This window comes from Gymnogyps californianus, chromosome 7 (assembly GCF_018139145.2).
Source record: "Gymnogyps californianus isolate 813 chromosome 7, ASM1813914v2, whole genome shotgun sequence".
Classification (NCBI taxonomy): domain Eukaryota; kingdom Metazoa; phylum Chordata; class Aves; order Accipitriformes; family Cathartidae; genus Gymnogyps; species Gymnogyps californianus.
This window is the reverse complement of record NC_059477.1, coordinates 23732984-23805072: the sequence shown is the minus strand read 5'-3', so window position 1 is coordinate 23805072 and position 72089 is coordinate 23732984. Positions and strand designations below refer to the sequence as shown.

The window sequence follows — 72089 nt, the reverse complement described above, 5'->3', positions numbered from 1 at the left end:
TAAAATACAGCCAAGAAAGTACAGCTTGGAAGCTATTTCTTCAATGAAAACCTCTGTAGAAGTAAAGCTTCCAACAAAACCAATGCTTTCTCACAGAAGAAAGCTTATGCCTAGCTAAAAATATTCATGTTCTCTATTTTCTTTAACTGAAAATAGCAATCCTGACAACCCTAGTCTTGCAGCACAGTCAACACATATGCAAGGTCCCCAGGGAGACATTTCATAGACAGATTAGGGATCCATCCTTTAACCACCTACAGCACTTTGATCATTTACAACCACCAAAAGATACACATAAATGCACACGCCCCTTCTGAACTGGATAACCTCCAAGCAAATAAAAAACAAATCCAGGAACTCTCATTTCTGTAAAGATTCCCATCGTATTCCACTTCTGATGCATAAAAAAAAATGTTTCTTAAACTATGAAAAAAATGTACTTTTATCCTCTAGTCCATCACCATGAAGATTTTAAGTCAGAATGCATCTGCTGGAACTCCAGTTAGCAGAAGTTTAAGTTTACTTTCATACAAAGAGTTGCATTTTTAATTGTGGGACCTTACCTTAGGAGAGAATTCAGGTAAAACCTCAAGTTTTCAATTGCTTGTTACAGCTCAAAACAGCAGGGGCGGTTTCCCCCCTTGAACTCTCCATTGTTGCATGCTGCACAGTTTCCTCTTCATTGTGCTAATGCTGGGCATGGCCACAGAACTCTACAGGAGTCTAGGAGCCAACAGCTCGGCTTCTTGTCATCCTCTAATGCCCTGACGTCAACTTTCTTAGAGCAGTACTGTCTCTTAGAGCAGTACATAGTGACAGCAAACACTCACAGTAAAGAGCAACTCTTTCTCAAACAGCAGGCAGCTACATGAACTTAAGTCAGAGTAGCAGGTCAGCTGTTGGGGAAGCAAGTGAGAGCCAGGTGAAAAGAAAAGAAAGCGTGCAATCAGATCTGTTTTAACTTGCAAGCAGCCATAAAAGAGAACACCCGGCATTCCTTGTATCCACTACATTAACAGAGCTACTCATCATATTGACTTGTTAATTTCTAGGAAAAAAAATATTTAGTTGAGCAGGCTAACATTGTTACAACTCCAATGGCTGGCTGGATAATTTGGCATCTGCTGCTCCCCAGCACACATAAAACTACAACAGTGGCAGCTAGAAACAACAGCAGTCAAGCTAGAAAAACTTGCATGCTTAGAAACTTTCTTCCAAGCTACAGTCAAGAAAGTCAGAAGCGGTAGTGGACTTCGTGAAGGGAGACCTATTTAGATGTTGCCAGATTACAGGACAAACCATTTATTTGTGACTTTAAAATATTCCTAGTGAGTTCATTTATCTGTCACATGACAGGAATCCTGTAAAGATCTTCAGTTTCCTCTCGAATCTAAGCTTTTGGTCCCCTATAATGGGCTCTTTTCTTCTTCCATCCAACACAGATGCACCTACTCAACATAAACAGTGGTCTTCAGGTTTACATAAACACTGTAATCTCCTTTAAAGGTCATAAAAAAAAAATCCAGTAACAATAGAAAGAAAAGAACCTATCCTAAGATAACACTGAAACCCACCTTCCAGTCTCAAATATTTTCCCTTCATATGCTTTTGATACCTGACTAATTCTCACTTTTCCTTTTCACAGGATACCATCACACTTGGACAAAGCTTTGAAATAACTCTGCTGATTTCTCTATTTGTGTATTACCCTCCCACACATTTTTTTCACCCTAGTATCCACACTCCTCAACCCCCTAATGTTTCCTTGATCTCATTCCCACAGCAACACACTCCAACAGTGAACATTACCACTGACTACTCCATAGGCACCCAGCTATGACTTCAGACTTGACAAAGCTTGAGTAATCAAACCAGCTTTTAAATACAACGTTCAGTTCATGGCACCACTGTGTCATGCAACTACATGACGTTGCCTTGGTAAAGGCAGATACATTAAAAAGAACAACATAATCACCCCAAGAAGTATTACGTGTATGTTCAGAACTCAGTTGGCAAATTATCCCCTGGAACGATCAGCATTCAAGTGGCTCCTGACGGGCATCCACTCACAAAGTAGCTAACTCCCTGTTACAAACATCCAGCAAACTCTATGGTCACAAATTCTCAAAGTTCTTTCCATTTTGTTATTGCTCAATTAGTTGATCTTCATCAGGGTCATGGGGGTGAGAAAAAATGAGCTAACTATTTATCTTGAAGTCCTCAGTCTAAGAGATAAAGCACATCTAAGATTGGACTACTTGTTAGACCCATGCCAGCCTAACTTCTGATCCTAGATCGTGCTACCATTTAGTAGCACAAGCACAAAAGGTCTTGCATTTATTCAAAAATATGTGTATACAATAATGTAGTATACAGAGCAATAGCAACAGCTAATTCATTGCAAGATAAAAATGTAGTTTTGGCCCTGACCTAAATTTCACCAAACTGAGCACATTCAGACACTCCCCCCGCCCCTAGTATGCTGCTGTGGCTTGGCAACAGAATGCTTGGTTTGAAGCTATTGCTACTCTTTCTGTCCCATCCCACACGCCACAACAGGGAAAACTTTCATTTATACTTTAACAAACCTGTGGCTATGTTGTGAACTGACTCAACCGACAACATGAAAGAGAGGAAGAGAGCTCAAATCAGTATTCTAAGCTTGATGCCAGACACTTCTCAACACTGAGCCACAGCTGATGTCTCCAGAGATCCGTAATCTGATTGAAATGATTTGATAAAAACTCAACGGTTACACACACAAGAGAAAAGATAAATTTCTTGTTCTTTCTGAAAACATCTCTCACTTCCTGAGACAGCCCTAACCATGGGAAAAAGACTTCTCTCCTGTTCTTCTTATCAAATTTTTCAAATACATTCACTAGGCCAAGCAACCAGGGAATGGGACCATGAAGACACACGTGAGGAGTGTTTCTGGCAATAAGCTAACCAAAGCTCAGTTTGGCTCTGCCCCCCACCCCTGGGTACAACCATCTCTATCTTCAGCCCCTGGAGAGCAGCTGTATCTCCTAAGCATGTTTTCATTAGACACACAAAAAGAAAATGACAAAACAAAGGGGTTTTGCTTAGCTAAAGCAGGTCAGAAGCTGTTACTCTGAAAGTAAGCATATAGCTTTAAATATGATTTAAGGGAGCAAATGAAATAATTTAAAATTATCAGAAAATGATTAGAATTGAATTAAAGGTGGACCTCAATGTGCATTCTAATATTTCAAAGGAAATTAATCTTCCGTTTACTGAAATCCACGTTTGCTCCAATATTTTAACAGCATATTAACTTACAATACAGTTCTTCATGGTAAAAGCCTGTGTTAACTAGTGAAATCTACTTGGTAATGTAAAAATTTATTTACTCCAGGGTACAGGATTGCTATCTAGCAACAGCAGGAAAACTGTGTTCAAGAGGTGGGATACCAACCACAGCCACACTTTTTTTTTTTTTTTTTACTTTTTTTCTTTTTTTTTTTAAGCATTAAAACACACATTTTCCTATCATCCCATAATGCAGCCAATACATAAAGCCAATTCAGCTGTGTGATGAACAGGAGCAGACTGTGTCAACTGGCCTGGCAGTAGCACACTGTCATGAGTGCTGCTCAGACTCAGGGCAAGACAGATGAGCTATAAAATGCCTTAAAAGTAGGTCCAGCCAAGTTTCTTCTGCTACCAGAAGAAACTATGTGTCATGTCCAGCCAGTTACTGGGCACACCTCCTATTCACCATATTCCAAAAAATTCCAGCCAGTTACTGGGCACACCTTCTATTCACCATATTAAAAAAAAATTCCAGCAGAGGCTGTTTTTTAAAAATCTTTACTGATTTACCTTGATTGTATAGTAAGAATAACACTGGCATATTTTTCCCCAAATTCAAGCAAACATTTTTATCCACAACCGGTTTTAATAAACAATTTTTCAATAGGAAAGCATAATCCTGCATGCAAAAAAATTGTCTTCCAGGATATAATTACAGGATCCTTTCCCAAAGCTTGTTCCTATAGAGCTGATAACAAAATTCTATATTGAAGAGCCACCGATGATTAAGTTATATAGAAGTTTCAAGGCTAAATAAACATCAATGCTTGAAAACTCACGAAACGCCTTTAACACCACTAGCCTTCTTGGCAGTTAGCATAACAGACTTTCTAAGCTGTGAAGAGTTATCAGTAATTACACCACATAACTTTAAACAGTGATTTAAGAACACATTTACTGGTAAACAGTTTTCAGCTGCAGATTAACAACATTCTCCACCTGGCTAGACAAGTCAAGAAGAGATATAATGCAGTATCGCATCATTTGGTAATACATTTAAAGAAAATTGCTATTTCAACCGAAATTCTTCCCAGATTGCACAATTTTTCCTATCGTCTCAGAGAGAGAACCACAGTACTGCTTACTATTCAAAAATGTATCTGTGGATCATTTTCAGTAAACTGGGAGTTGCTGCTTTTGCTGGTATATCCAGACTTTTTTCCCCAAATCCAGAATTTGGACGAGCAAATGAGACCATCTTCAGGAAATAATTAAGACTGCCAATAAAGAACTCTTGTTGTAACAAGAAAAGAATGGTAAATTGATTTCCTAAGTACCAAATTATATGGGAACAGCTGATAAAAGGCCTGAAAATATATCTGCAGGGCTAACACAAATGAGCGCTGCTGTTAGCTACATGTTTTTCAAAACTGAGATGTGAATGCTGACAGATGCTTGAAGTCACATTAAGGGAATAGACTACTTTTCCTGACTTAGGTAAGTCAAGCAGCAGCCAAAATTCAGTATAACCAACAGCTTTATGGCAAGCGAGAGGCCTAGAGAAACTGTCAGAACAACCAAAATTTTAATTGTGCCATTTTGCTTGTTTTCATGTTCCTGCCCACAAGCAAAACTGAGGACCTTCAAGACATACTGTTTCAGTCTCTTCCTAACCTGTATCATGCTCTATTATCCTACGCTCAGTCCTTTCAACTGTGCTTACATACCCAAAGTCTTAAAAATGCAGTAATTATCTATACTGTAATTATACCTTCTACATTGATTAACAATATAAACTTTGTTCCACAACGGTCATATATAAACGCGGAATTGCCACAAGGCCCTAAGTTAATAAACATCCCTCCTCTATGAGTCTTCCATATTCACTGCAGCCATGACTCCAAACTGATCTGATTGCTACTGCAAATACTACAGTAAATTACCATCAACTCCACCTGTTTATCCTGTATTCACTTGGTCAGAAATCCAATTAATCCATTTTTGCATATAATACGGAAGCTTCAAGAAAGACCTGGTGTTAAAAAAATACACTCACCATGTATTTTGTCCCTTCTATTTACAGATAACTCCAGCAGTCTTGTCAGGACTCTGAACCCCTCAAGTTCCTCCTGAAGTTATTGAGTGAATTAATTTTCTTCAAACATACCTGACTACTTAACTCAATGGGAAGTCCTCCTCCTCCTGATCTATAACTGGGGTAGTTTTACTTAGATTTAAAGATACATTCTTTAAAGTTACATTTTATACGCAATTCGTCAGAGGAGCCTAACATTTAAAAAAAAAACCAAACCAACCCTTTGACTTCTCCCAACAGATGCTGCTTGGGTTTTTTTTTTTTCCTCCTCCAAAGTAGGCAGTTACCAAAGCACTGAGAAGCACCCAGCTCTCCCTCACCGCTACCACCACTTTCACACAGACAACTGAAAGTTGACATACGCACACCTTGCAGATGGTCAGACTGGTAAATTTTGCGTTACAGACATTTCCTAGAGGAGCCGATCCCGACAACGAAGTGCTCCCCGACAGGTATTGCACTAGCGGTCTCTGGCAATACTGCAGCCCGGCACAGGCACCCGGACGACGACGCCGTCAGGCAGGTCACGGCTCGTCCCCGCGGAAATGCCCCCGGCGAGGGGCGAGGGCTGGCGCTGCAGCCCGCACACGCACGCCGCTGCTCAGCCAGGCACCGCCGAGGAGGGCGCCGGTGACCCGAGCCTGTCCTGCAGCCCCGTTCCCGCCGGAGAGCCCGTCTTCGGCCAGGGGAACCAGCCGAGATGCCGTCGAGGCGCGGGAGACGGCGCTCTGCCCGCCTGTTCCCGCCGCGCCGCCAGCCGTTTAACGGTCGCGCTGCTCCATCTGCCTCCGCCTCCCGCTCCCGGCTCGGCTCGGCCGAGGCGCGGCGGTCCCGCGCGCGCAGCTTCCGCCTCGCTCCCGCCGCCGCCGAAGCCAGGGGAAGGGGCGCACACGCTCGTCCCCCGGCGCTGGGCAGCCGCCTCTCGCCCCGGTTGCCTCCCAAACGCCGCTCCTCACAGCCAGACGCGCGCAGCCACCCGCCTGCCCGCCCCGAGCTACCCCCTCGCACCTCACCTCACACGGCCCGGCACGACCGCGGCTCCCCGCCGGCTGCCCCTCTGGAGCCGGGGGGGTTGCCCGGGCCTCCCACCCGTGCGGTCAGCTGTGCTTACCCTGAGGGCGGTGGGGCGGCCGCCTGCTGAGCGCGGCCGTCCATGCCGGCGGCGGAGGGAGCGCAGGTCGGCTCTCGGGCGCAGCCGCTGGGATCCGCCCGCACAGCGCCTCGGCTCCCCGCCTCACCTGCTCGGGGCGGGCTGAGGAAAACGGCCCCGCTCTGCCGCCCCCAGCGCCGCCTTGCCCCCGAGCCCAGGCATTCCCCGCTGTTTACAGCGCGGCCATCGGGCGCCTTCCCGAGGCGGCGGCCGCGGCCACGCACGCGGCTCCGCGGGGCTGCCTGCGCCGGGGCGGCCGCTCACTGAACCACACCTTGGGTGGAGGGGAAAAAAAAAAAACACAAAAGCAAAAAAAAACTTCGCGGCGAGAAACTTGAAACGAGGAACCTTCCCCGCTCCGGCACCCGCGGAGAAACAGAGACTCCCTGTTCCCGTCCCAGCTCCTCCCTCCCTCGCTCGCTGCCTGCCCGCCTCCACACACCCGGCTCTCCCTCCAGTGGCGGCCCAACGCCCGGCCGGTGCGGGGACTCCGCCCGGCCCCGGCCGCGGGCTGTCAGCGGCCAGCGGGGGCAGGGCCGCTCCTCTCGGCTGGAATTTTCCTCTCCCCGAGCAAAGCGTCCTGGCGGCCGCCTCGGCTCAGCCCTTCCCCATTCCAGCCACCAGGGCGCGGGGCGAAACCCCTACAGGTGGGGAGAGCCAGGCGAGGAGCCCGGGGCCGGGCCGGGCCGCCCGGGGGCAGGGGCGGCGGTCAGCCCCCGCGGTGGGATCCGGCGCCCTCAGGCAAACTGTTCTGCCCAGCGATCACAGCTAGGTCGCCCTGGGCCCGTTGTCGAGCGCGCCGGGGACTTGTCCCGGGTGTGTGCGTTGGCGTTTCCTTGCAGTTGTCCCCCGCGCCCCGAGGCTCGCCCCCCCCCGCCTCATCCCCGGCCGCCGGCGGGCAGCCTCGGCCCCGGGGGAGCAGAGGCGCGCCCGGCGGGTGCCTGGGGCCGCCCAGCTGGCTGCAGCGGCTGAAGCACAGCGTGACTTATCCGTGTCACGGGTAACTAACTACCGGTGTTAAGAGCGGCTTCAGCTAGATCTTCAGTTTGCTCTTTGAGCATGACGGCACTTCAGTCCTTTTTGTGTGACAAGCTGCTCCTTTGCAATATCTAGTGAGCAGATCTGGCAGTACGTGCTACTTACCCGTGTCAGCACAGAGCACCTTTCCAGCTGTGCTGTGGGATCAGGAGATGATATTGCACGGCAAAATACAACTCTTTATGCAGGTAATATTTTGGCCATTGCTTAACAGAAGTTGAGAAATAGCCAACGACAAAGCATTTATACCTTTTTTCTTTTCCATCGGGAAAAAGTAGAACATTGCATTCTAGTATAAATGTCTTTTTTCTGACTAGTTCTAAGATTACATAGCTGGAAAAAAATATTATAATTGACCATTCTATTTTAATATTATTCATAATACGGACATTGTCTAGTATAATACTGTAGATAGTATAATGTAGATATTGTACTTTAATAACATTTTGCTTCTCCCTGTATGCCCTTCTCATTTGCACTGTGCTTCTTCAGTGAAGATTTTCTTCTGCTTTCATTTTCTGCTTCTTCAATAGAGATTAAATAACCCTGAAGCTGCCTGTTTTGACAGACCCTAGAGGCTGTTCACACCCTGAATAACCACATGCCGTTATCAGGCACGCCCCATTAATCTGTGTACATTTCTTAAACCAAAAAAAATCAATCACTGCTGAGTCAGATGGATTTTCCATGGTCCAGTTTTCAATAAGAAGAATCTCAAGAACAATCCCACTGAAGACCTTATGTAAGTCTCAAACCCTTTTTCTCTTTTGACAGTCCACTTTCTTTTCTCACGCTCCTCAAATTGTTTGGCTACTTCCTAGGTTACGATGAAGGTTGACAAATAACTCCTTTGTATGTTGAGTGTTCCTGTAGTCAGGGCAGGGTGACTTTCTGCATTCAGTGTGTAGCCTCAGTTTAAGTACAAAAGAACTCCATGTTTCCAACCAGCTACTTCTTGGGCAAAACCATTAAGTGACTGCATCTTCTAAACGGTAATGAAACTCCCACGTTGCAAAGGTGTGAGATGATTCAACACTACAGTGCCATTTCAAAACTGAACTGAAGACCATTGTAGCCAATTGTGTATTAGTTAGAATAATTATGTAAGTTGGTGTGATGTTGTCATCCCTTCTAATAAACTTTGCTGGGCCACCAACAGATAAGGTACTGTTGTACCATTCTCTTTAAAATCTCATTTGAAAATCACTATATGCTATAGTCTAATTCTTTTGGCAAGCACTAATGCCATGAAGATTGCAATCTACTGAATAGCTCACATGGGCTAATAATAGAAACTCAGCAATGCCAGGGAGAAAAGTGACATCACTTAATAACCTAAAAATATTTGTTAGTGGTGGCAATTTCCAGTAGAGACTGGGGAATTATCTAAAAAGGCAGTTCACTGAATAATGCCAATCTCACTTAAGAGGGGAGAGGTTATGCTTATCTTCTTACACTACCACTTCTCTTATTCAAATCTCAGTTGTTAACTAAACACGTCTGAAATGCTGATCACTAGAAACACTGTAGGCTCTAAACTTGAGTGCCTACAGGCCATGTTCTGCAGTGACAGTTTTATGATGACTGGACTTAAAATAGTGGGTTTTATGAGATACTGGAGATATCATTTCTCCTAGGAATCTCAGTTTTTAAAAACAAATTCTAGACTCCTATGGCACTTTGTTTTTAACAATAGAAAATCAGTTCTGTGTTTGAGTTTCATAAGATGTTGACAGTCAAACTCTCTTCTTTTATTTTTCTCTTTTGAAAAAGTTCACAACTTTGTCCTGAACTCAAAATGTTGCTCATATAAAGCAAATGTAACTCTCATACATAATGAACAGAAGGCTGCAAGAGGGAGTACCAAGTAAATGGGCTATTATTACACTATTCATGTCTCTCTTATTGAATAGTCCAAAGAAAGAACATTTAAAGAAAAGTACCCTAGCTTTTTCAAGCTGATCTGTGAAGATATCATTGTAGCAGTTAACAAAGTGGCAGGTTATTAATTGCACAGTTGCAATAATGTCATCCTTTGTCTATGGTTTGAGGTAAAACAATCATTTAGCTGGAGGCTTTAATCTGTGTGACAAGCCGCCACCCGCTGCACTCAGTGAATGTACTTGGTGCCATTGTACATTCAGTATAAATGTTTGCAGATTAATACCCAGTTCTGATTACTGTTAGCATAACCTTCAAGTTATGCTTCTAGTGAGAACTGTTAATTCCAATTGCTATTTGAAGGAGAACCTCCATCTTAGGTAGAGACGTGGAGTTCCAGGCAGCTTACTAAGTATGGGGTTTTCATGCAAGTTAAATTACTAAAAACAAAGTCCTGCCTGTTCTGAAAAAGCAGTAATAGGCCATGGCATTTTTCATAACAGTCAGGAGTTGTCCCAGATGGCTTTGGGAAAATCTCCATGCTTCCACCCACATGGTAGGACACTGCTGGTGGTTGCTCTCCTCTGTTCAAGAGGTTGCCAGAAATGTGGAATACAGATATTTTGGGATGAAAGGTGCTGTAGAAATGTAATAGACCGTATGATTTTCAAACAGGTATGCCCATTATTGCCTGTGGTGAAAGCTATTAGAAGTGTTAAACAGACCACAGGAGTCTTACGATATTTTTCACTGTTGTAAAGGTCTGTTTACAAGGTCTTTCTTTTTAAATTTATTCACATATAACAGCATATTAGTGGCATTTTGTGATTTAAGGATGTAACCGGAATGCTCTCTTAATGTAGTTTTGTACATAGAAAATCATACTGTATCACACCGTAGTTGTTTTGAATAATATTGTGCAAAGTAGGTGTGAAATAGAATATGGAATTGAAGGGTGTTTTCCTTGTTAAATTAATTTTATGATGCGTAATTAAAATATATTAGAAAGCTGAGCTGTTTTATTCTGCCAGTATAGCAGACATGATAAAAATCACGTTTTTACCCTTATAGTATAACAATAAAACAAGGAATTATTATATGACTCTTGCTTTTGTTTAAATGAAAACTAAACCTAAAACTAAACTATTTTTTCTACAGAGTGGGCAATCAGCTTACTTTGCATCCTGTTGAACAGTTGCCTTTTCTGTGTTTGCATTCCAGCATGCGGGTGAGGTTTTGGGAAGCATGCACACACATGCATATAGCCACTGAAAGTATTGCTGTAGGCACAGGGACAGGTCTTTGTGCCCATCTAAGCTGTGCACTTAATTGAAGAACACTATACACATCTCACCTATAAATACCCAAGAGGAATAGTAAGCATTTTGTTAACACCTCTTTTCTAAGGAGCTCGGGGAGCATTTCTAAACAGTAAAATGTTACAACCATAAAGAAGTTAAAATTATTATTTCTATTTCTCCTGTTAAATAGCATCAGTGCCTGGAGATTACACAATTTGCTAAAATCACAGCTAGTTAACAGCACAACTGGGATAGCACTACTTTATATCACAACTAGTTGTGTTCTCTACTCTCATCAGCAGATGATCTTAAAGAAAATTGGATGACAATAATAAAAGGCATCTGCCTGGGTGGATGCTATATTTTTAAGTACATGGAAAATTATAAAACTGGTTTTAAAATGAGTAGGCTCAAAATTTGCATCAGAGATTTACCAAGAAGGGCACTGATACATGTATTTGATAAATACCTGAGCATAAAGACATCCTATGCAATATGTTGATGGATTTATATTCAGTTTATGGTAGGGCTACTGATTTGTTAAAATTAGAATAGAATAGAATAGCTCAGTTGGGAGGGACCTACAATGATCATCTAGTCCAACTGCCTGGCCACTTGGCTAGTTGATTGTTGAAGTGCAATGGAATATATAAAAGAATTATTTATTTCCTCTTATGCAAGGAAAAAGTAGAAAATAGTTCAAGTTAGGACTGTCCTATCTATGTGACCCAAAGTAAAATCAAAATTACTCTACAGCTGGGTTTGTACTGGTGTACTGCTTTGCAATGGAGTCCAATTACAGTAACTAAAGCGTCAGAGAATCCGCTAACCTAAACAGGATTACACAGATAGTCTTTGTGTTTATTGTTGTATCTTAATAATTTATATGTAGGTCATATCTATGCTGTCTATCTACACACAGACAGGTTTCACCCTGAGAACGAGACGGATCACGTTATTCTAGATTGTAAGCAATGCAGGTGTCTGTTTAATGCTTTGGCCTGATAGATTAACTACAAATAAGACTACAAAAAGGTACCCCATATACTGTCAGATATAGGACTAAGTAATTTTTGCCTTTTATAAAGGGTTTTCCCAATAGTTGCTACTACATATAATAGTAAACGCAGGGTCAGATCAAAAAATATTGTCTTCTTTCATTAATACTGTCCCAAATATATTTTGCTCCTAATGTGTACATTACAGGCATTTACTTTCTTAGACATACATTGTCCTTTTGGGTCATATTTAAGATTAGCGTGATACTATGATGGATTCGTATTGCTACCATTATGTTTTTACTCTGCTAGTGTTTTATTTTTGCCTTTGGATCATGAAGGTGAATGTTTTACCACATTACATGTCATGATTTGTAAGTTATTTTGTTTGTTGAACAGTATTTTGGGGAATGCATTAAATAACAATTAGTGAGGTATTCATGTGGAATAACTTTGCACTTGAGTAATATTAGAAACCTTCAGATAATGCAGAGTAGTGAGTGATTTAAGATATAGAATCACATATGCCCTGAAGTATCCTGTTGCAACGTTAATTATTTTTTAAAACAGCTTTGTCTAATGCTTTCAAATCATGTTAACCACAGCAGTTGCAATGAAGGATAGTGTGGTGGGTTGACCCTGGCTGGATGCCAGGTGCCCACCAAAGCCGCTCTATCACTCCCCTCCTCAACTGGACGGGGAAGAGAAAATATGACAAAAGGCTCGTGGGTCGAGATAAGGACAGGGAGATCACTCAGCAATTACCGTCACGGGCAAACCAGACTCAACTTGGGGGAAAAAAATTAATTTAATTTATTACCAGTCAAAACAGAGTAGGGTAATGAGAAATAAAACCAAATCTTAAAACACCTTCCCCCACCCCTCCCTTCTTCCCGGGCTTAACTTTACTCCCCATTTTCTCTACCTCCTCCCCGCCAGCAGCACAGGGGGATGGGGAATGGGGGTTGCGGTCAGTTCATCACACGTCGTTTCTGCAGCTCCTTCTTCCTCAGGGGGAGGACTCCTCACACTCTTCCCCTGCTCCAGCGTGGGATCCCTCCCACAGGAGACAGTCCTCCACGAACTTCTCCAATGTGAGTCCTTCCCATGGGCTGCAGTTCTTCGCAAACTGCTCCAGCGTGGGATCCCTCCCACGGGAGACAGTCCTCCACGAACTTCTCCAACGTGAGTCCTTCCCATGGGCTGCAGTTCTTCACAAACTGCTCCAGCGTGGGTCCTTCCCACGGGGTGCAGTCCCTCAGGAACAGACTGCTCCAGCGTGGGTCCCCCACGGGGTCACAAGTCGTGCCAGCAAACCTGCTTCAGCGTGGGCTTCTCTCTCCATGGGGCCACAGGTCCTGCCAGGAGCCTGCTCCAGCATGGGCTTCCCACAGGGTCACAGTGTCCTTCAGGCATCCACCGGCTCCGGCGTGGGGTCCTTCACGGGCTGCAGGTGGATATCTGCTCCACCGTGGACCTCCATGGGCTGCAGGGGGACAGCCTGCCTCACCATGGCCTTCACCACAGGCTGCAGGGGAATCTCTGCTCTGGTGCCTGGAGCACGTCCTCCCCCTCCTTCTTCACTGACCTTGGTGTCTGCAGAGTTGTTTCTCTCACATCTTCTCACTCCTCTCTCCCTCTGCAATTGGAGTTGCGCAGTAACTTTTTCCCCTTCTTAAATACGCTATCACAGAGGCACTACCACCGTTGCTGATGGGCTCGGCCTTGGCCAGTGGGGGGTCCATCTTGGAGCCGGCTGGCATTGGCTGTATGGGACATAGGGGAAGCTTCTAGCAGCTTCTCAGAGAAGCCACCCCTATAGCCCCCCCCCCGCCCTGGCTACCAAAACCTTGCCATGCAAACCCAATACAGATAGATAAGAGTGAATTTAAGTGTTAATCTTACCTAGGGTTTAGAAGAAACTACAAGTTCACTAAATTGCTATCATGCACTAAATTTATAAATTATGAATGTTCATATATAACTAGGAAAGTATGCTGTGCAAAAATCCTCAACACTAAAGTCTGTAAAGTCTAAACACTAAAAAATATTTATGAAGAAAAAACACCTTTGGAAAAAAATATTCGTAATATTTGTTCAAGTGATTAGTAATGCATTAGTTCATGTCTTATTGTATCATACAATAACACTACAAGAAAAATAATCTCCTTTTTCTATTAGAAACATACACTTAGATCCAAAAGAGATTTGGGAATTTCAACAGAGATACAGAAAATGTAGGAATAGCTAAGCTATCAGTAGAGGAGTTATCTTAGGTCCTGAAAGCTATATTGCTATGGTTGTACTGTATCATGAAAGCACGATCTATTAGCCCAGGAGCAGCTTTATGCTGCACAAATTTGTATCTCTCGGTACTTTAGCTAGCTCACTTACAACTAGCCTGGGTAACTTTACAGGGCTCAGGCTTTCTGGACATCCTCTGAGGCACTACACACATTTAGGTGGAATCTAGTGCCCTATGTTAAGATGCTTTTGAAGCATGGAGAGGGAGTTAAATACTTAACTTGAATGTTATGAACTGCGTGCTCTGATTAGACAACTGAATAAATGAGGAGGAGAGAGGGAAGAGGCGCTCCTTCTCTGGAATGCTAACAAGAAAGAGGCGCTGCTCTGTGTGCAGCACACTTATTCAGGTATGCTTTAGGGACCTACTGCTGGACTGGACCCCACAACAGAGCTCTCAAGGGAAGTATTTATCATGTCTATTTTAAACACAAGATGGTACTGAGATGTTCAGCACAGACAAATCCAAGATAATTCTGGTCACATATGTGCATACAGTGAATTCTAGGGACCTGGAGAAATCCATTTGTCAAAAAAAAGGCTCATCCCACCTTCAAATGCTGGCAATTTCAAGAATACAACACTGCATCAAGTTCTATTTAAGTCACACTGTAGGCACATATGCCGCTTCATAGATCCAGAAATTATTAGTGCTCTAAGCTTTTAGAAAGCTGGAAATTTTTTTTCCAATAAAGGTTTGAATAAAAGTCATGAGCAGATACTTACATAAAGGTTTCAGTCAGAGTACCTGGCAGAGTTTACCAACTGTGATAATTCCCACAACCTTTTCAAACACATTTTTCCAAGTATATCACTTATCGCTATGATTCTAAGAAGCAAGAATGAACATGGACAGGAGCTCAAGGCTGTGTATTACAGCTGAATGTGGCTTTAGTTATTTGCCTTATAAGGGGGAGATCAAACATGGGTTGCAGAAATTCTTTGAGGTCTTCAGCTGAAAATTATTACTGATCTGAGTTTGAGAGTTTGCATAAATAATTTCAAGTCATTTCACAGCCCGGCTTCGACTCTCTTTCTTTTCTGCAGTTTCCCAGTGTCTCCTTACAAAATTACCTTGTTAGTGAGCATCTATGTGTAGTCAACACAGCTTGTGCAGACATGTCAAAGACAGTTTGAAACTAGCAGCTGCGTGAAACTCAGCATGGGCTAACAACTCGTTTTCAGACCCAGGTTTTCTGGAGAATGTAGAAGCGAAATTCTTTATCTCTTTGGCTATGCTTAGCAGCAGTACACAGGACAGGATAGCTAAAGAGTAGCACAAATATATTCTCTGGTTTGTATGCACCAGTATATGTATCACTGTATCTGCCTTGTAAACAAAAAATGGTAATTAAGCAGCAAAGTAGTCTCACACATAACAATACGCCCATGGCAACACAGACTGAGAAAGCTGTCTAGCCTTTGTGTGTTGTATAAAAACATAACTTGTATGCATACCTATTTGCTATTGATTTACCAAACTGCAGTGTATATATTCAGCATCTTGAAATGCTTCTAATTTAAGCAGTTAAGTTTTAGCTAAGTTTAATTTTATTTAAGAAATACATGGAGCATTTTCTAGCACTAGTTTTCCCTTTTTTTTAATTGAGGAATTGTGTCTATACACCATGGGAAGCACTCTTTCTGGCATCAGAGCTGCTGTTATTTCATTCTTCCTTCCCTCCAAACCGCTATGCTAACGTCACTGCTTACTATCCACTGAGTATGGCACAGCTTGGAAAGTTTCATTCATATCTGGACCCAGTCAGGAGGGAAAAAAAGGCTTAACAATCTAGTTTGGTTTTGTTCTGTTTACTATGGCATAAAAACAAATATAATGATGCTTAGAATTCTCACATGCTAATTACTATCTATGTATGCAGTTTACGTTGCTTTTTACTGTACATTAACATCTATTAATTCACTCTAGTTAGGTACTGTGTACTAATCAGAGACAAAGGTTGCATGAAATTGTCCAGATATTTTCATTAAAGTAAAAAAATAAACAAGCTAGGCTAGAGCTTTAAATGCTCCATATGGAACCAGCAAACAGAAATGCCCTTAGCTCAACCAGTTTGACTTGGGCATTAGACCAGATTAAGACGACTGCGCAATGTTTTATGCATAGCAGTACAACTGCACAATTAAAAGATCTGAAAATTCAACTTTTAAGTAGCTCGTTAAAGGTATTTTTAACCTTTTTGTTTGAAAAGAAAAACCCAACTAAATACAGCAAAAAGATTTTGAATGCATCAGTCAGTCCCACTCCATGACCAATGTGTAGCTCCAATGTCATACATTTATGCCAGGAGATGTGAAATTGCCATCGTCATTCTATACTGGAGCTGTAGGCCACTCAGCTGCTATGACAGCACTACAGCTATTTCTGACTTTGTGGAATGGGGCCAATGTTTTTCCCAGAAATAAAGGTTAGAAAATGAAAAGAGCACCAGTTTTATCTTCCCTATCTCTTCCTGGAGAAGACTAGGCAAGTTAATGGGAAAGAAATCCATCAAGAGTTATTAAATACAAAGCACCATCTCTGGCTCAGGAAGTTCCTGAACCACAGATTACTTGATGATAGGAATATTTGTGGAAGTATATATGCTTTCCCTTCATTTATAGTGTTCCCTCAACATCCATTTTTGGACATTGTCTGAGATAGGATACCAGGCTAGATAAGACATTTGGTCTCACATAGAGAAGCCATTCTTATGTTTGGAGGTTCTTTGGATATATTTGGAGGTCTGACTTTAAAACAGAAAGGCCTTATTTTTTAATAAAGGTAAAGGAGTGCTATAGATGTCTGTGGTTTCTTTGAACCTACTGTAATTATTATTTCAAGATTTTGCCTTCAGTCTTATTTTTTACATTGTAATGCACCACACCTTTCAAGCATTAGGCATTCAAAGAGCTGGTAAAGGCAGTTTGGTGGTGTGAGAAGGTAAATTACAGCTCTGCTGAATGGCTTGCTTGGGTACTGACTTTAGAAGTTCTGTGTAAAGTGGGGATGCTGAATGGCCTTATTAACACTGAGGCCAGTGTGTGTGAAAGTGACAGCACGGGGACAAGGAGATGTTTTATCTCTCCCTAGCAGTGTATGAAGTGCTTATTGACCTGGTTGAACCTTAAAAGTCAGGCCATTATAGTCAAATACAAGTTCTTGGGCTTCATTCGAGGCTAAGATTCAGGAAGATAAACATGTATATGCTAATTAAATGTATCAGAGTCTATTTAGGCCAAACAGTTAAAGAGAAAAGACTGAAACAGGGTTGAGCTGCCCAGATGCAGAAGCAGGAGAAAATAAGGGGAAATAAAGAGTCACCCTAAATGGTTTGTACTCTTTTTTATTTTACTACTTATGAAACTGCATTTAAGAAATAAGCAGCTGTAGACTGTGGTCAACATGATATCAATTTGGGTTGAGTCACACAACCATTTTTCAAGTGAACTAACTCTTGTCTCTTGACTTTACAGACAGAACCCTGCTGTATAACCCGTTTTAAGTAATTCAAGATGCACCTTAGAAATTCCTTGGCCCAAGGGCAGAAAATTTTTGAAACATTTAAAGCGAATGAAGAAGAACAGGGAGATAAAGCTGCACAGTGGCTCAGGAGATAGATTCCTGTGAGGGCAGAAGGAAATTGTTTTAAAACAGACTGTGATTATCAACGTTAAAAGGAAACATGACATTTTTCAGCATAAAACATGAAGACTGAGAAAAGAGGAAGAGAACCAAGAGGTAAAAATGTCTGGCAAGGCCAGACTACATGGTTAAGGAACATGAAGGTTCAGGTACAGGAACAGATTCATGGCACAAGTAAAAATAATGTTCTTGGGCTGGACAGATGGTTAACCTTGCATACAGAGGTTTTAATCCCCAAGTCACTCTGTCCTCTCTAGATCAGAGTGACTATTAGGCTAGACTGTATAAGTATTTGTCGTCATTTCTAGCAAATAAACTATTTTTTTTTCTTTTTTTTTACTTTTTCAAGCTACCTTTTTTCTACTTCACATGCCACTGATGAAAAAAAACGCAGAGTGCATAAAGAAAAGTGCAGTATGAATTTTGCCATGATTTCATCCTTAGTCAAGAGTGAGAGAGTTTAATGCTGATACTCTTCAAGGTCTGCGCTCCGATGACTTTGATCAACTGTCTAAGACTGAGTCAGGAAATCAGATTTGTTACTGTCTTAATGTATAAAAAGAACAGAAGCAAAGTGATGCAGCTTCATCAAGCAGCTATCATTGCTATGTAAACCTGAAAGGTAGTGAATGTGAATCTGAATTTAGGTCTTTCAAACTGAAATGGCAGAAACAACTAAATTTCTAATTATCTAGACTACTGTAATTTTTGGTTGGAATTACTGAATATAAAATTAAATTATTTTTGCCCATGTTTTTCAATAAAATAACAGATTTTTAATCCTTCTTATGATAAAAATTGTTACAGAATAAATTTGTAGCTGACAAAAAGTAAACTCTAGTTCATAAAGATTTAAACCACTGATAGTGAACTTGAATACATCTTCATTCAGTTAATATGATGCTTATGAATTGCAAATCAGACTAAATATATGTTCTGTTGAAAGCAAAGCAAAGAATAAAAGTGAATCTGTTGTATTCTAAGAGTCGAGGAGTCACAGAAACATGTATTGCTTCTCCAGTAAAACATAACAGAAATTACTCTCTACAAAGAAGAGAACTTATTCTACTGATTCACCAATGCAGAACACACAGACACCATGGATGAACTCCAGCCTACTGACTTCAAGGGCAAGATCCTTTGTGATTCTTAGGGGTGCAAATTTACCTAATGTTTCAATGTTCAAGCATAGGTGTTTTCAAGGTTTTCCTTCTTCCTACCATTCAGGCTAAGAAGTCTAAATTTTCAAAGGTCACAGATATTTAAGTCCCCATTTCTCTTTAAATTAGTTCACAAAAACAGGTAAAAGACAGGACTTAGATAGGAGTCACTTAGATGGGGAATAATGAGGAAGGGGGAATTATCTTAAACTATTTTAAATGTATGTGGAAGCTTTTCAATTTTTTTTCTTTTTCCTAATACATTTTATTATTCTGGACAACGTGTACCTTGCTTTATACATGACATAATCCTATCTTGCATACTTTTTCTTTTATTAAGACTTCTAGTCCTGATGATACTTACAGCAGTTTTTTCATGCCTAGTTTATGACTGAGACTTTAATCAGAAGCCTGTTCACCTGCACGAGGCAGGCAGCTGGAAACTGCTGTCCTATCTTCTGAGTGAATTTGTACCAGGATTTCCATCTGTGCTGTTTACGTGCCTGGAAGGGTACCAATAACAATTACTGATCATTGCAAAGATCATCCCTAACTGATGGCTCTTTCAATGTCATTTTTGAACACATTCCTCAGTTTTCTCTAAGTTCAGAGAAAGAGTTGAGTTATAGTGCTGAGGGAGAAAAAAAAACAGGAGGCAGATTTCAGTGCAACGATTTTGTAATATATTGAAGTTCTGTCCTTACACATGTCCATTTTTCTAGTTTTAACTGAATCTATCCCTTAACTCCAAATTAAATCACAAGATACATTCTGAAAGTTACTTCTGTGAAAGAATCCTAGACATCTGGGGCCTATGATAAGAAAAGAAGCACTTTGCAATCTTCAGCAAAATAGAACATGGGGGAGATAGTGAGGGCAGCGTTCAGAATTCATTATCGCAGTTACTGCGAAGAGAATCTTCTCTTAAGAGCTGTAGGAATTATGTGTAGCTAACTTACAAACAGTTGTATACCATTCCTTAAAAAAAGGCTAAAATCTGGAAGCTTTCTCTGATGACTGTGCAAGTCAAATATCATCCAGGTAAAAAACAAGAGTACAGCACAGAAAAGATATCCAAGTTCAGTATGATATGACAGAGAACACCAGGAATCTGTAACGTGCTTAAGTCATGACAACTTTAACCTGATGCTGGGAAGAAGAAAGTGAAATAATATTTCTTAAATCCTTCCACGCAACACAGCTTACTCCTTGTGTTTAACCAGCAAACCTGCCTTTCCAGAGATCTCTCCAGGTTGTACCAGATACCAGCAAGTATCACACATTGCAAAATGCCATAGTAGACAGCAATCTGATTAGAACTGCAGCATTTCATTTGCAAACAGTCTACTTCAGTTACAGATTAACAGAAGAGATTTAATTTATTGAAGGAGAAAATTAGTAGCTGGTAAAAGCAAGGTATGAAAAAAAGCATTCTGGAAATTACAGGAAAACCTCAGGACCTGATTGTAGTATATGTTTTAGCTTTTGCATACAGCTTATCATTTTTATGTGAGAAGTCTCATCAAGACCAAATATACTTTCCAGAGATTATTAAGTTTCACCTTGTCCAATGAAAAAACACAGCAATTTTACTGAATTGTAAAAGTCAGCTCAACACCTCTGAAGTCAGGCCTCAAATTTACATAGTAGGCATGACAAAAAAATGGGACCTAGTGGGAATAGTGAAATTATAATCTAATCTATTAAACTTTTTATGATTGCCACCATGAAACTGGTGGTGAAGGAACGGGGTGGTAATGCCTTTTCCCACTTCTGCTAGAAATCTCGCTCTTTATCTGCTTCAGGATCTACTTCACCAGCAGATCCTGCTTGAATAGTACTCGTGTTTAATCTGCAGTACATGAAACAGAAAAGAGGAATAATAAGATGGGTAGAATCCCCTGCCAAACTTATAACAAACAGCAAGTTTCAACAGCTCCTCCTGTCCTCCCTTTCACTACCCAGAGGCATAAAAAAAGTCAGGTAACTTGCAATTTAATCTCTTTAGCAACATCTGACCCGGCAGACCTCAGAGTATTTTTTGTATTCCCATACCTAGATACATGCACTAGGCATCGTAAACCTAATTTACTAGAATATTAAAGAGCCCATTGTAAGGATGGGGGGATTCTACAGAAAGAGATCTCTGTGTCAGCCAGCAAGAAAAGCTTTCCTGAATTTCTTCCACCTGGCAATCACTGTAACCTTAGTCACTTTTCAAATTGTTAAGGCTCATAAACTATTTTACTGGAAGTGTGAATAAGCAGAAAGGCCTCTGTATTAAAAATATGACTGAGAGCAGCAAGTCTTAGCACACCATCTGCAGTGACTGCACTCAAATATTTATTATGTAAGTTCCACTAAGGAATAGTCAATAAGCTTTGTCAGAGAGCTGATGAGAGTTCAGAGGAGAAAGCTGTGTGTCAAGCAGCTTGTGACAGTATAAAGAGACTACAGAAATATATGCATCCAAGGGGAGAGCTGTCAGGCACTTAAATTGGAATACTGCATTCAGTCACTCTCAGTTTCATGAATACACGCTGGATTATTACATGAAAGGAAACTGCAGTTCTAGCAATACTGTGTTCTGCAATACAGGTGCGTCTGCTGCCAAGGATGACCTTCCTGACAAGCACCTTATCCTCCTCTCAATGCCCTGGATTCTCAGTGATATACTTCACAGTCACTTTGACATAACGAATACCGACTTCCTCAGAATGTTGTCTTACAGCTTGTGTTAAAAATGAATGCCCAAAAGTAGAATTACTAGTCTCAAAAAGAGGCAGAAACTCCTATTGTTCCTCTCGCTGTGTTTCTTAAAGCTCTACTCTCAACTGTTACAGACTGCTAACTTTCTAACAGTCATCTTCTCTTCCAGAGGCATCTAAGGATCAACAACTATCTCATGAATAGGGTCTCAAGTGTTCTGTGCTTCAGCTTGTCTCTTGTGCAGACTAATACTGCCCTACCAGTGTTTGTTCAGCAGTTGCCATTGTCTGATACAATGGGCCTGGGTTACCATTTATCAGACCTGTTCTTCCAGCTAGTCTACATTCTTTGCCCTGCCACTTCCAGGATGGGGAGATCCTTTATGAAGATACTTCCTGAGCCTCCCAAAGGGGCATGCTCCCTCTTCAAGAAAACAACAATAATCACTTTCATAATAAATTTAAAACTGAAACAAATGCTTTGAAAAATATTTTGATTAATAGCCCTGATATAATGATCTTTTTCCTCTCATGCTTCTTGGTTCCAAGAAAATAAAATACCATCTTTCTACACTCTAGCTTGATTTCATTATGCCTTTTCCAAAATTTTTGTATTTGCAACTTTTCCTGCTCTCTGAAAGTTCAGTGCAAGCTCTGTGGAGTAGCTTTATTGAAAAGGAGTTTAAGAGTTTAGCACTGTGCACAAACTAAGTGTAAAAATTTATTAAAAGGCAAAGGGTTAGAAATTAGTAATAACAATAATTTAAAAAAACATTATAACTAAAATGAAAAAGTAGTTCAGCAAGCAAAATGGTATTTTTGCTTAGGAAAATATCTGACCATCTCTTACAACTCTTCTCGCAACCACATTGTTCAGCTGTTTCATATATACCCAGCTATAGGTGCTCAGTGTCTTGTAAACCAAGTATCACAAAGCTCCTGATTCATGAACCCTTAACTGAGTAACCATAAATAATCCCTTGAATTCACTGTCAACTGGAGAGGAATGATGTACTGAATAGTATGAATGCCCTCTGCAGGTAGAACAAGAAACGGCTATAATTCTGGGATTGATTTCAGTTTGTCTATTTATTAAGTAGGTACTAAACAAACAAGTCTATATTAGTCCTTATTAGCCTGTTCTGACATTGTCTGAAAATTGTAAATGGTACAGTGGTTTCTCCTGATATCGTTGATAGACAGTGGATAATCTATCACAGACTTTTCACCAGTCATAAAGGCAGGCTGTGTCTATACTGCTGAATTATATAGGAACATGGAGCAAGATTGAGCCCTGCACCCTTGCTCATCAATGCTGCTTAATTGTTACAACACTTCTGGCGTGGTTTGACTGTACCAGCTAGTATTCTTTCCCATATCCTCTGTATAATGCTATCTATGAGTCCTTTACCAGTCCCATGAGCTGCTGCACATCCTTCACATCATTCTAAATATTTTGAGCTGGAAAAATTCTCTCTCTCTCACACACACACACGTGCATGCACACAGAAATTATGCCTAGAGCCAGAGCAGTACTCTGTTTTGTCCAGGGGACATCAAGGGCCAACTGATACATATTGTGGATATAACCAGTTCTGTGCCATCTGGCTGATTTAGAGACCAGTCCCCTCTCTCTAAAGCCTCAATAACCTACTGCAAGAGCCAGGTTTTGAGGTAATCAATACTGCATTTTCCTGAAGGGCCAATGGGGCCCTTTAGTGTGGGGGACACCATATGTTAGGTAGCCCACAAGCATCAGGCGAAAATAGCTTCCTGTTGAAGCTATTATCAAAACAGATGCTAAACCACCAGGCTTATACAGGCCTGCTGCAATAGGCCTGAGCCTACTGCTCTCTCTGTCCACTACATGTTGCCAGAGGTTTCAGAGCCTCTGTCACAGCAATCTCCTATTCTCCACAGAAAAACAGCAGTCAGCAACTATTGCATGCCTGAACTCTGTGACATTCAGCCCCGTGACCTCCATCTCAGCATATTCATGCTGGTTTTCCGATTGGCCAAGTCTACTGTGGATGAGATCAACAAAAATATAAATATATGCATTCAGTTTAAGAGAAGAATGATCTCATCCCCTAGCCAAAGATGAATGTGAATAAAACTGTTTGAAGACTATTATGAATTCAGAGCCAGAAACAAGGCTTTTAAACACAGACTTTACTGGAATAAGAGGACTGATGGACACCATGTGGAGCACAGTAAATGTCATATGCAACAAGAGTAACAAAGCAACAAAAGTACAAAAAATCAAAACCAAGAAAGGATGGCGGTGTGACAAAGAAAAATCTATGGCCATGCTTAATAGTCACCATCATCCTTGTTATTTCTAAAGGAGCTCCTGACCACTTCCAGGAGAACATGCCCAAAACATCTTGCTTCAGGGTAGATTCACTCTAACGAATGGCCTTGATTTCAAGCTGCACACATGAGCTGCAGTTCTAACTTCATATGCAGCAGAGTAATAGCTGCATTCAAAGACTCTAGCTGTACAGATAAATGACTTCCTTGTGTTTGTCCCTAACTCTGCCATGGAAGTTCAGGTAATGCATACCATCCACAAAATCAATATACACCATTACAACGCTTGTCTGTTCACTAAAAAGATGAACAAATGACTTCATTCCTACATTTGAGAAAGCAGAGAGGCGTTTTACATACAGGAGCCTAAGCTTTCAGCAGAATAAGAACTGAGGAGCAGAAAATCGTTTGATCAGCTTTGAGTTCAAAGACATGTCACAGCATACGTAGCTTCCAAACTGGATTATTGTGACACTGTCAGTTACAAAAATACCTTCCTTTTTCTGTTCATGCCTACAGCATACTTGAAAGTCAGTCAGTCTCCATATATATGTCTTTGGACTTGCTGGGTAGTCTGATTCATTCTTAGTCTTTCAAAGATCTTAAGTCATATTTAAGGTCCATGAAAATCACATTGTATGTATGCTTACACAGTTTTGAACTAAATCCTAATTTACATTTTAGTAATTTAATTTTTTTCTGCTGGAAATGCAGCAATCTCAGCAGCTTACAGCAGAAAACCTAACACGGAGAAATGCTTCTCATGGATGCTGCAGGTGTGCCAAGCACTGAGGAGTATACAGAGAAACTATAAGAGCTGTGATTATTTGAAAATGCTTTTTTGAAGGTCCTATATTAATGCCCCTGCTTTTATGTGCAACCTAACAGAGAGCAGATAAATCTTTACTTTTTTCCCCTGATGCATCTGTTGAAACACTAATGGAAAGTTTATCTTTAAGAGTAGGTCTATAACAATGGGCTTAGCAGCAAGAGACAAAGACTGGTACCTTATTTTATTTGCATGCTGTGTAAATTATCTGTTTTGCAATTTTTTCCTGTTTCTAAATTGCATTTTCTCCTTTCCAAAGAATGCGTGGGTGGTTTTGGTGTGTGTGTATGCACACATATAATTTCTACTTCCTAAACTCCACTGTAGTGCATACTCTACCTGCATTTTCCTGGAATTTATGTAACCCAAAATTTGTTACTTGCCATAGACTTCTTACATTAATTGTGAGTTCTGTAGCTGTCTTCACTGATACGCAAGCTAGCACTGTATACATCCCCATCCTGCCAAAGACTAGTCTAATTCATCTTCACAAAATTCATCTTCACAAAATGCCACCACCAGTATACTATTTGTCACATTTTTGATTCTTTGTCAAATCTCTCTCTTCTTTCCAGTACAGCTACCTCAAGGCAGTTACTGCCAATGTTAAGCTTTTACTATTCAAACAAAACAGCTTCATTAACTTGCCAATACATATAATTAAAAACAGACTATACACCTTGGGTGGGGTTTACGAAAGCTCCCAAGGTAGGCTCCTTTTCACACTCCATTGCATAAAGTGAAGTGGGCATTTATCAAGGTGTCTGCAAGTGAAATATCCAAAAAAGCAGGGACTGTAAAGCTGCCAGGTTTCAAAGTACCTGGGCATATCATTCACAGCATCTAGAATACAGCGTGTTAACAGGTTGTCACAACCGTAGACTGAGACTTAACAGGATGGCAGAGCATGTTAAGTTTACTGCATTTTAACATAGGCCAATGCTTACTTTGTGAATATGAAATTAACATTGAATTTTCTGATTTGCAGAAGGTTTTATGGTTAATATATTGTATACAAAATTCCCAAGGCTCTTAAGATTACTGGTGTATCTTTGCAGCTTAACTTCAGTTCAAGCAGGGACTTTTTCTATTTTTTTTTTTTTTTAATTTAATAACTGTCATCTGCAGCTTCCATCACCCCTCCAAATATCATTACAGTTATTCTTAAATCTACAAGGCAAACCATCTCAGTCTGATTAGGAGGAAAGCTAGAGTTTTAAGATAAATGTTAACATTTGAACTGAAATTAAGTATAATAAGATAAATGATGAAATTAAAACCAACAATTATTGCTAGAAGAAAACTAGTAAGGATTCAGAGATTGATTTCCAAGAAGTGTTGGGTATTCTGTTCTTCCATCCTTATTCACATTTCCATTTAATTAAGAAATGTGTGTAATAACCATTCTATAAAGAACAAAAAAGAAAAACGAATTGAAAATGCACCATCACAACTCAGTTATGCTGCGATTAATTTTTGAGCACCATCTGCTGGTCTGCTTCTAAAACAACAACCAAATTTCTCAACTGCTGGTAACATCTGGATACCTATCAGGTCTGTATTGACTTATCACTTATTTTGTTAGATACTTATTAAAAGTTCGCACGAGTCATGCATTATCATCATACTAGAGAAAATAAAAATGCATGTAATAATGGATGGCTATAGAGGAGATGTGTGAGAAAGGTTAAAATAGCTGCTCTGCGGTTAACATAGGTTGAGATAAGCCTGTCACAGTGATGTTTTTAAGCTGAAAAGGTCTCTAAAGTACACTGAAAATGAAAGCAACTTGGCCACTGTTTTTATCTTAACGTACCATATGTCACCCCTACCACAACTCTTGCCAGCAAGGAAAGAAGAGATATCACTGCCATCTTTAATTTCTTGCAGATTCTCAGATACTACTGGAAAGAGTTGTACAGAAACCTACAAAGACAGAACCTCACCCTCAAATATATCATCATGATTACTTCTTGCTCACCTCTTGCTCCTAGCAATACAGTGCCATCTGCTTTTCTTGTCTTTCTCCTTATTCCATTCCAGAAAGAGAGAGACCTAACATTTCTTCTAGGACAAGATGACAAGGTCCCATGTTAGGAGCCTGGATTCTGATGGGGTTAGTTATTAGCAAATCTGGAGCCTTATTCTTTTCTCCTTCTCCCTAGAACACTAAATAAATATTTGCTTAATTGGCACTTACCAAAATATTTTGTAACATAAGAAATCTGTACTTGCTTTCTGTTAAAGATAATTTATTTCCAGTTTGAATTGCCTTGTAATGTCCAGTTTAGAAGAGAGCATTTGAATCTTGCCACTTTCTTCCCACACTTCTGACAAATACACTTAAATACCACAAACACATATAATGAACTAAAGTATTTTTTTAATATTGAATAATTTAAATAAAAATTAGTTTCAGTATCAAACTGAAGGTACAACTTGCAAGGCCTAGATATAAAATGCTAGTCTGTTGATATGCTGAACAGTTATTTAATTGAGTATTGAATTATTGAATAGTCACTAACAATTATCAATTGAATTATTAATTTATTCATATTCCACAATTGCTTTGTCTACTGCCCAGAATATTGTAGTCAATCTGGGTATATTCTGTGTAATGGTCAATATTTCACAGTAGACTGTTTTCAAAGTAAAATGTTGATTCCTACAATATTCCAACAAACACTAAAACATTTTTTCTTTTTTCATGTTGAAGTAAACAGGACTGCTTCTGCATTTTTAGTTAACCATATGTGTTCAGGATTGAGACTCTGGAGCCCTGTGGAGGCTCACAAAAACTTAAATCCAAGTAAAAGAGCATGCAGAAGGCTACTGTTCATGGATAGAGTCTTTTCAGAATTGAAATATGCTTAATACTTCAAGGAACACTAACACTTCATACAGGAGGAAAAAAAAAAAATCCAAATTGTCAGTCTGGATCAAGATGGTTCTAAAAAGAGAAAGTGCAATGAATTCTTAATACCCATTAGTAATTTGCAGGAATCCCAAGGGCATTGATAGAGTTTCATTTACAAGAATACTGATAGTAGAGTTAGTCCAAAAGTGAAGATCCTGGAGTAACATAAATAGAAATGTTTCTGCAATTCCTTTAATATTCCAATTAAGACATTATTTTTGCATTTGCAAAACAGCAGTTTAAAGGTTTGTTTTGTGCTCTTTTCTTTTTTCTAAAAGGGGTAGGTATACTACAATGAAAATACATAAACAACTTTTTATTTATCATTGTTCTATAGAGAAGGAAAGTTAACTAAAAATTTTAACACAACAGTTTATCTAGTTGCCTGGTTGTATCTAGTTTGCTTCATCTTTTCACACTAACAACTTCTTTCTCTTGGGTCACAGTGATATTCTTCATAAACTAGCACCAGTCCCATGATACTCTCTCTAGCACCTAGTGACATCCTGATGCATAGGATCTGTTACTTTATAATTCTACATTGGCACCATCCCACTTATTATAGGAAATGGCTAGAAGCTGTTGCACAAGTTACTAAATCTCATCATAAGCAATAATTACTTGTAAAACATTCTTATCTCAACAATTTAAAAATACAGTCCAATGAAATGCAGTTTACATTGTTAAAATACTGATGTTATGAATGAGTTCCAAGTGAGTTCCTAGCTTGTATCTAACTATAGCACAAGCAGCACAATGTTGGGGTTTTTTTGGCTCTAGTTTTGGAAGCATTAACCATCAGTTGGGAGTATTTGCAAATTTTCAACGAAGTTCCTTCCTCAGTTCCAGGAGGCTCCTCTTTTGATGCCCTACTAAAGTTTCAGGATGTTTTTCTTGTTGCATCCTGCTTTAGTTCCAAGATGTAAGCCCTCTTGGAAGCCCCCTACAAGTTTCACAGTCTTCCAGGGAAAAAAATTACAATAGAACATCCATCTAAGGAAGAACTACATCCTAATAAAAGAAGGTGGGAACAGACTACCAGCAATTAATAATACAAAGTAGCATGCAACAGGACTCGGAGAATCCTTTAGAGCTAATTCTGCTCTAAGAAGTCCACAGTTCTTTACTGTTACAGATTGACTTATGTGTGTATTAGAGGAAACTGTATTCCTATCTATTAAAGACTACTTACATTTTAAATGCTTATATTGATTTCCTGGTTCAGCTGACATTTAATAACAGCAGATGCTGCCAAAGTGAAAGACTAGTTTCAAGTTTCCTTGCATCTTTCTGCATTTCCCTGACTTTTTAGTCAATAGTTGCAATAGACTTCAGAGTAAACAGAGGTAACTAAATCAATTCCAAAAGCTTGAATTTGTTTACAGCAAGCAGAATTGTTAGTATCTTTACCATTGGTATTCTTAGGCAATACAAGATTGGATATTTGCAGAAAGCAGATAAAAGTATCAGTTCTTAATTTAAAATAACAAGCTTCCTGTGCCATGTTATCTGTATTTTGCACGTGCAAGAAATGAAATAGGGTCTCTTACCCAGTTTCACAATGAGTTACTCCTCCTTGAAGTATAATGGCATGGGTCTTCAGTGCACCTGCAGATCCACAGGATCGACAGCTACACCATTCCCTCTGTTAAAGCTTCTCACTCTCTTGTCTATCTACCTACCAAGTTCGAATACTGATCCAGCTCACTCACTCTCATGGTCTTTTCCTATTACAGTGCCCTGTACACCACTTAATGCAATAGACTGGGAACACACGGCTGAAGGGAGGAATTACAAGGAAGAAATGTGTATTATGCCATTAGTTGCCACTGCTTTTGTAGCTGAATGTAAATTAAGAAAATTAGTGGTGTTTCACACCTCTAGGGTCTAGCTCCCCTTCCTCTCTCCAACGTGCTGGTTTAAGACTGCTGCATCCACATGCTTTTCCCACAGTTGGGACAAGGACAACAGAGCCTACCAGCAATGATTTGATATACCACCAATTAGATATTTGCATTTCACCATTGAGGCCTACCCTTCTTTTATAAAACCTGGATTAAATTACATCTGATTTCTGAAAGACTGAAAATGTCAACTACGCTGTGATAACGGGGTAACTTCACACTTGTCCCACTTCTCCAGGCAGGCTTCATGATGGTTTATGAAGTTTCTGGAAGGACCAGCATGCTATAAACTGTTCTTTGATAATCAGATTTCCGCACTAAATGGGCTATACCATAATCTTTTTGTATAGTTTAAAAATTACTTCTTATTAGAAGACACAATCTTTTTTTTCATCCCACTGCTCAGTCATTGGATGAGAACAGATTTAATATATGCTGTTAAGTATATGAATGGAGTCTAAGAGCATCATTTGTCTCACACTGCAGGCAGACTAGCACTGTTACAAATGTTCAGTGTCAGCATACAGCATGCCACTAATTTAAAATGCTGTAAAGCACTGTGTTATGGTATTGTCTTATATCTTACCTCCTTCAAAGTTTAATTTTAGGGATTTATCTCTTCTCTGGAAGACAGCTAGCTACATAGTCCTGGGAAGGTAATAATCCTTCTGTGAAAACTCATGTTATTTTAAGACATTTATTATTCTGTAGTAGGCCAATGCCAAGAATTTTAATGTAAAGAAAAATAGATGGAAGAGAAAAGACTTTGCGCTTCACACATCAGAGCACTGAGCTGGGATATAAAAGGCCCTGATTCAAAAGACAGACAATCCTTTCTGTGAAAAAATAAAACAGAGAAAAGATGGAAAGAGAAGGAGCAAACGAGCAGAAGTGAATTTATGTGACCCGAACATTGTCTCTTTTCGAGGTTGTTTTTTTCTTTTCTTTTTTTTTTTTTTTTTATGTTAGTGCCTAGTCAAGTGACTTCTTCAGTCAAACAGTGTAGGAAGATATTTGTATTTGCCTCTTCTCAGCTAACACATCTCTTGCAACATGATAGAAAAGAGCCTGAAACTTACTTGCTGAAGTTCATTAGAAACTTTCCTTTTCTATGATATATAAAGTTCGGATGAAAGGAAAAAAACTAGTGCTCAAGTATAAGGGAAAGAGTTTTAAATATAAGTCCCTGTAATCATGTAACTTTTTTGCTCTACAGGTTCTATCTTAATCATTGACATTTTATCCAAGCAGTCAGTTTTGGCTTTAAAAGAAAATACTTGTCTTTTGCCCTCAAAATTATCTTTCCAAATGAGCTGATATGAAAGAAGGCCAAAATTAGACAGCTGCCACTTCATCAAATGCCACGTGACCCCAGCCATGCCTCCTTTGATGAGCTAATTAGTGTTCCAAGAGGGCCAGGACTGCCCTGTATTTGAACATATTCTGTATAATAGGCAGGGTACTGCTTTTTCACAAGAGTTCTCATGCAGCACTACAAAAACTAGAATAACTACTAACCATTTTGGCTACATAAATAAGGTATTTGACACCTGTGTCCTTTTCAGAAAAGCCACAAAATGCAGTGAACCAAGTATAGAGACATCTTCTAAGCCTTTTTTCCTCCAAAAATATTTGAACCAAGCCATAAAATGCAGTGAGCCAAGTATGGAGACTTCTAAGCCTTTTTTCCCCCCAAAATATTTGAACCAAAAATAAAAGCAAAGGGACGCTCTGTCACCCAGTGACATATTTATGTTACTCATTCATGACAGGGACAAAATATAATGATAGAGAAACAGCACAATGTGGCCAAAGTATAATCATTACTGCTTATGTTACTACAGCACCTAGGAGGCCCTGTCATCAATCAGAAGCCACTGTACTAAGCAGTATATGAACACAGGAAAAAAAAAAAAAAGATAGGCCCTGCCCCTAGAAACAAAAGTCGTGACTGATACGTATACCATACCACCACGAAATCTCAGTCAGTCAGCCTTGGCAAGACAGCAGTACCACCACTGTCAGTTTTTCTGCCACCATCAAGACAAAGGACACCGCTGGTGAGTCAAAGGAAAATAGGAGGAAACTGGAGCAGGCTGTGTGGAATTATTTCAGTATAGAGCTTTCTACTTGCTACAGCTGAGTCTGCCAAGTGTACTGCTTGTGGCAGACATAAGCTTCCCACTGAAAGCTAATTTGCATGATCCCACCTAAAGCAGGTTTTACAGATTGACATCTGTAATTTATTCCTACAGTGTCTAATAGTCATTTTCACTCAGTTTCTTTCTTTTTGTCTTCAGCTCATTACTTTGGTACTTGTATGAATTCAGTAAGTCCATGAATTTTATTGGGAATTTCCAGTGTTTAGTGGCCATTGTCTCCTTTAGGAAACCACATTTGAAAATTCACACCTTCCTGAAGTTTTCTTGAATGTCTGCTGCATGTGATTTTGGAATTCTATACAGCAACTATAGCTTTTCCATACGGTATTGTCTTATGAAGCACCTAGAATCAACATTTAGCTAGGAGGGAACAGAAAAATAAGCAGAAAGAGGAATAATCAAATAATCTAATTTCTCTCCATGAAGAGTTTTGAGTCACACGTTGAATTTGTGCTGAGCATGTACCTGAATCTCATCTTCTCCAATAGCAGTGAATGACAGAAACTGGAAAGCTTCTACTTATTTTCTTCACTGGCCTGAATTCAAATCCTTTACTTTGTAGAATTTATGCCAATTCTAAAGAAAAAAAAATCCAAACAACAAATGTTGCAACACAGTTTCCAGGCTGAAACTCAAGAATTGCTTTTTAAAATTAGATCTCCATGTAACAGAACTACTATAAAAATATAAACTTTCTGTGCATTATGTTTTTTTGATTTCTCCCTCCTTCCTGCTATGGGAGTGTGTTCAATCTCATGTTTTGCATTCACAATACATTTGTTTACTCTGCCACTTTTTTGTCTTTCTCCCTAACTTCTATTCAGTGTTCACACCAGACAGAGTCCAAATAAATTCTCATACTACATTTAAGTTTTGTTTGCTACTGAGTCACAAATACTAAATAGTTTATCTACTAAATAGATAAATATCCTTCCTGTGTCAGATCCAGATAATGTGTGTGATATGAGATACAAAGATTTTGTGTGCAAGAAAATATATAGCATTACGTCCATTTAGCAAACCTGAGCCATTCTGCCCCCTCTCCATAGAGTAACTGGGGAGGAAGGAAACTTCTCTAGGGAGTCTATGGTAGTACATGGGGTTTGCTCATCTGACAAACTTTCAGGAGAAAGTATTTTGTGAATGTGCAGAAGTCTGTGATTGATAAGAAGCACACTGCTTTAGAAAGTCATAAACTGTCTGCTTAGCTCCTGTAAGAACGGTAATTGTACATCTGCTGTCCTGAAATGCCTTCTCAGCTGGAGAGAAGAACTTGGAAGAAATAGTGAGTCACGCTACCAGCTTTTGACGTGAAAACCCTGCCAGCAAGTGCTTGTGGAACATTGCTGTTCTCCCTCTGCCTGGACTCTGTGAAGTCCTGTCACCACAGAGCATTTGGAGCTGGAGATACCGCTGCTTCCAGCACTCCTTCCACTTTTGTGCACAGCACACCTCTGCTTGAAATACTATGGTAGCGGTGAGATCCTGCACATGCTGAGGCCAGTGAAAGCATCCCAATGGATTTTACAAAGCTAGAACAAACCCCAGTCTGCACTGTCAAGAAGCCAAAACAAGATAAAAATCTGAAAAGATACTGAGATGAAAAAGAAAACTTTATCATACTGAAATATAGAGCCAGAGGTTGTGATTTGTTCAGTAGTTAAGCAATGCTAAATACCTCTAGCTTACCAACCAAACCTGCTTTATAACTACAAATCTAAAGTATATTCTTCAGGGCAAAAGTCTGTCCAATAGTGTAACACAGGTAGTAACCAGTTTTCATTCATTCTCAGTGAGCTCCATTAAAACTACCAGATCGTAAATTGCTGCTTTTGCCTTATTTTTTTAGTCACAAAGACGCTTCTGTTTGAAGCTTACATTAAGTATATTCACTAGTAATTCTTTAGTGTGGTTGTACTTTCTTTGCTGTAATGTTTCCTTTTAAGTTTACGTATCTTTCTTTTCTACTGCATCAAGACTTACCTACTGTCATATTTATAACTGCTTTATTTTTATATCCTAAAATGCTTTCTGTATTTCTTTGGTGATAGCTACAACTCTATCTTTGGGAGTCTTAACTGTTTCCAAAAAACATTGACTATCACAATTTTTATTATGAAATAAAAAGGCGCTTCTTTCTGTACTCAGACCTCCTAGGTCCTAAGAAAGCATATAGCAGGTTATTGTTACTTGCCATTTCAATCAAGGTAAGTTACACAATGTAATACTGGAAAGGAAGGAATCATAGCTTCTATAAAGCCATTAGCCAAATAGCAGTTAACTTCAAATTCTGGCATCCATGATGTCTGACTTCTTTTTCAGTATACTTATGGTTGGGAGAGCCCCATCGTCACCTGGCAAATTCATGAATGAAAACCACTGAGCATATGATTACATGAATGCAATTAGTTTTGGCAAAAGAAACTTTTAAGAGCAAAAGAAACATTATCAGCAATGAAAACATTTAACTGACCATTACTACCTCAGACTACACTTTTCAAATTACAAAGCATCATGAAACAAATTTTCTTTAAATCTGCATTTATAAAGTAGAAAGGCATAGAAAGACTTGTCCTTCATAAAGGACATGTGAACATGATTTCATGTTGACACAGCCTCAGTAGAATCTTTAAGTGGAACAGGCAATACTACAATGCATCCTATAAATTATTCCATTGATCCTCTAAATCAAGGATAGCTTATAATTAATACTTGAAACAGCGTAACATACTTCAACAAAAGAAATTAAAAAAAAATAAGAAAAAAAGAACAGAAAAGCTCATGAGAGATTTCTGATTCATCAGAAAGATCTCATTAGCTGTCACGAAGAAATATTATTTAACTCCATTCGGCATAGAAGAAGGGGAATCTATCCAGTGACTACTCACCCATAGCTAAGACAAAATCAGCTATTGCTGGATCTAAACTGGTGAAAAATATTCTGTCAACAGTACCAGGTAATGGGACAACAGATAAATTATCACCCTCAAAATTGACTCTATGTAGGGAAATTAAAGCAGAAAAACACTCCCAGTTCTCTCTAATACCTTTACAACTTAAAAAGAAACAAAGAAAACAGAAGACTCCCATCACCCCAAAAAACCCAACAATACTTAAAACATTCATTATGAAAGCACTGCTTTTTAGAAGTGTGTTATCACCATCTAGTGACCCTTGCTTAAAGATCTATTTAGCTAGAAGTCTTGAATGAAATAGCTTTGTCATGCAGGAGGAACTGAAGACAAAAACCATCACCACCTCATTTAGCAGCATAAAAATGGAGTAGGATTATACATCTAGTTGTCAAGGAATGGTTGGCAAAAGGAACCACAATGATCACAGTAATGCAAAAACTAACTCAAAGTACACAGTTTGATTTGATAACAAAACATTTTCAAAATCCCACCACTGATATAGAGGATACTCATATTGCTCATTCTTAACTTCAAATTACTCATATTCTATAGGCATATGTGTGTGTGTATTTTTATATATACATATGTATATATATACATATATATACATGAATCCTTAATGTTAAATTAATTTTGGAGAACATAACAAATCACCAAAATTCAACAAACCATGACAAAATCAATAGCCATATATTGAAAAGAATCAGAGGACTAGAATGATAACCAAGTTTAGAATGTTTTCTTACAGAATTTGCTCAAGCTGCACATGCCTGGCATATAGCAGTGTTTCAATCCAGTTTCAGAAATAAATAGGGTTACAAATGTAAGAATCAAGCTGTGTTTGTTATGCACATCATTTTCTTCTCTGTCAATCTTGAAATTTTTACAAAGACCATTTACTTGAATCTTTTTAAATTCACCTGTGTGGATTTATTCATGCAATATCTTTTAATTAGGAGACCACAAATTGTAACAGTTACAGTTGAATTGTATCAGTTACAGTTCAGTCAGAACACAAAATTGCCCTTGACTCAAGAGACAGTACAAGGGATGCTTTCAGCACTAAAGGACAGTTATTGCAAAATCAGACAGAATTAATAGGGGTCTTTCAATTTAACAGCAGAAGTTTAATACACAGAGAGAGATCCAGATGTACTTTTTTTTTCAGGACTTCAAAAAAACCCCACACTATAGAGTGCTAAGAAATATACATTAGAAGATTATAAAATTAATAAAAACTAAATGACAGCAATGAAACATGGGAGATGTTTACATTCCTAAACATTTCATTTATAGCTTTTAAACAGCATTACAGACTAAGTTAAAAAAAATGCAACCTTTCTTGGTAGGTTTGCAAGTTATTCAAGCAATGTCTACTGAAAGGCACCTCTGAGAATTTCTGTTTCAACAGCTAAAACTTAAGTCTTATCTGGAAAAGGATGGCAGCATAAAACCAAGTATGTAAATACAGTTATACAGTTTAAAATTCTTAGTGCATATCAAAACATAAAAGCTCTTTGCTCCACTCTCCTTTAAACTGGCATGTATGGCTTGCTGCGAGATGTACTTGATCTAGCCTGGAGATTGGTGTGCTACCTATGGTGGAAGTGTACTGTTGTGAAAAGAAACATTACTAGGGAAGCAGTAGAACATTTCTTTTCCATGGCTACATTCCTGGGGATGCAAGATAGTCAAAACAAACCCAACTGTCACCACTAGCACACCGACAGCAAGAAGGAGGCAGGATATGAGGTTATCTGAATGGTTCCATCGCTCTTTGGACAGCCTTAGATAACACGCTGTTGGGATGATAAAAACAAGTGGGGTAGCACTCAGAACTCCCTGTGTGTGGGAAACAACAATAGAAAAAACCCTCATAAGTATGTATATTTAGAGGTGAAGAACAAAAACCTAGATTTTTAAATGGTTGTGATTAGATTGATGTAACAGTAAAGCCAGAGAATAGAGGCCTTTTCCAGTGTTGCTATATGGAAGACTTTTTTCAGAGTCACAAATAACTTGCAAAAATATCTGTAAAACTACTTGAAATAATTCAGATTTATTTAAATGCTTTTGCTTTGGTGATACAGAATAATATTTTATGTTGCAAGTACTATTAAATCTGATTACCAGAAGTTTCTCAGCTTCAGAAGTACAGCAAAAGTGCAAACATAATGGTTCTGCAATACTGTAACTGACTTAAAATATTTAAGATCATTCCATGTAGGAGTCTAGATATAATACTGCCTTACAAAAAAAAAAAAAGTGGAAACATCATGTAGCAGTTCAAAGAATTCAGATCAATTTCTGCATTTATGACCTGATTTAGGTTTACTTCCCTATGAAAGCAAAGCTCCCTTTGAGAGAGTAGAACCTCCCCTCTTATTAAAAATTCAGCTCCTATTTAAATGCTCTCTTAGATAGGGACAGATAAAAAGCACCTGTTTAAATGCTTCTTACAGTAAAGCCACTGCAGATTAACATTTGTGTTACATGCCAAAAGAGAGCATTTTTATGCAGAAATTTTGAATGTTTACTTTGTCACATACTTAACACTATGTTTCAACTTAATTATGGTGAGGTAGTAATCCAGCCTACTGAATATCTTTGCATCATTGTTTGTACAAACTTTTGTATATTTTTATGGTAGAACCTGTTAACAGTGATCAGTACAGACATCAAAAATAGGCACACGCACAAAGCATCTTCTTCATAAAACCCAAGATTCTTAAGAAAGTGAAGCAACACAAACCAACATCCCAGTAAAAGAATAGCACAGCAAAATCCGTGGACCCTTGACTCCCATATGACTGAACAGTTTCCCTGGGGAATTACCACAGGGCAAAAACAATGGCTTGTGTTTTGTTTTAAAACCAGAAAGCAGGGAAAAAGTAGTGTAGAGTCAGAGAAACAGCAGCAAATGCCATCTGTGGTGAAGAGCCAAAAGACAGCTCTTCTGCTGGGCAGAAAGCCTGCTAAGAAGACAGACCATCTTTCTTTCACAGGTAAAGACTGCCTATTCATTTTTCTCTACTGGTGGATATCAAGACTGAACAATCTTTCTAAGCGCAATGATTACATCCAATAAATATGCACAGCTGTATTGTCAAATTCTCTCTCAAAAAGGAAAAAAAACCCCACAAGATACGAGCTACCCACTCAAATGCCTGGCTATCAACTTCTGTTTGTAACTGAATCAAGCTATCAATCAGCTTGACTATTGAGTAATTGCTTAGGCTTCTCTGGGTAAAAATATTGCATAGATGGAATTTTTGCTTTTGAGTGATTATTTTAAAACAATTTAATTCCAAATAGGAATCACACATATTTAATCATGCTAGAAAGGCTAATTGGCAGTTCTCTGGTGTAAATTTATTCTTAACGTATTATATGATACAATATATGTAAAACACATATACATATATGGACATATATGGGCATACATAGTTAATTAGGTTCATTACACCAATATTCAGATATTTGGCTGGAATAGGCATGTGTGTATGTATGCACACATTTAAATACTTTTATTGGTGTGTATATATACACACAGGTGAATTTTCTGCACTTGTAATGTAAAAACAGAGGGAAAAAAGATGGAAAAGAAATTACCAACAGATGCCATGAATGAGAAATTTTAATGGAAACATGCATCCTGACCAAATTAATAGGAATATTGTTTATTTTGAGCTACTTATAATTTAGAAAGGATTAACTGAGAATAAACTACGTAGGTAGTTATTTTAAATAGAGGGTAATTGGATAGCTTATATGAATATTCAAACCTGTTCTGTAATATTAGCGCAAACAATGACCTGCTAAATCACTGCTACAAAAATCACTCATTACTGCTCGGTTAGCAGATAAACTGCACTGTGGATCAGAACAGTGTACATGTTATCATAATGTACATACAAGTACATGTATCATGTAGCATAAAGAACAACTCCCTCCATTTTGTACCATCGATAAACATGCAATATATGGCTTGAAATTGTCAATGAATGCTTGGACAGGGACTTAAGGAGGCAATTCTAAAATATTTCTATAAAGAAGCAAAGGCCGCCCTTAAAATGTTTTCTCTACCTTCTAACTTTTATATCCTGGAGTATGATATTTCCACATCTTCTTTATTTATTAAAAATAGCTGACCTGAAATTGAAGGTAAACTGTTAAGACAAACAATGTTTATCATAAATAAACACAGGCCCCTGCGAACCTCATGAAGTTCAACAAGGCCAAGTGCAAGGTCCTGCACATGGCTCAGGGCAATCCCAAGCACACATACAGGCTGGGTGGAGAATGAATTGAGAGCAGCCCTGAGGAAAAGGACTTGGGGGTGTTGGTTGCGAGAACCTCAACATGACCCGGCAATGTGCACTTGCAGCCCAGAAAGCCAATCATATCCTGGGCTACATCAAAAGAAGCGTGACCAGCAGGTCAAGGGAGGTGATTCTCCCCCTCTGCTCTGCTCTCGCGAGACCCCACCTGGAGCACTGCGTTCAGCTCTGGGGCCTCCAACATAAGAAAGATATGGACCTGTTGGAGCGAGTCCAGAGGAGGGCCACGAAGATGATCAGAGGGCTGGAGCACCTCTCCTATGAAGACAGGCTGAGAGAGTTGGGGTTGTTCAGCCTGGAGAAGAGAAGACTCCAGGGAGACCTTATCACAGCCTTCCAGTACCTAAAGGAGGCCTACAAGAAAGCTGGAGAGGGACTCTTTATCAGGGAGTGTAGTGATAAGATGAAGGGTAATGGCTATAAACTGAAAGAGGGTAAATTTAGATTAGATATAAGGAAGAAATTCTTCACTATGAGTGTGGCAAAGCACTGGAACAGGTTGCCCAGAGGGGCTGTGGATGACCCCTCCCTGGAAGCGTTCAAGGCCAGGTTGGATGGGGCTTTGAGCAACATGGTCTAGTGGAAGTTGTTCCTGCCCATGGCAGGGGGTTTGGAACTAGATGGTCTTTAAGGTCCCTTCCAACCCAAACCTTTCTATAATAAATGTAGATTGGACTTTTTTTTTTTTAATATTTCCTTTGATTAAATGTACATTCTGTGCCAAAACAGACTGACTTCATCTGGTAAGTCTACTTTGCTAACTAGTAGTCTAGGACTCAAGTAGACTACGTGGCAGTTCCAGCCAACCAAAAAAGTTACATAAATGTGTAAAACTGGTTCAAGGCAGTAAGTGCCTTGTGTGGCCTGCCTGGCAAGCTCCTTCTCTGCTATGAGGCGATACCAGACACAGGAATGTTTACTGGCAAACAAAGCAGTTTCCTCCTAAAATTCATACACTCAGGTTATGAAATTACTCAGTTTAGCTCCCTGTTAAGTCCAAAGCAGGGAAAAATTCCAGTTACTATCTCTGTAGTCCCACTACTACTGGTTCTTTCTTTCTCCCCCCCATCCCTCTTTGTTTTTTGCCACTTTGGCACAAGGCAGTCATTAGGATCTGCCCCAGCGTTCAGTAATTTGCCAACTTCATCAGAAGCAGGGATTAGAGAAAGAAATGCTAGATTCAGTCCTGCAATACAGTTAGGATGACTATTTTAGTGATTTCCACTGCAGCTTAAATACATTAAGTCGTAACCTCTTGCTATATCTCCAGAACTGTTCTAGAAGCCCTCCCCAACGATATGAACTTTACTTCCTGAACTTTCTTTCTCCTTTAATGATCCAATTTTGAAGCAGTGAATAATTCCTTTTTTTCCTACTAACACTTCTACTGACTACTATGTCGAATTACAGAATATTTTCATTAGAGCTGTGGATTTTTCAGAGTTCTGTTTTATAAAAAAGTGATTTATTAAATAAAAGAGTATACAGGTTCACTTACATTCAGCTCTAAAACTATTCCAAGGCAATCATACACTAATGATACACCAGTCGCCACAGCAATGATAACTACTGTCACAACAATATGGAAAACTGTTGAGAGGTTCCCATGGAAAAACACATTGGCAATCACCTGAAACAGAACCACAATTTTAAACCTTAGTTTTGCTCTTTATGTTAACAAACAGCTTATTCCAAATCTTCTAACCTTAGGAAACTAAAAGAATGGGTGAGAATACACTGACTGAACTTTACCTATCTTGCTTCAAGAAAATATCTTTATCCGCTTCCAAAAATAACCCGTAACAAGTATTACTAAAATTGCAGAACACTTGCAAGACTGACTTAGTTATACCTGCAGGATTTAGGGTATACTTACTTTCTTCTCATTTGCCCACTACAGAATAAAAACCAATTTACAATTATTTATTGAACAGATGGATTTCCTAGATAGAGATACTTTCACAAAGCAAAACTAGTAAGCATGATAAATATGCTATTTTTGGCTATTCTCAACATAATAACAACAGTGGCATTTATGCCAAACTTGGAATTTTAAGCAGTCCTGATATTAAGTAATTATTAATATAATATTGGATAATAGTATAATAAATGCAATACGTTATATTGCCAGAATCTAAACAGTACAACTAGTACCTCATACTCATTGCATGTAGCAGGATAGGATATGCTGATATTTATTACAGATCAACCACTGACTTCAGCTACAATATGTATTAATAATGTGAGAATATTATTAATATATATCAACATTGTTAAAGGGAGAATGTAATAAATCCTTACCTCTCTGGTCACAAAACATTCAAGGGGGAACGTCAGAATTACAGTAACTCCATAACAAAACCTTCCAAACGTAGCAAGGTTGTCATCTCTACAGTAGTTTTCAAATATATCTCCTGAGGCATAGCAAAACATCAATTAGTTTGAACTTCATGTCATTTGCGTATTTGCAAATTGAAGTGTAAGTTACTGGAGTTACTGAAGTAATTGAGACTTTCTGATCCCTTCTCCTGACACATATCAAGAAACTGTAGTTACAGGCACAAATTACATCCAGGATGAACTTTCACCTTATCCTGCTAGTAGCAGTGTTTTTATTTTGAGTAGCATTTATCTTTCAAAAATATTTTAACATACACACATTAGAGTTTGTCATGTCATCTTCCCCTTAGCACAGATTTTGTACAAGATTCTGGTGTTTGTTTAAACAGATTCAGAAAGAAAGCTTGTATGTAAAAAGATACATTTCCATTAAAAACATAATTCCTAGAACAACAACAACAATTACACAAGGAAGAACAGGGAGTTACCTATGGAGAACTGCATTTCCCTGATAGTATCTAATCATAGCTGCTAAGCTGCAGTGAAGAATTTCAAATATTCTGACCCCGAAAGCCCATTATAAACATATGGATTATTACCTAGCAAATCTTCTTATATCTAACAACAAAAGCATCGCTAGAGAATTCAAATCATCATCTTCCCTAGCGTTTACCACAAAGAATCTGGAATAATGAATCTCTGAGGCACAAGAGACACTGCAAGATAGTGATCAGATGATCTATCAGGTCTTTTCTACACGATTGCTATACTGTCTTACGATTTACTACTTTTAGGATCACAATGGCTCTGAAGAAGCAATAAGGTGTACTTTAGAGAAAACAGCCAAAAGATTTTGACAGGGGAGACAGAAGGTAAGATGGAACCTGCTTACAGCAGAGTCATATGCTGAGGGAGAGCTGCAGTCAGAGCTTTCTACACTTGAAATATCTGAGCCAGTTTGCACTTAGTCTAGCTACAGTTGCATCTAGGACAGTAAGTTATTCTGCATAAACAGCACCAGAGGCAGGGAAAAAAAAAAAGGACAGATCAACCAGTAACCCCCATCCTACAATTCCTCTGTTCTCAGCTACATGCTGCTGCTTATCAGGAAAGGAAAAAGCTTGGAAGCCTTCTCCTACAATTTGGAACTGCACTATTAAATAACAGAAAATCTGATTGCTTATGAAATGTGTACTTCTGCTGAAGAAGCTAATGCACTGAACAAATTTATGCCTTGTTCTTCTGAAAGCACCTTTTCCACTTCAACAAAATGATGTTAAATAGTACAATGTAGCATTGATTACATATATTTATACATATATGTATATTCATATACCCACAGAGGTGACAGTAGGATTAGTTACAGCAGAACAGCTGTTGTAAAGATAGGAAATATCTCTAAGCCAGAGCTAGGATGCTATATTAGCACAGACAGGAAAAGATACAGGAGAATGTACAGAAATATATGCCAGGCACCCTGTAGAAAAGTCAAGGCAATTTTTGTTCTTACTGCTCTCTGCTAGTGGACCATGTGGCTAAATTATAGATGCTTAGTCCTCAGAAGTATTTTGATTATGGAAGTATTCAAAGGGAACTTTCACTGGTGACGCTTACACTTGGGAATCTGACACCTATTAGCATGTAGCTGACATTTGTAGCCTGTTTTTGTTGTTGGGTAACTACAAGGAATGTCCTAACTATTTCTGTCCAAACATAGTATGATTTTGGCATTTTTACAATCACTAAGATGTCAACAGCAAAAATCAGACAGAAAGGCGGAAATGTAAGGATTACAGCAAGCACCAAAATTGAGGGATCAAGCAGTTTACCTTCTGTGTATCCTGTAAAAGTCATATATCCACATGCAGCAAACACTACACTGATAAAAACAGCGAGTGAGACAGACACATGTGTGACTCGAGACCAGTTCTTTAATGTGGGTTCTTCCAGAGACCCATATATTAAAAAGCTGTTATGGTTGCAGATGAATGCTGAAACACATATGACAGTTAAAGCAAATGTATGAATTCATGCATATATGCATATAAAATAAATTTACAGAGTGTATATTCCAAGGTAGGAGAGAGACAGCACAGTTTGAATCCACTCATTAAATACAAACATTAAACCTGCAATGAGTGGCAAAAGATAAATGACTTGAACTTTTACTTACTTACTTGATTTGATGAAAGTTTGTATTCGTCCTGAGATGATTCTGATTACATTACCCTAAAATGCCACACTGTTTCCCACCCTCCATGCCTCTATTCCACCTCTATTTCCTCGTCCTACTCTTCTTTTGCTTAAGAACCCAACAGCAGTTTTGCGATTTTTTTTTTTAAATCCACAGAGCCATTTGCTACTTTCAGACTTCTATGACATTCATTTTAGGCAGCAGCAAGCATTGGGAGGCCTCAGATTATCACAGCGTTAACAAGAAGTAATATACCAGATCCTGGAGGCAGGAACAGATTTTAGAATGACGATAACGGAGGTGAGTTGAGACTCACCTGAATGGCTCATTGTGAGAAATGGGAAGCAACAGGCACTCCCTAGCAAATGTATACATTGCAGTTGGAGATTTTTCTGTTAGAGGTTATCAAAGAGAACGCAGAACAATCACAGCCTCCTCAGTTTATCAATTAGACTAACCCTATTGGTGCAGGTGTTTTAAGATGACCTGGACAGTTGAGCTGGATTCACGCTACAGTGGCAATAGCCTCTAGGGCTGGATGGGCAATGGATGGGGATAATGTCTTAAACCATAGCAATTAGATTCATATGGATGACTCAAAGTCAATTTCATTTTTTTCTAAACCAGCTTAACATGAATATAAAAAGATTACAATTAAAAACCAGCAATTTCTAGGTCCAAAATTTTAAATAAAGTATTTTCTTACAGTTGATCTGAATATTGAAAATACAAAAAAAATTACTTACCAAATGACATCACCCCAATGGCTTGTACTGCATTTGATTTTGCAAATATCCATGCATTTTCTGATTTGGGTCTAAAACAGACATTTGTTTTAATAGATTATCCTCTTTTCAACTATCAGTTATTAAAAATAACTTAAAATACTATGCCGTAATACAGAACTGCTAGCTGGATCTCCATAACTTTCTGAAGTAAGCCACAGTGTTCATCAACAATAAGTTGAAACTAGGGAGATACCCTTCTCACCTCCTTTGTTTTGATTAAAGTATCTCTGTAACCAGTTTTTACAGCCAAAAATGTCAGCCTGTTTTAGTGACCAGTTTTGTAAATAAACTATTCAAGTCATCACATACCAAGAAACAGCAACAGGGAAGGTAAAAGCTGTTACTGATTCTGACTAAGGTTATCTCAACCCAAAATCTCTTCTGACTATTTAGAGACAATTTCTTCCTTTGAATTTGCACATGTAATCCATTCAGTCTAGAGATACTTTTTTCCTAGGCTACAAATCAAGCAAGGCAGTTAGCCTTTCTTTACACCTGTTCCAGCTAGTACTCATAGTAAAGGGATTCTGCTAGTTCCCAAAGGAGTGATAAAGTGTAAGAGAGTATATGGAGACTTTTATAATCAGGCAAGAATGTAATATGCCCCACATCTGCTCCCCTAAGATATGCCCACAGTTTTGGACCTGTGGTAATTCTAATTCTTTGAGGAGGACCACAGAAAACCATCAGCAAACGTTGTTAAAATCCATCTGATGCATGAACTTCCTCTCTGAATAAAGAGCCAAAATGAAGGAAAGGGGAAGGACATGAAACATCCTTTTCCAGAACTACAATTTGCTAAAAATATCAAATTAAATTCACAAGCCAGTTGAACATTATATTTGTAATATTAAAGCACAGACAAAGGAACAGTACAGAGAAGCTTGCTCTTAAAAAGTTGGCTGCTGCTAACTTTGATTGCTCTGTTTTTACTTAGAGGGAAAGCTGCTGCCACCTGAGGCCTTAGCTACTATTTTCCTACTGCCCTAGAAAGCAGTATGGCACTCACGCCAGTTCTGTGAAGGTAACAATGGCAGCTTTGTCTCTCCCTCTATCTGGTGACAACTAGCTGGTTTTGACAGCTGTAGTGGCATATGCTATGCTAGGTTTCATTGCTTTCACATGTTTAAACTCCACCCCCACCCCCTAAAAAGAAAAAAAAGACAGAAAAGATGTTGCTGTTTCCCCTTTCAGAACTGATACCTTACTATTTCTTGAGAGCTCAAATAGTAGTCAATCCTTCCTTTTCCATATTAAAAAAAACCAGATTTACAGTACCTAATGCACATTCAGTTCAGACTTAGAGCACCTTTTTGGCTCTTAAGCTGTGGTTGCTAAGCTTAACTTTGAAGTGAACAGAACCTGAGCATCAAAATCAAGTTCAGTTTTTTGTCCTCAGATGTAGTATATTGTCTTGACTACTGTAACATACTGCTTCTAGTCTTAAGCAGCTGAACATGGCCCTCCTAAAACATTCTCAGACTCAGCATGTACATGTAATAAATACTATGGATGAAATAGAGATATCTAGCATTTGTCTTGTGAAATAGGAATTCTGACCCACTATAGCTGCTGTAGTTCCTTATATAGAGTATCCTCCCTTAACTTGATGCCACTGATTTCAAATCACTAGAGATGTCTGTGGACAATTCATATTCATAACTTTGAATGTATTATTTTTCAGGAAAACATTCACATCTGAGTGGAAAAAAAAGATCAGTAATATTTCAAAATAAAAATAGAATATAGAAAGCTAACATTACAACTGTTCCGTTCTGTAACCACTAGAGGTCAGCTTTGATATCAAACATACAGAATGAAAATTTGTTTTATACTATCCTTTGACAACAGTATTTGTGAAAGTCTCCTTACTCCCTTTTCTATTAATAATTAACACTTAGATTATCTAATACCATATAAACCAAAATATTTTTAAATTGCACAGAAATAAAGAATGCTTTTGTCTGAAACACATTTAATTTCTGTGAAAATGGTACATCTTGTGCAACAGTATAGCTATATTATAAGCTCCTACCAAAAAAAAAAAAAAAAAATCACAGGAGCTAGTTTTCCCCCTGCACAGTGTTAGCTTATGCGCTGGCAATATGCAATAGACCAAAATATAGCTTTGCTTTATGGATGAATGACAAATCAGATTAGGAGTATTATTGGGAGGGGAAAAATCCAAAAAGAACAAAATCCTGCTTATTTAGCAGCCTAAGAAGATAAATTCCTTCCATTCTAGTTGCAGAATTGAGGAAGAATTTCAGATCCATGATTTGAACACTACCAGCAGATTGCAATGTCATACAATGCACGTTGGTACAGATGACATATGAAACAGTGTATGACTATTTCTTACAGTAAGTCATATACTCCTGCATGTGTTTTGAAAAACATTTTCATACCTTGGGAATAGAGGGATCTCGCACAGATGTGATACATAAACTACGTGAAAGCAACACAGTAAGAAATTTCATTTCTGAGCATTTAGAACTAAGAGTCAACAGCTCTAGAGTTGTGACCATATCAACAACAAATCACCCCGAAGTCCAGTCTGCAGGACATACAGACTTATGCAAAGCTCCTGGAAAAGGGTGCAGGTGACATGAAAGTGTCTATATAAAATAAGACTTCAGACTGGGAAAGAGAAAATTGTGTCAGAAACAGTAGCTGTTAGTTACGGAAGAGCCATACAGTGAATAATCACTTAAAATGACTCACAAGACAAAGGGCACCTAATGGAAATATCAAGTGTCAAGGTAGACATACATACATTCATATAAATATATGCATCTGTGTAGGCAGATGCATACACAGGCTGAAGGAGTCTATCACAAGAATACCAGGTAATACTGTACCTCTTCTGATTCTTCAATCCTGCTGTTACTGTTCAAGATGGTTTGGGGGTTTTTTGGGGTTTTTTTTTTGAGAAGGACCTTTGTTCTGACCAGTTTGACCTACACTCTTGTTAGGAATTGTCAGGGGAAGATTTTAACTACTGCTCATACAAGAACAGCAGTAGCTGCGAATATCCATGAATGACAAAAACAGTTTGCTTACTGCTCCTCACTCAGTGTAAAAGAACACAGGCTATGCCTGAATGAACACAGTTTTTTCATGCTGCAGAAGTAGTTAGATGACACACAGTGAAAGTTAACAGAAGAAATACATCTGTGATACTAAATGCACTTGTTGAGAGCTGTACCGTCTATCATATATAGTAGAATGCTACTTGTAACATGAAGTAAAAGCTGAGAAGTAATATAACTGTGATTCTTGGAACAAAAATAATAAAAGATTGAACAAAAAGACATTCCAAGGGAGATCCCAGACAGGAAAAAGTCTCAGCTGAAAGTAAGACAACAGCAAGACAGACCGATAATAAGAAATGTCTGTAGGAAGGCAGTGAAGCCTAGCAATGAAGAAAGCCTAGAGGTTAAGACAATGACTCTACTCAGTCTTCAGTATACTTAAGGGAAAGTATAGCATAATAAACATGCTAGCGAGTTTAAAAAAGTTTTGAAAATATTCGTGTTTATATTGTCCCGGTTTCAGCGGGGACAGAGTTAACTCTCTTCTACACAAGAACAGGGGAAAATTAAAAGAACAAATGAATCAGGCAGAGGTTAAGACCTCCTAATGGGGTAAAAGGCATTTCACATCCAGATCATGAGTAAGAGTTGGGCAAATTTGTTTGGCGGTCTAAAACAGTGTATCTTCTACGTCTTGTAAAACATTTACAGTATAATATTCCCCATCTTAAGATCCATGCTATGCAAAAATCTTTTCTGTCATTTATGTAGAAATGCTGCCAAATATAATACAGCAGCAGAGTGCATCAGAAGCAAAATAACTTTAAGGAGGGCAAGAGAAACATATGACCCTGATCACAACCCAGCTTGCAGGTATGAAACGCTGACTGCAAAAAGTTAATTTCTAGAGAGGAAACAGAGTTATATGTTTGACAGGGGAGCTACATGTTGGAATAAGCAAAAGACTTCCATTGTTTTGGATTGAAGTTCAGTGACAAACCACCAAGTTTAGGTGCAAACTGGCAGTTATCAAAATAACCCAGGAGCACATGGCAGATTAATTCAGGTTTAATTCAATGATTTAGACATTTAGGAAATTAATCATAAAATTTCAATTCAATTCTATTCTAAGGTAAAAATACCTTTTTAGGTTTTGTTTAAACTTTAAAAGTTTAAAGATATTGAAAAAGTTTATAGATGCTGAATATAACTTCAATCAGTATAATGGAAAGAAAATAAGTAATGCTCACATCAGCCTTGAATTTTATATTAATCAAACTCATCTTGGTTGTTAAAGAACACAGACGAGGCAAAGCTGTATGTCAGCCTCACTTAGTTACAGCTGCTTTAACTCCTCTTTGTTCCTTAATGAACTACTTAGCAGTTCTGTAAATATATGATAGCTTAGTTTTATTTTTTAATTTCATCACACATTAAAGTTTATCTTTGCTTACTACTGGATTATTTACATGAAGGAAAGAATCAACTTTCTACTTTCAAGTTATTTTCCTGAACACTTGGTGTTTCATCCCTGTGATCAGCTGCCAGTTGAGTAATTCTCACATCCTATTTACATGTAGCAGATGCTCTTGAAGTTTTTCCTAGAGATTTATGTATTATGCAGACACTGACATCATGACATTCTTTCCAAAAGAACACCAAATTAAAATGATCCATCTTTATAAGCTACATAAAATATTGCTTTTTACAGCAGTGGATGTTAGTTTCAGCTTTGAAGCATGAAGTTATTTTATACAGTATTAACATACTGCACATTTACAGTCTGAGATAATTCTAACCCATTGTTTTTGATCACAGTAGAAAAATACTCAGCTATAAGCAGGTGGAAATAAAGTAAGGAACGGATCATCAAAATGTATTTTTATCCAACATCTTAAATTATTGAGAGTAAACTCTGGGTCCAGAACACTGGATTTTATCTGCAGGTTCATTATGTCCTTCAGGCAACAATAATCATATGGATGATATTAATCAAAAGCAAAACTGGGGGGGGGGGAGTATCTCAGTTTCATATTTGTCATAAGAGGAAATAAATTAAACCAAGTAATCCCTCATCATAAATACATTTTTTTTTCCTGAGAAATAACAAGAAAATAACATTCCTATAATGTCCCTGGACAACCCACTCCACTCCCAAAGCAACTAAAAAATAAATAAAATAAAAATACAACACTCCGAAGACTTTATAATCGCTGTTTTTCAGCCTACTGTTTCAAGCACATAAAATCATTAAAAACAGTAATAATGTTTTTGTTTCGCTGATGGTCTAACACGTTGTAGAAAGTTTCTAGGAAAGATAATATTCTCTGTTGTCCAAGTAATAGATATAATTTTCAACTAGAACATGGATTGCATTTAAGCAAAAAGACAGTTTTATCATTCCCAGATAATCTTGTTGTACCTCTCAAAGGGAAGGAATCTTCACTTTGAAAAATCTAAAGGTAAGTGAAAACTGATTACTACTCAGAAAGTAATTATCAAAGTGGGAAGATATCTGAACGGGATTCCAGTGGAACCTGACCTGAGTCCAGCACTTTTGAACGTCTTCAGCAGTAACTTGAATGATGGAACAAAAAGTAAGAAGCATCCTTAACAGAAAGCATGAAATGTGCAGTTAACACAAGCATGCTAGAGAACAGGGTGAAAAAAAAAAAATCATGAATATGTTGGTAAATGGAGAAATCATCTGATAAAGCAGTATTCAATTCTGTAATGACAAATTCCACAGTTGTTCAGGGGAAAAAAAAGGCTTCACGAGAACAGGGCAGGGGGGAACAAGCAAAAAAAAAAAACCCCAAACTTCATGAGAACAGAGCAAAAGAAAGGAAAAATTGCCAGCTCACAGTTCTGCAGAGAAGGGCTTGGTGCTTCTATTAGACTGCAAACTCAAGGCACGTCCACAATGTCATGCTCCTTCCAAAGAGGCAAACATCAAACTAGGTTACATAAACAGGAGCATGGCAATCCCCAAAAGATACACTTGAAAGGGACCTCAAGACACTTTGCATGTAAGACACATCAATCTTTCTTCTCTGCTCCTCAATGGGAATACCACAGGCAGCTGGGGCACCATGATCTCACTTTAATTTGCAGAGAACTTAAGGCAGCCATTGAGAATGATCAGTAGCACAGGACATGACAAGAGGAGAAACGCTAAAAGAATTGTGTTTGTTTAGTCTATAGAAAGGATCACCACAGGGGGACAAGTTACAGCTCTTTACAGGTGTTTTTTAAGCATTTGAAAAAGAATGAACAGTTTGCTGTCCATATCCACTGTGGTTAGGCCAAGAAGCAACCAATGTGAAATGCAGTAAGAGAGACATACGATACACATTTAGGAAGAATTCGTAAGAAAAGGCTAGTTAAGAACTGGAATGGGAAATCATGGAATTGCCAAAAACAAACTAGACAATCACCTGTCAGCAATGACAGGCATACAATCAGTTCTGCTGTGTAACAATGGTAGGGATTAAATACTCTCTTGGCCCCATCAAGCCTCTATCTAGGATTGTACCAATTCTTTTCCTATATGACAGATCTGAGGACTGTGTTTCATAATCATGGGTTTTTTACATCTCTTTGAAAAATACAATAGAAGTTGGAGTTTAATAAGGATTCACAGTACACACATTACTTACTTGTTTCACTTGTTATAATACTATGATGGGACCCATATTAAAATATATTAGTGTTCTTTATTCTCATTGCAAAAAAAGAGATGGCATACCATTAACAAAATATTAGAAGAGGGTTTTAATAATTGAAGTATATGTCTATTTCTAATTGTAAAATACGAATAGTAAAAACAGACATTGACAGAATGTTTGTGAGGCAAAAAATTCTGATTAACAGTTTATCAATTTGCTAGATGCATTTTTGAAAACAAGAAGTATAAAGGCAAAAATGGAAGTCTCTAAAGAATTAAAAAGTAAAACTTCAAGAATCACTCAAAACCCAACATTACTTATTGTAAGAAAAAATAAAACCATGCATTCCGTATTTTTCAATGCATCACAACTGTTGAGAAGAATGTTACCATGGTAACAAGGTCATCAGTAACCATTATATATAGCTTCTTCCTTTTTTGACAGGGGATTTTGAGATTACCCTTTCAAATACCCCTTTAACACACAGTATGAAAAAGACGTTGCTTCAGCAAGATGGTGGGGGGAAGTCCCACACTGTTCTGAGTGCATCATTTTATGGATGACAGACAACATCATCTGGTACAACTTTAGAAACTGCTATGCTAGCCATCTTCCTAGCATTAAACATGAATACCCTGCAATTAACCCACATATCACAGCAGTAAGACAAATGAACAATTACGCATAACACTGCTGAAACAATCACGGTGGACAAATGGACTTCTTAAAGAAACATTAGAAATACTATATAAAACTATTTCAATAAATAAAAAAGCACATTCAGAAATAGAGTGTGTTGTCTTTATTAATATATCTTCACATTTAAAGTATAAGGAAAAAGGCAGACCTTCTAGGCCATAAAGATAATAGATTCATAACACTTTCTTGCAATAAAAATATTGCCACAATACGTATTCATGTGTACTAAATTGTCTAGAATGCTCCTATGTTAAATACTACTTTCAGAGTATGAGTGCTGGAAAACAGTTTTGCATACTTATATGGTTGTTTTCTCAAATGACAGAATAAAGTTTTTATTATTGTGTTCTTTTTTCTTTTCTTTATTTGTATTCAATTTTTATTATGAAATCATTTTATTAACAGAAAAAGAAATATTCCTAAAACACTATCTATTTTAAGATTGCAAATATAGGCCATCTGACAATAATGGACAAAATTAAAGATTTTGCAAATGACAGACAACCTCACATGCCCATTCAGGAGCCACCTGCTATTAGCCATATCACCCACAATTTTGAATTAATCTGTAGTTTTTTTGAGACTTTTTCTAAATTTACTTCTGTGCAATAGAAGAAAAAAAAAGGATTAAGTAAGTTTTAGCAGTTCATTTTGTATTACTGTTAATACAGATTTATTTTTTCAATTATCTATCTCTCCCAAAACAGCCATGTTCCAAAACTATGCAAATACATGTAACAGTGAGATAACAGATTACATACGATGAAAAATTCACTTTGTGGCAAGTGTAAGAATACTCACACTTGTGGACTTAATGTTACTGTTCTCACCATCACAATAATCAGGATGACAATGGTTAAAATCAGAGAAATAAGAGATACCTGTAAAGGTAAAAACATGACTTCAGTCAGTAAGCTGCTGAAAGGTTGTCCTCTTAGCAGCATAATGTACTTTTTTTATAAAAGAATAATTAACAATCAAGTAAAGTTCTAAATATCACGTCAAATATTCATAATTAGAAAGCTTGTCCTATATCATCATCTTTTAATTTGTTATTCTTTTTGAGTAACTAGCCAATTGCAACTATTTGTCTAATTTTAAGTGATACTGCCATTTAAACATTTCTAATCAACAGTGCTCAGCATTTCAAGATCAGGCCTATATCACCCAGTGCTTTACAAGATTTGAGTTCTACTAGCAGTAGATGGAAAGATTCCAGCGATTCATATGGAGACCAAAGTTTTGCTTAAACTATTCCAAGTTTTCCGATATTTCTTGGGACAGAAGACAGTCTGAACTTCTAAAATATTTAACATGCTCTAGCCAGATATAATTGAGTTCAAATACATTAAGTTATGACTGGCACTTATTTTCTAACGGCATACAGAAAAGTAAACCAAAAATCAACTGCTATTATGATTTACCTTTCCCAGTTTTGCTATGTCTCGATATAAAGATATAGGCAAGGTAAAGATGATGGTGGTAAGAAGAATTATGAAGTGACGGTCAGTAAGCACATTGTCTGGTCCAACTAAAGCAAAAAAGAAAATAATTTATTTCTCTAAGACTGACATGAGGAACAGATTAGGTACATTTGAAAGGCTAGGAGTAACAAACTCTGATGTTGACCAGACTTTTATCTCCTTTACTCAAGCTAAATAACACTGAAATAAAGACTAGGCATTAACTAACCTTGAGGAAGCCATACACAGCATGTGCATAATTACAAGAATTCTGCAAATTCAAACCAAATGCATAACATATGGGATGTATTACACCAAACTTTGGAAGTCTGGCATTTCTACATACAGATTAGTATTAATTTCTTTCATCATGCCTGGGTCAATTTTGGCAAACTGCAAGTAAAACATTCTACTACTTTTGCCATTTACTCTTGAGGCTTTTTTGACACTGTATGTTGACATCAATTACTGTGCTGTTGAAGATAAGCAAATTCTTAAAGAACAATCCTAAAATAAGTTAATTTTGAGGTTTCTTTTTAAGCACCTCCTTTCTTGCTGTCAGCTGGCTTCCACTTGCAAAATACAGATTACCATGTGAAGGCAACAATAATGTTATAATATTCCCTGCAATCAGTGGGATTTATTTGTATAACTGGTGGTTTTTTCAAGCCAATGACAACTTAAAATAAAACATATTTCAGTTTCAGTCAGGCTACCATGAATCATGGGCTTGAATGAAAGCTTGCTGAATAATTACGGCTGGAAAGCGACTGGCAATTGACATGGAAAGTCTGTGTTCAGTTCCCTCTCTTCTTTGGGAGACTATAATGCTTTCCCACCTCTTTCCAGGCAGGCATTCTACCAGCCAGGTGAAAAGATGTGCCATGCTGGGCGTTCCTCCTATTACAGAAGTTGTATTGTATATAAATTGTTAGGTATTCACTGTCACTATCAACCTGATCAGGCATTCACAGAACAACAGAGTGTGACAGTTAAAACTACATCCACACCTTGCAGGCTTCACCTGCTGAAAATCATAGTCCTCCTGTGGAAATCAAACAGTTCATACAAATACTAATTTCCACTTCATTATGGACATGTTCTTTTTAGTTTAATTTCCCAGTGAAGAATGTTTTAACTTAGCTGGCTTTGTGCTAAAGTAGATGGCAAACATGCACACAAATTGCTCCACTGATTCTGCTGTGAAAACTTACAGCAGAGGAAGGGTAACAAGTGCATGAGTTAAAAAGCTCAAAATGCCACATCTGGTTTTGCAGTGAATATCTAAAAAAAGTTACACATGCAGCTCATGACCAACTATTACAGATATGTTTAAGTAAGCATTAAATCCAGTATATTATTTGCAAGTAATCCAGAATTATTCACTAGATAAAGTGCAGTTTCAGTATTCAAATGGTTATTATAGGAAATATCTAAAAAAGATAACAAAATAGGATGACCTTGTAAATATACCACTGTAGAAGACTCCTTCTATTTGCTTAGTATTTCATTGAAGCATGTGGTCTCTTCACTGACACTGAGTCCAATGATAACCAAGGACTAGGATTCATAGGTTTTATTTCAGAAAGACTTATTAAAAAACACCAAAACACAAAAACCACTCATAAAAATATGCTTCAAGTTCTTAACTTGAACTACATATAAGAGTACTTTAGAAGCAAAGTAACAGGTAATCCCTAGATACTTAGGCTATACTCCTATCCAATACATTTTCCCCACTCTGCATTTTTTAAATGCATCTTACCTCCAGGTATTCTCTGAAAAACCTTAGTTAAAGTGTCTCCTGTTATTATGTTGTAACTGATCATAGCTTAAAGAAAATAAAAATTTTTGTTAGTACAAGTCAAATATGAAATATTTGATAAACATTTCATACACATATTTTGTAGACTTCAGGATTATATGCCACTATCCCTCTTGTATGAATTCTGGCTAGCACCAACAACTTCTAAGTTTCAGGTTTAAAATAAAGCTAAAAAAAATTCTTTAATGCTCTCCTTTATTTTTTATCTTTTTTTTTTTTAAACAGGTACAACCTAAGCAAGAATCCAGTCTGATAAGCAAGTCCGTTGTGCCAACTTGCCATATAAACTTACTTCAAAAGAGGAAAAAAAGGCTTTTTAAAATTGTTTCTTTCTAACAGCAATTCTTTGTCAGTTTATTTTCAAATTCTTGTTTCTATTTAGTAAAGTTCCTGTGTTTGTTAGCCTAATAATCAGTCCTGCAATCAAATGCACAGGACTTCATAGCTCATGTAAAAAGTTAGCAAAATCTTTAAACCAGAAGAAAGGAGGAGAAAACAGATTAAGATACCAGATATGGACTTCCATTCCATCCTCTCATTAATAAGAACTGTGGCCTTAACATTCATATTTCATTCTTATCTTATTCTACACTAGAAGTGTGTATATGTGTGCGTGTGTGTATGCATATACACAAAATATAGTTATATACTCATGTGGTTTTCACCATTTAGACAGCATACATACAGGTATTGACCTTAACTAATGCATATTCACTGTTGTGAAACTGTAAGTCACCAACACTACTTATAGAAATAAATTCAAGCACATACATATGCGTAACTAGTTCTATGGTAAGGACTGAGATCTTTACAATTCTTTTTCATATTCTCTATGAAGTAGTAATTATACTCTTTTTAAAGTCAACATGTGTAACATTGTTGCCTGCAGTAACAGTAACTTGACTCCCTTAAAAATCTTGGCTACCTGTAATAAATTCAGACTGATTATTCCCAAAGCAGGAATTTTGATATGGGACTCTATGGTCACCGAGTCCAGACTCCCGGTATCTCAAGTCACCACCTCTTGTAGCCCCACATGTGAAAATATCAAGCTTATTTAAGATTTGATTTAATTATGTTACTGCTGTAGGGGACAGATTCAGAATATCACTTTATTTTAAACTTCTGGTGTAATTAATTCCTACCCAGATTATACCTGTTTGTTCTTTTACTATTCCTTCTTGAAAGGGGTCTTGACTGCCCAATTTCCTAGTAGCTCATTGGATACGAGGCTGAATTAACGCTTTTGAAGAGCAATGACTGCACATAATATTCAAGCAAGATCTGATCAGTGGCCTCTCCCATGACAGTAATACTACATCTTTGGAAAAATATTAATCCAATATACTCCTAAAGACCTATTTTCCTTTTGTTTCAGGCACATCACCTTTGTGCTCTATTACTCATTCTAGAACAGAATCTCTTCTTTGCTATTGGTCATAGCTACTTTTGTCAATTTTTAAGTGTGTGATCACAAATTTCTCTACCGTTACATTTCAGTTCATTTCTATTATTCTGGTCCTCCAATTCATTGCCTTGTTCCTCAGTCATTCTTCTGCCAAGTAATTTTTTTTTTTTTTAATAGGAAAGAGGCATATACAGTATATTCTTTACAGAGTTCTCAATATTTAACCAGTGGAAGAATGAGGTAATGTGAAAAGGTTTGTTATTTATAAAACTTAAAACATTTATATTTTATGTGATCTTACCAATAAATGGATATAAAAATTGAAGAGTTGAAAGAATTAGATAACCTACAAGACCATATGTTTTTCTGACCAGCTCCTGGTAGGTGTTGGTACTGGAGAGGTTTCCTCCTTTGATCAGTAATATAATGGAATAATCTGTTAAAATATAAAATTACTGTTAAAGACAGTATGAACCAACTTGTGGTTGGTTACTGCTCATCTTTTTCACTCCTTAAAAAAAAAAGTCTGGAAAAAGGAAAACAGTGGCACTGGGAAGAGCAGGGATGAGAAATCTCACAAAGGATCTCAGTCCACCAAACCCACGAGTTACAGGCTCATATTGGAAGGAAATTCCAGCTTTCCCGATTAACGGCAGCAGAAACAGACTTATTTTCATTGGTTTCCAGTATGGTCAAAGGGAACAAGAACTGTCACGAGCACCAAAAAAGCAAAAGTCAATTAATAATGCAGAGGGCTCCTGAATGGATGGAGCATTTGATTATATCCTGAAAGGGGGTAAAATGCAATGACTGCCTGTGTCATGGTGCTAGAACTCTCAATCACTTTACTCAGCTATTTATCTAAGTTTGTGAAAGATAAAACCTAGTTAGTATTTTGTGTCTTCTCTGTTGTTTATGATAAAACTATTATAAACATTTTTATTGGATACTTTTAAAATAAAACACACACAAAGTAATTTTTCCGGAAAACCATGAAAGCAACGTGCCTTGAGACAGAGCTTATGTCACAGGCGGACTTACTCCCAGATTAAACCTCAACTTTTTATGAAGGACAGTTCAAAATATTGCTGTTATGTCAAGCTATGCTTTAGTATTCGTTTGAGCACCATGGGATTTTCCAATCCAGATTAGTTACAGGACAGAATTTATTACCTTTGTGCAGATGTCTTGACAGATAGTAGCTAGACCTCATCTATTCCTCATCTGGCTTTCACTTAGCTTGTAATCTATGCTGCAATAGGAACAGTTCCTTTCTCTGAACAGTATCGGTGTTTATCATCTTCTGGGGATGACTAAAATTACAAAATTTTCACAGTCTTTACAAAGGAGATTTCTACCATTTGTTAATGTGAAAGCCAATCCAGAGATTCCCATGATCATATGCAATTCTTACACAATATATACTCACTTACACTATAATTGGGAGCAGACAAAAACAGAAATACAGAATTGTTCATTATCAATTATGTTGTATATTGAGCTGATCTTGTACAAGAAATATTACATCTTTGTAGCAAGGCATCTTAGAACCACAAAACTTGAAAAAGATTTATCGTTAAATGACGTAAAATTGTGTTTGTCTGTCAATCTAGGACTACACCCAGGGTAATTCAAAAACATCCCCCAAAATGAAATACAGTAAGAATTGCTAAGTAACAACTATTCGCCAATTATTCAGAAAAACTACGGAAAATAAATGCTAATGTTACATACTTAGCCCATACTTTAAATGCTACAAGTCAAAAAGTTGTAACTATAGTTATAATTTGCTTGTGCAAGATATATTGAGCCACATCTTTAACGTAATAAAATGCTGAGTTTAATTCACAGGTTCTGGGCCTATGGCTCTAAAGTCTTCAAAATACTTACGAATGCAAAGGACAAATCAGATTTCCTACAGAAAAGTAACTGAAATTTCTGAGCTATGTTTATGATATGAAATCATTAATGTATTTTGCCATGCACCATAGAGAAAATTTTCCATTCATAAGGAATATATTCCTTATGTTATATTACTCTCCAGTCAAACCTCAATCATTTATGCAGACCCTTCAATGATATTTTAAGCAATGAAAAGCATCAACTGCTGCTCAGCATATGGGTAACAGAATTTGTGCTATTCATGTTGACTTGGTTTGTCGTTTTAAGACTTGAATCCACAGAGTCTTTACAAAAATAGTCCTTTGATGCCAATGGATTTACTTAAGTTTATTTACCATGTGATTTCAAAATTTGTCCCTTTTTGAAGGTAAATCTATTATTTTTTTGATGAATGATAATTAAATAAAATACTCAAAATCATACTACAACCAAAGGTTTTCATTCTGTGGTATATTTTAAAAAATTGATATACAATCCACTCAAGGATCAGTCTCTTAATTAGGGTAAAAATAGTGGACTAAAACAGGTGATTATGAGGCACAAGTAAGATCTATTCTTCCAAATGTCACCTTGACCTAGTCTAAGAAACTAGGCTTTACAAAAACAAAATGCACACAAAAAGCAGCTTTATGTGTTGTACAGTATAATTCTCTACTTTTACTAATCTGCTCAAGGGATTAGTGAGGTAAGGAAAAAATTTGTCATAGATATGCTTGTTTAAGGTATCATTAAGCTCAAGTCAGCTAAACATTGCAAGACTAATTTTCACTTTACAACAGAAACTGCTTTTACAGTACCTGTGATATAGGCAACCCCAAATAAAAGCAGTACTCCTAGTGGAAAACCAGCTTCCTTCATTGAATATGGCAATCCTGCAAATAAGAAAAGGAGAGATTATAGAAGAACCTTTCCAAATACTTATTTGTGACAACCAAAATAAAGAAATATTCAGATTAAAAAAAATGCTCTCGAGCTCCCAAATTGGACCAGCATGCTTAATAACAAAGAGGCTATAGGGTACTTATCACTGTGAGATGTGATCTCAGCTGACACCTCTGCATTTTACATAGTAAGCAAATAAAAATAGAGAAAAATCCTTAGGAACAGCAGCACAAAGTAAGACAACAGTGTTATTCTCCAAACTGGATAGTCATGCATGTATAAACAAGGCTGAACACAGGATAGTGAAGAAAAGTATACTTACCTATAATGCCTGATCCTATGATAGAATTGATAATGTTAAATCCAGCTGATGCCAGATCACTGTTTCCTCCTTTTTTCCTGGGCTTACTAACAAGGGCTGTTCGGTCATCTGTTTCTACCTATTTCAGGAAGACAATGATACTATTATACATGAGAAAAATAGGTGAGAACAAGGATTTTACAGATAGTCTATTCAAGATTAAAAAAAAAATGGTCATAGACTCAGATTTGTAGAGGTATTTTGATAACTAAATCCCATTTTTTTCAGTGAGAAATCAAAGGGGTGTTAGGCATCTAATTCCTGTATAAGTCTGACCCATAAGTTTTTGTAATTAATTCTTCTCTGAAAAAAAAATAAGTGGAAGGACAGAAATGTATATGAACTCAGAGGTAGGCTGTTAAGCAAAAGAGCTTTTTAGTCATGTTCCAAAGGCAGAAATGTGAATTAAGTATTTTTGAAAATATTTTGGCTAATACGACTGGTCAGTAAAAACAGGCCCCTGAATCAGGGGAATGAAATCAATTTCAAGAGTTACTAGTAAAGTATGCCAACATCTGAAGATGCTGTAATTCAAGGTTTTATCCAGCATTTTAAATATTTGTGCCATCCAATGGTTTAGTTCATTATGAACAGTTAACGACACTATAAAATTGGCTAGTGCCAGAAAGTTTCTGTGGGAAGGTCTGGTACAAACCAAAGTTCAAAGCACAATTTGCAGCCAGTAGCTTCAAAAATTAAAGTTCTTATCTTCAAAAAGCATTTCTTCACAAGCATGCAGTGGTCCTCTCCTCAGATCACCACTCTGCTGTCAGAGAACATTTTAGAATCATGCATTAGAAGGCCAGTATTTTAAATGAAGTCATGTAATCCAAAAGAGGAACATGCATTTAATGAAGAAAATGCCCGCCTGTGTTCTACAAAAGCAAAACATTGTGTACTTACCATGCAAATAAAATCACTATTTCATGGATGCAGGAGCCTATTTCACATATATAGCAGGTACTACAAACTCAGATGCTTGTCACTAATACTCCTGGAAAAAAAGTTAAATGACTGATAAATCTAAGTCATCTGTAGACAGTGGTATAAGCTGACAAGCATAAGAGTGCCTCAAGGAGAGCTACATATTTAAGTGGAATCTTTAATCCTTAAGCAGTACTAACATAAGAAGAGTAATACTGGCTCAGATCAAAGGCCAGCATAGCCTAGTATCCCATTTCTGAAAGTGGCCATGGAGGGCGCCTAGGGAAGAGTATAAGGACATGAAAAATAGATAGTTTAGAATGCATCACTGTCATTCTCTCCTGAAATTTTACTGCACTCTGCTACTTACAGCACAGTACACATGAAATTGCACTGAACTAGAACACTCCAGTTCCCTCTTTTCAGTTGTTACAAGAAAATGAACACAATGTGCATTGTACAGCTCAAAGGCTCTGTCATGAACCCTGGTTCCTTCCCCACTTGGAAGAGACACATTTGAACTGGCAAAAAGGACAAGAATGGGCAACAGAAATTGTGACACAGGTGAAATGGCTCCTGTATGAAGACTAGCGCTCTTGAAGGTGCACTTGGACTGCAGATGGGGAGCGAATGCCTGTTGGGAGGCATGCTAGCGAGCTAGGCAACATGGAAGGCTGTGGAAGACATGAACAGGATGCGTTTGCCTCTCGTAGGGTCCTCTCCCAGGGACTGGCTGCAGGACATGAGACAGCCAGGGCCACCCACTATCGTATTGATAGTGGCGGGCCCACCAGCAGATAGGGTGCTCAAGTTCTGGTCTTCAAGCAACACTGAATTTTAGCTGTGCCAAGCAGCCACAGTTCCCCTACCTCACAAGAATAAGGCCCCCCAGATTGCATTTTTTTCCCTGCGTGGTACCTATGAGTCCTTCTTCCTCATACGAATTAGGCAGAAACTGAACAGAGGTGAAAAAGCCATAGCTGCTGTCAGCACAACCGGGGAGCTGGGCTGAAACGCCAACCCGCCCGGGACGCTTCACACAGCTGGTCGCTATAAAGCCCGCCAAAACCAGCTACGGTGCCCCTCAAATGCTCCCCCCCTCCATCATCTCACGACGACGGGCCGAGGAAAGTAAAGAGGAGTCAGGTGAATGCCGGCAGGCTTGCTGAGCCGCGGGGAGCCGCCCACCTCCCTGCCGCCACTGATCTTAGCCCCGGTACCTGGTGAGTGGCGGCCGGCGGCGGCTCCGGCCCGCCGCGGTCCATCGCCGGCTGCCGCGGGGGAGGCGCGGCGCTTCCCTCACGGCGCCGCTGAGCTGCCGCGGGCCCCGAGAGAAGCAGGGGAGGGAGCAGAAAGGCGCGGCGGTCTCTCCGCGCTCCTCCCGGGCGGGCGAGGAGCGGTGGCAGGCGGACAGCAGCGCGGGCTCCTCTCAGGCGGGCTCGGAAGGGTCCCGCGGCACCTCCACGGGTTTTGGAAAGGCGTGAGCTTATGGGCCTGGCTCGCCCGCGCCCTGCCTGGCACCGTGTCCGCACGGAGAGCTACTGACTCGGGGTCAGGTGCTGGGAGGAGTGCCGAGGCCTCGCACGGGCGGGCGGGCGCTGCCTTGGGGCTGCGAGGCGGCGGCTGAGGGCGCCCTGGCGTGAGGGGGGCGGCGGCCCCTCCTCCGGTCGGTCCTTCATTTGAAACTCTCCAGAAAGTAAGCACTTCTGCCTTGTATTTATGAGACCCCGAGTTTACAAAATACTTGTTTATCCTGAATGCGCGAGGAAAGCTTTCTGTAGGGTGTGTAGCGAAAACGGTCTCTAATGTCATGGTTGCTTATTTGTTGTTGCTTTTCAATATCGATGTTATTTACGAGGCCTTGCTACTGCAGTCATCTTTTTTTCTCCTTAGGGAGGGCAAGCTACTGTAAAGGGTGCTAAGTCTGTAAAACGGGGATAAGTCAGATAAAGAACATACTGGGATTACAGTGAAAGTATAGGAAGAAGCCAAACTAATTAAAAGATGCAAAATTACAGTGCTGAAAGTTTAGTCTGTAGGTACCTTGGTTATCTTGAGCTGAGACCAGGTAGTCTCAGCAGAAACATGCATTGTAAACATAGAACAAGCCACACAAAGAAATTTACATCTTAAACAAAAACATGTAGGAAGTAGTAAGAAATAATAAAAGATTTGAGACATTAGTTTTGTGAAGTATTACTAGACGTAAAATTTGGGGCCTACAAGAGTCAAAAAATAACTTTGGGAACTTACTCCAATTACTGGAGGGCCCCATCAATAGAATGTGGACTGAAAGTTTTCAACAAGATTGAATCATTATGGGAAAAAAACCTGAGAGATGACAACTAAATAGCGGAAGAAAAGAGCATGCTAATTTCCTTTCTATAGTCTTAAGAACTGTTGTATTTGATAATACTTTACTAGGGTAAACTGCAGTGGTTAAAGGAGTGCATGTGCCATGCAGCAGTAATTTTGTCCTTAAAGATCTATGATGCATATGATTTAATATGGAGAACAAAGCGTACATAAAGAGCATATATGACATTTTTGTTCAATAGCTTAAGCACATTAGCTTCAGCTCCTTCAAAAAAAATCTCTAATCAACTCCATCACAAGCTACAAGCTGACATGTATTCTTGTGTGACCAGTCAGATGACATGACTCAGCAGAGAAAACTTTAGAGACCTAAGGTGCAGAGAAAGTTCCTGTGATTTAGTAGCAACGTTTTTTTTTTTCTTGGACTGTACAAAGAATTCTGTGTAAAAACAGGGAATTAAGCTATTTTAAAGCAGAGTGTAATAAAGCATATAGTAGATTTTCATGACAGTATTCTGCCAGACTCTGTATGTTCAAGTACTGTAGCAACTTCCTCACAAAGCCTTTTTATCTAACACCCACATGCTGTACAATAGTCCCTCTGAGTTCTGCGACTTTTTTTTTTTAATTCCAGTTTGGAATGTGCATTTGTTACCTTAGAAAATAATTTCTGTTTTGTGCAAATGCTTTCTCCCGTATGTCCTTATTATTAATCAGATACATTCTTCAGGCATTTATTTGACGCAAATTAAGTCAAGCTCCCACTATGCAGCTTTTAATATGTGAGGGGGCCAGTGCCTGAATGTGGCACCCACTTAAAGAGTCCTAGAATTTTACTTGTATCAGTCATACTGGCATGATTCCAAGCAGTGTTTGTAAACTTAAAAGCTTTAGTTCAGTATACTAGCTGTGAATTATGGAAAGGAATTGGCACTTCCCAAACGATTGTGTAGAGGGTCTTTTTCCTGTACTATGAGAGTAGTCTTTGATCACTTGGATTGCTCTGTGCTCCTCGCTGTGCTTTGGGACGTGGTTATTGTATGAAAAGCTCAATACTGGTTTTAATCTTAGCAATGAGACTAGTAGTACATTGTGAATAAAATTACAGGGTGCACTGAAAGTCCGTAATCTAGTGTTTGCATTATGTTCTTTGGGAGTTTGCTGCAGGACAGTTTGTACAATTGTTTACTCCTGTGGTTGTGGTGGAGGGCCAAGCTCTGAAGGATGCCAACACAATTAAGCCACAGGGGTAGGGCAATCATAAAAAAAAAAAAAAAAAAGGCATCTTCCAAAAAGAAGGACACAAGGGAATTTGTGTCCAAAAAAGGAAACAGAAAGGATCATAAATCTTCATGAAATGTGGAAACACATGAAGGCTGGCTAAAATGAGTTAGAGCAACAACTAGCAAAAAGGAATTGATATTAGTAACTTTAGTATTTATGAGCAGAAATCATGTAAGAGAATCCTGAGGATTCACAGAGAATTAAGGATGGGCGGGAAGATCAATCATGATAAAACCAGAACTGAGAAAGTAAGGAGGGTTTTTTGTTCACTGGAGAGTATCTTGGGAAGATTTCCACAGCAGAACTCTTCCCATATAGAAGACCAGAGAGAAAATATGCCTTAAACTGAATTATCAATAGGTGAATGGAAAAGATAAGCAGTAATGATTTGGAATGATCAGATGTATTCATCTTGGAATCATAAATTAATTTGTAGCTGGGGAAAGGGGAGTGCTAAGTTTTTGCTTAATATCAGTGGTACTAAGTGGTATTGGAAAATGGCAAATGTGACATAAATATGACTTCCTAAAAGGACTCCAGGAATGATCCAGGAAACTACATACCAATACGCTTGACAACACTGGGCAAGGTAGTAAAAACTATAATAAATAGGATGAGATGGCATTGAGCTGTGTTGGCAGAGCTTTGTGGAGAAGCCTGCATTGTTACAGCTTTTGTTTTGCTAGTGTTACTGCTTGAGAAATAAATTTCTAAATGCCAATAAAACCACTGTCATCTTTCACAAGCATTAAATACATTAGAGCAAACAAGGCATTAAAAAAAAACACAGAAAACTCAATACTATAAGCTGTTTGTGTACTCCAAGGATGTGGTCTAGATCATCTGAAAACATAGGAGACAAAAGATGTAACAAAGATTAGACACAAAGCAGGCCTAGAAAAAAAAAAAAAGCCATGTGATGCGAATTGACAAACGTAAGAGAGATTTCATTTCCTTTTATCTCTTTCTTTAAACTAATGAATAAAACAGAAAAAAATGAGCATTTTTTTGTAGGGTATGATTGTTATAATCACGTGACACTTTAATGTCAGACTTGTTAGTCCTTCCTGAAGAGGTCAGTAACCTTTTACTTTTTAATAGCGTCTTTGTCCATGAGGCAAACATATTAAAAAAGAACTACTGTTTTCAGCAGTAAATTAATTTAGCTGTAAGATACATAATAGTCTGCCAGCAAGAGTGATTATGGACCACTTTTTAAAAAAGATTTTGCTGAGAAATGAGCCTCTGTGATGTGTCTGAGCAAGATGGAATGAAAACTGCCCAGCTTAATCAGGCACCCCTGCAAGGGTGGTCAGGACTATAGGGGAATGCAACCTCCTAATGTTACTGCTGTAAGCAGTCTGCTTGTGATGCTGAGTTGATGAGCTTAATAAACACCAAGCACCTGGTCTCTAGGAGGAGTATGTAGAGCATTACAGAAACTACTTAAAAGAATTATGGTTTGAAGAAAATGTTTGTTTACACTCTAAAAGTTCTAACCTGGCCTTCATAAGAACCTGTAGTCTTTGAAGTTAGTGGACAAATGCTGAACAACTGAGCTGGAAGTTATCAGTACAGCTTTTCTTCTCCTATGAGTTGTAGCTACCGTAATCTGTTTTGGAGAAACATAGTCTTTAAACATATAGGTGATAAATCTTGTGTAGGCAGTGTTGGTAACCTTTTGTTGATGGTTCTCATTGTGGATCCTGGGTCTTCAGTCTTTTGTGATGAAGCAGAAAATTTTCTGCTTAATGTATAACATGTCCTGCACAGTTGTGGTCAAAAGAAGCATCTGGAGGGAGAAAAATCTCAAACTGCAACTGGATCTGCCTTATAGTTGGTTGTGACAAATAATATACTATTTATTTAATTTAAAGCTCACACAAACCCAGCTAAATAAGAGAATTTGAAGCTTTACATATGACTTTTTCTTATGGCAAGTTTGTAATGTAAACTCGTCATTTCTCTCCAACTCATTAATTTGTAGGATCTGTATCTGGGAAAATCAAAACCAAAATTCTTCTGGTTCAAAATAGCCACAATGAAGCCCAGAAGGCAGGCATGCTGGTGTGGGAGAGCTGTACTGAGAACTCATGACTGTGAATTGGGAACTGCCTTGCTGTGTTACATCCTATAACTTTTCAGCTAAACTGTATGAGCCCAAAAAGAACTAGTTATTTGCTTTCCTAGATGTTTCTTCCACCTTTCTTGGAACTTGGGGTTTTTCCCCCCCCCTCCCCCTTTGTGTGCTTTTGACTCACAGTAGCTCTACTGTTGATTATTTACTATAATTGAGAAAGTAAATAAGAGAATAAATGGTTGCTTCGTATTCAGATGACTCTAAGTGAACAGCATGCGAGTGCAGCTAACTGTGCTTGTGCTTAACTAAGGGCTTAGGATTGAAGTTAGTTTCACACTTTTACCTGCTGGACTACCTACATTGGCGGGGGGGGGGGGGGGGGGCGTGGGAAGAGAAGCTGAAAAGAGAAGCCAGTTATGTCTGCTTGATTGTTTACCTAGGTATAAGTTAGAATTTGAGTGAGGAGGAAGCTATAAAAATTGGAATTTGCTTGTAAATTTGATTGTAAATATTGCTGTAGCAGGTCTGGATATCTGCTTTCATGCTGCTTGAACAGATATGAAAGGGTAGGAGAAAGCAGGCCAAGTGTGGCACTTCGCCACTTGAAAAAAATCTTTCATCCTCAGTCTGAACAGATCTGACTTTCTTACAAATCATAACAATAGTAGTGAAATTGTTATGCCATGTGTCTCAAACTTGTTGCCTATGTAAAGATACAATGTAGTATGGTTATCAAAGTTATGTTATTAATGTAGGTGTAAATCTTTCTCAGGGGTCGTTGCACCTGGCTAATTCCCTCTCCATCTGAGTGTTGGGTACATAGATATCTTTAATTTTACTCACAATTTACAGATATTGCCTGGTTTACAAGAAACTTGGTTTCCGTACCACTGCACTATGATTGTGAACATATGAAGGAGGGCATTGAGGGCACAGATTTAACAGTACAAAGTTTGCCAACTTCATTTAGTAGGGCTGTTGGGTTATAGGAAAGTTTGCTATTTCTGCAGTTCTAATATAGAACTTAATATAAAATCTGCAAGTGGGGAAAAAAACACCCTAAAAAAGGGTACTCTGAACTGTGAACTGATAGTGAAATTTTCACAAACAGAACTTTTCAACAAATGCCTAAAACCTATCGCATTTTGCTTACAGGAATGCAGAAAATATCTGGGGGAACGAAGTATGAAAAAAAATCTTCCCCTCTCCTCCTATCCCCCAGAGTAAGTGTGCCAGCTTTCACTGAGCCTAGTGCCGGGAATGTGGAAGAACAAACTGTATAGTTGGGTAGCAGTGAGCAAGCCATAAGAGAGAAACAGGGTCTGTCTGCATCCCTGAGGACTTGATAAATTGGAGTGAAGTTGGGAACCATTTGGAAGGGTGACGTGATCAATGAGTTACATTCTGCAAAGACAAACTGGTGAGGCAAAGTGTCAATCAGTTTAGAATTTTTTCCTCCCATTTTACTTTGCTATTTCACACTAAAATTATCAGTTTTATCTAGAGCTGGAAGTAAATGGTAATGGGCACTGGTGTCCACAAACCAGCCAGGTTTGTAGGAAAGGAATGTTCTTAAGACTTTTACAGTTTCTTCTGCAATGGTTTTGGTCTCTCAAAAGCCAAGGTAAGATTTTTTTCCAGTGTTTTCAGCCAGACCTACCAAAAAAGTATAAAAAACCCTATCTCAATATGCCTCATTCAGCAGATAAATTTTTATGCTGGTAGCTGGTGGGGAAAGTTGACTAGTTGTCAGGAAAAAATATCAAAGCAATTTTAATGCATGGAGACATATAAGAACTGATTTAGGTAGCTGCCTGAAGCTGTCACCGTAATAAAACCAGCTTACTCAGTTATGTCACTCTGTGCCCCTTCAGTGTTGACTAAATGGAGACAATGGTATTTGGCTACAGCCTTGGGTTATTAAGTAGGCTGGCTTACCCTGATTCTCCATTAGAGGCTTCAACTTTTAGTATCTACTATCTTTTTCCTCTTATCCTGGATCTTACAGTTTTATTTTATAACAATCTCTGTTCTTCTTCACACATGTTTATGTTACTGTAAGCCCTTAATGTCAGAATTTTTTTTCCTAGATTGTAGAGATTGGTGTCCTGACAATGTTTAAAAGAATTATGATGTACAGTGTATATCATAGGTTGCTTACTGAATGTGCAATAACAGATAAATTGGTGTTGTCATGAGGAGTTGAACTGTGGGATCTTCAGGCTTTTTATTTAAATTTGTCTTCTGACTACAGGATTATAGACATAAAAAATAGTACTACAGAATTATTTTAGACGAAAGAATATAGACATAATAAAGACAAGCAGGAGACCTGGAGGCAAGGGAGTAAGGTGCAAGTGACTGATAACATGCTAGCCAGCAGCTAGCCTGAAGACATTCAGTGTTGAGAGAATGAAAGGTAAGGGCAGAGACATGTTAGGCAGGCATATATTTCCGTATAAAGGGTGTTTTTGTGAAGTGTGCTAAGTTTCTTGGCTACATGCATAGTTTTGATTTATGCTGAGTGTAATGGCATTGTGGTTACCAGTTGGTTAGCTTAATTGGTTCAATTCTCTTTCTGAACTGTAGCAGAAGATGTTGATACTGCAAGTGCTGGTATTCTGCTGGATGTTCATGAGTCACTGATGACATGAAGCCATGTGCCATCCTAGAGCTTTTACTATAGTATTTCTCCAGTGCCTTAACAGATCCTGTACAGAAATAAAACAAGTTGCTTTGATTACTACTTATGTGCTTCTGTTTTCAAAGGATTAAAATTGATGTTACTACATTGATTTCTGTTACTAGTGCTTGCTGTTTTGGCCCTGCTTTTCTGCGCTTCAATCCTTGAATGCCTTCAGAACGAATATTAATCAATGGCATGATTCCCTTGCTTTTTAGTGAATATCTCTTCTGTGTCTTCTGAAGTGGATGGTGAACTGAATGTGTAATTGTAGTAGCTTAAGAAATGCTGCCTTTAATATAATAAGCTATGGGCTCATTTGGAAAAATAAGGTCAATTTACTCAGTATTTTTCTTCCAGTTAAGAACACAATATACTTTGAGTATAAAAAGATCCTTTTTCCTCATATTTTGGTGTGCATATCCCTTGTATCCCTAATACACCATATTAATTCTTTCCTGAACTTCTTTGCTAATGTTTTTAATTCCTCTTTGCAGAACTGAGTGATTCTTACTCGGGTATATAGTCATACAGCTCATTTCTGAGCTATATTGTCATGAACTCGCCCAGCAAGGGTTAAGGAGCACAGCTTCTTGCTGGGCCTTGGAATTATGCATTACCGCAATCCTCCATGCTTCCGCTGCAGATTCCCGTTGAAAGACTCTGTACTGTTAACGTACGATGTTAGAAGTCAGTTGTTCGTAAACGACGTGCTTTGTGCTGCAGGCACTAGGGGGCAATATTGGACTTCTTTTAGTTGTGTACTGCAAAGCGCCAACGAGCCCCTATAGGCTATCGACATGTGTGGCTTAATGAGGGTGGGATCTCGTAAGCCCTGAAATCAGTGTCAGGATTCTCAGCTTACTTCAGTTACTGCTTATACAGGCCCTAGTGGAAAAGTTTTCTACAAACACAGTGACAGTTGAAAACAAGTGGTGAAAACAGCGCCTGAACTCAGAATCCATTGTGGGCATTTTGACATGCTCAAAAAGATCTGTCAGGCATGGAAAATAAAAATAAAATCAAGTGATACTGGTCCAATTCTTTTTCTCAAAAGAGATTGTCATATTATAAAAATATGACAAAAATTAAGTACAGTAAGTGACAATTGTGTCAGAGATTAGTCAGACTACTTCTGTCGTTTGTTGGCTTGTTCATAACAATCTTACTAACTTGGCATTCCTCACAACTGTTTGTCCATTTATGCGTCTTGATAATTTTCAAACTCATGTTTCTCTTTGTATCTATGCAGAGGGTGAGGAGACAAGATGTTGAAAATCTGATGAAGAAAGTTGGTTTTTGAATCAAGCTATGTATTTAAGGTGTTTACAGTGTAAAATATTACAGTAAAAAAAAACAGATTATAGTTTATTTATGGTGTACCACGTGACTGAACATTTTTGCTATGCTTTTGGAAACTGTGAAGTCCCCATAAGTTTTTGCTTGTTTGTTATTTTAATATCTGATTTATGGATAGAATATTAATGATGAAAACTTGGACAAAGTGAAGTCAATGGTGTAACTCCTAAATGCTCTACGGTATTGTATGAATATAGCATAAGAGCTAACCAATTACATACACCTGTAGGATGTAATGGATTCTTTTTGTTATGCTTCTTGTGTGTTTTTGTTACTTGTATATCTGACACAATTGTTTGTATGTGTAAAGTCCTGTAGTAGGTTCTACAGTAACGCAGGTTTGGAGGGGGTCAATAAGTGAAAGACTGATGTGTTTTGAGAAGGCGTAGCAGAACAGGTAGGTTTTGTTTTGCCAAAAGGGCTAGCAAGGGGAAGGAGGAAAGAGGGAGAAAACTAGAAATGGACTGTGGGAAGTGGTGATTTTAAAATGGTAGAACAAAAATAAGTAGGAGGCAATTGGGCTTGTCAAATGCTGTTTTGCTAACGACTTCCCTGCCATTTAGTTTCTCTTTTGATTTGTGTTTGTAGCTTCTCAGATTTTTCTTTCAGAAGTATTTTCTGATTTGCTACTGTTTTATCTTAGTTAGGTGATTAAGTGCTTCCCAATCACCATTCAATTTGTAATCATATCTGATTGCTCATTTGAACCCTAAATGAATACATTTCATTGTGAAAGGCAGCCAAGAAGTTTTTGGCAATAGTTCTTGATTTTTATTTTAGAGTGAGGTTGAAGAGCTACGTGCAAATATGGTTTCCTTATTTTTTCATTATTATAAATAAAGAGAATTGAAGAAAGAGGAAGGGTCTCAAGAGGAAAGAAAAAAACAGTCTAGCAGATTTCCAATGTGTTGTCAATATGTCCATTTAAACTTCAGTGAATCTCTGTTAAAGTATCTACTCAATATGATCCAAGGGATTTGGTTAACATAGAGAGCAATGTTTAGTCAAATATAGCCCTACTGCTGTGTAGGGGCTCTATATAATCAAATACAGAGATTTTCCATTAGCAGCAGGATGTGGATGTGCCTTACAAATATCTCTTCTGTGTCAAAGCATAAATGACAGATGGTATCAGTGACACCTTAGTTCTGTCTCCTGCTTTAAAATAGACTTGCTGTCAATTAATTCAGACTAGGAGTGAATTAAATTTGGTTATCTAATTTTTTTTTGGTTAGTTAATACTATTTTTAGCATTTCCAACTCGTTAGTTTGTTAACATCAGGCAGAATGAATCCTGACCCATGACTGGGGCTCCTATTTATTGAGGTAGTATGATGAATAAGATCAAATCAAAAAGTTGTGTTCAGCATTCCATTTAGTTAGTATCATGGAGCAGCAGTAAGAATATATAGCAGTATTTTCCAAAACACTGAAAGAGTTAGGAATGAGAAAGATTGTATTTTCAGAAAGGTATTCCTGATTTCAGCATAATATTCTCTTATGATATTGAACATGCAGTACACTTTCTCTGTGCATGATTTCCCTATTGCTAAAATGAGGATAATAATATTTTCCATTTTACAGAACTATGGTGAAGAAAATTCCATTAATATTTTTCCTCAGATATTAATGTGATAGATACTATAGAAAATGCTACAAGAAAACAACCCCAAAAAACTGTTAGCTTTATTTGAATTTGAAAAAAAGAAGTGTATTTTCAGTAAGAAGTTAAAGAATAAATTCCCTTATAGCAGTGAGCTGAATTTATTTCACTTTTGATCCATTTGGAGAGTGACTTATGTAGGAAGAAATCTGAGAGAAGTTAGAAGTTGCTAATGTGGAGCCTGCATGAAGTTGCTAAAAAGGAAAGCTATGTAGGAAGAGCCTATAATTTTCATTCCTATCTTTGGACTTGGATTAATGCCCAGAATAGTGACAAAT

The 72089-nt window shown here is 38.2% G+C and overlaps 1 protein-coding gene across 1 annotated transcript; it reads right to left on the bottom strand.

The window, feature by feature from the left end:
* Window positions 1-36193: 36193 nt before the first annotated feature.
* On the bottom strand, window positions 36194-61664 carry SLC38A11 (solute carrier family 38 member 11). Its single transcript, XM_050900298.1, has 12 exons — window positions 61647-61664; window positions 59464-59581; window positions 59057-59131; window positions 56659-56793; window positions 54890-54955; window positions 53086-53192; window positions 52463-52542; window positions 44218-44288; window positions 43107-43268; window positions 41239-41351; window positions 40436-40567; window positions 36194-36439 (listed from the first exon to the last, which is right to left on the bottom strand). Exons 3-12 carry the CDS (start codon window positions 59115-59117, stop codon window positions 36194-36196), a joined length of 1173 nt encoding a protein of 390 aa, XP_050756255.1. The 5' UTR covers window positions 59118-59131; window positions 59464-59581; window positions 61647-61664.
* Between the last annotated feature and the right edge of the window lie 10425 nt (window positions 61665-72089).

Coding starts and splice junctions, on each gene's coding strand:
- SLC38A11 (XM_050900298.1), bottom strand. CDS start 59,117: ATGAAGGAAGCTGGTTTTCCACTAGGAGTACTGCTTTTATTTGGGGTT. Junction 44,289..52,462: donor GTAACATTAAGTCCACAAGT/GTGAGTATTCTT, acceptor TGTCTGTTTTAG/ACCCAAATCAGAAAATGCAT. Junction 43,269..44,217: donor CATTGGGGTGATGTCATTTG/GTAAGTAATTTT, acceptor TATGTGTTTCAG/CATTCATCTGCAACCATAAC.